Source organism: Eleutherodactylus coqui, chromosome 2 (genome assembly GCF_035609145.1).
Source record: "Eleutherodactylus coqui strain aEleCoq1 chromosome 2, aEleCoq1.hap1, whole genome shotgun sequence".
NCBI classification, from domain to species: Eukaryota; Metazoa; Chordata; class Amphibia; order Anura; family Eleutherodactylidae; genus Eleutherodactylus; species Eleutherodactylus coqui.
This window is the reverse complement of record NC_089838.1, coordinates 276,782,393-276,854,481: the sequence shown is the minus strand read 5'-3', so window position 1 is coordinate 276,854,481 and position 72,089 is coordinate 276,782,393. Positions and strand designations below refer to the sequence as shown.

Here is a 72,089-nt window from a genome sequence, read left to right as displayed (position 1 = left end):
ACAGTTGATTGTTGAGGATCCTGGGTAGCAGACCCCTGTTGATCCAGTATTGATGGGCTATCCTGAGGAAAGGTGATCTAAAGTTTACCACTGGACAACCCCCTTTAAGATGTGGCCTACCTGATAGGCAGACTACTGTTCCAGATCTGTGCAGGCAGATTTGCTTTCATGTTGTGTTTCACAATTTTTATGTAATAAGTTTTCCCAGTATTGCTACGAAAAAGCAGGATCCATGGCCCAAGAAACTGGTGGTGGTCATGACATCTGTCTGGGATGATTTAGTGACTTGGGATTGAGCAGGGGGTTGGACCTGATAACCATGGAGGTCCTTTCCAACTCATCGATTCTATGAAGAACAGTTATGAAAAATGGTTGTCCTATAGGGAGATGAGATGGTTATATAACAATGTATCAAATTGCTGGCTTGCTTAACAACCTGATTGTTTCCACCAGCTGCCTTTTGGTTTTACAATCCCTGTCAAAAATTATGAAATCACCATGTCAAAGATGTGCATCCAGCTTTTTACTTCGTAACAAATGCACAAATCATAGATATGACACACAACAATGTTTAATGACTGAACATTCTGGTCCTCCTGAAACCTACCTCAAATAAATGACAGTAAATTATTTTAATTAATGGCACATGTTTTTCCAGATCAAATGGAGGAAAATGTTATGAAATCACTGGATATTGAGGAAAAAGTAACAGAATCACCTTCTAGTTTGCATTCCTAAAACAAATACTAGCACAAGTCTAAAAATTCCAAATAGTCCGCAGATGGGGGATATAGTCTTACAAAGTGGATTTGGTATGACCGCAAGCTGCAGCAACATAAAAGTCAGGGTCGTTTTCAATTTAAGTGCAAAATTAGAATTAATTGGTGATTGTTAATCACTGTGAGATTTTTGAGGCTTACCTGCAAAACCACACGGTGCAAAAGATAGGACATGCGTGCACCATAGGTCTGTGCTGCACATCAATATTCCCCTAAGGGAGTCCCCTCATCACTGAACACTGTGACACACTGTCACAGAGTTCAGTGTTGATGGCACTCCCTGTTGGGAGTAAAGAATCCCCTGCCACAGCTGCTGTGACTGCTGTGACAGCTGTGGCAGAGGATCGCGATGTTCTGCCATTGCTTTCAATGGGGCCACCACTGCTACTGGTGGGCCCATTGAAAGCGATGGGCTGCCGGCAACCCCTGCAGTGATTTTCGGGGAAGGGCTTTAAATATAAGCCCTTCCCTGAAAATCATTCCTAGCTGTTCAGGACAATGGCGCACCATGAAATCCTGCAAGCAATCACACCGTTAACTGTCTCCATTTTGTATGCCCTGTTGTTGTGTTATTATAGATGAACGAAAACAGAAATCTTTTGAGAACTTCTGCCCCCATTGCAGCTTGAAGGAGCGGTTAGATTTCGTTCTTCACTCCCAGCACAGTGAGAGACTGTTTGTCGTTAATGTTGTATATTTTTGTTCTCTACTTTTTCCTTTACTCATTATATACCAGGTACACCTATTGGCTCATCCAGCATATGGAGAATGCTCCCACGCAGTCACTCTTCCACAACTCTGACCATAAGAACCGCTACGTAACTACGTCTTTTCTCTTTACTGTTAAGCAGGGTAATTAAGATTGTATCATTAAACATTAAAAGCCTGAATAGCCCTCAAATAGGGCATACATGTGGGAAAATGTGAAGTCACTGTCTCCAGATATGTCTTAGTGCACAGGAGACACATAGTCTCATAGGATGCCTTTCACATAAAGAATCTCAGCTACCCTAACATATTTCAATCCCATTACAACTCTAAATCTAGAGGAGTGTTAATTGCAACAAAAAAATTCCATAGCGTTTCAGCTTATTGAAGGGGAACTAGACTCACAAGGAAGGTATGCCTTAGTAGTCCGCTCCATAAATAACACAATCTTTGCATTAGCTTCCATTTATGCTCCAAATAAAGAACAGAGGAGCTTTACTCACAGAATTCGACATATCCTTTCCAAACTAAAACATGGCAGACTTCTTATCTGCGGAGACTTCAATGCAGTTTCAAACATTAGCAAAGATACGAGCTCTAAACTGCGTAGGCATGCCCAATCCCATGGTGATATATGGGGGAGAGAAGAACTTTTTGATGTTTGGCTAGCTGTGCATGGCTCTGAGAAGGATAATTCCTTTTATTTTCATGTCTATAGCAGCTACTTATGGATTGGCATGTTTATAATTAATAGGAATTTGCTATTGCTGTCTCAGAAATGAGCGAGACAATTGCATGGTCCGATCAGGAAGCGATATCATTAACTATTGGGGAAAAATCTAATCAAACACCAACATACGTGCGGCAAAGTAATGATTTATTATTATCTCATCCTCGATACAAATATACTCCTGAAAGAGACCTAAGGGAATATTTCAATATTAACCCTTTCCAATTCAGCATCGGACTTTGTCTAACATTTAGATTTCCCTTAACAAACTGCAAATCCACACTACACAAACAGTGGGGACATCTATTCATTCATACACAGACATTTGTACCTTGGCAAGTAGAAACTGGGACAGTGCCTACACAAAACAGGTGACAGCGTAGAAACACAGGTAACTCCCCGCGGTTTGATGAGTTTGTTCACTATTGGTCATCCAATGCCAGCAATGATCCTCACAACACAACACATACCCGATTTTCACATGCATCAAACTACTAACGATGATCTGTCCATCGGTAAGTGAGTGAGTGACTTGACAGTGATGTCATAAAAGGTCCTTCATCCCCATAAAAAAAGAATAGATCTGGCAGCATTGAGGGATACAATGGCAAAATGATTTATTGCCACATCACCAAAAGAACAGCAAAGTTTCAACCATATGGCCTTCCTCAAGCATGAGGAATAAATGATGCTGAGGGGGCAATAAATCATTTTCCTATTACATCCCTGCATGCTGCCAGATCTATTCTTTTTATATGGATCTTTATTGGAGTTTTTTTGGTTTTAACTCCTTTTCTGGCTTTTGTATCTGCTGGCCTGACCCAGTGTGGGGTAGTATTTGGTGCTGCTGGCACAAGCTTATCTGTATTTTAGGTCCTTTATCCCCAGTGAGGGAGTTACATGCTATACCCCTGATCAGGTGACGGTGACATCATCACAGGTCCTGTACGGCACACGGCTGCTGTCTGGCTAGGGGTTCTTTAGTATTCCATAGCAACTGAGGCTGCAGGGGGTTTGTAGTCTGCCCGTAATCTGCACAAGGATGCAGGATCTTCGATGACATCAGCGTCATGTGATAAGGGGCGGAGCATGTGAGTCATTCACTCGGGATGAGCGTCACCGTCATGTGATCAGGGATGGAGCATGACAGGGACGCTATCATAGATCCTTCATCTCCAGTGCTGCTTCTGATCTCTGTTGTATGGGATGAGCAATGTATGTAGCAGTGCTGTGTGTGTGACGTGCATGTAGCAGTGCTGTGTGTGTGACGTGCATGTAGCAGTGCTGTGTGTGTGACGTGCATGTAGCAGTGCTGTGTGTGTGATGTGCATGTAGCAATGTGCCACCAGAAACACTGGTACTATAATTTCCTAATAATTACTAGTACTCCTTATATCCATCACGCATCACTTTATGTAAAACTCTCCTTTCAACTATTCACCATTTCACTTCTCAACATCCAAACAACCTATAGTGCACCTCCCAGTGTCCTAACCACATGACGTCTGGTGACGACAGGGAAAAATCCAAACGTAAGACAAGTCTGTCTACTGTCCAGGTTTTGTTGTCCGCAATGTCTGCCGTCCAAGGGAGTATATTTTAGAGGAGCAGTGGTCAATCTACTTCTCTCAGTCCCACAGTCAGAGCACTCAGAAGTCACCGGGTTTCTATCTCAGTACTCCTTTTCAATGAGTTTATACCAGCCCTCTTCAAGATTGTGTGACACCCTTTCACAGCTACTTTACCTTTTCTCCCTTCAACCAGTTGCTTAGCATTCTTTCGGGCACCATCCTTGTTGTCATTTCCGTGTCACACAAATGCGCATACGCACGATCTGTCAGGGAACCCGCGATAACAGTCTCATTCCCTATAGTGTAATGGAGGATCACACTCTCAATTTAGCAGTGCGCATGCGTGAGATTTAATGCATGCTCGTGATATCACCGCAGAACCCTTTACAGTGCCCGGGACTCCATGTCTGGCATTAACCCTTAACCTCCACAAAATCCTGTGGTGTTGTTATTCATTATAATGCTCAGGGGATGAAATACATGCAAATCACACATCCTGTATTGTCACCAATGTATATAGTGGCACACTCAGCAGCACTCAACTCCTATGTGTTTTAAAGGGAAGTGCTATTCCGGGTACCCAAGTCTAACTTGGTCATCCAGTGTACACAAAACCAGGTAACCCCTTATGTATCACTCCATACCGTGAGGCTATGTGGCGACAAACACAACAGCACTCAACTCATATATGTATTAAAGGGAAATGTTGTACCGGGTAACCAAGTGTGACATGATTACCCAGTATACCCGAAACCAGTTAACCCTTTATACATCACTCCATATAAGGAGGCTACTATTCACCAACATGGCCAGTTTATATCGTAAACGTTCGATACTTGTTATAGTATAACATAATGCTATGATGTTGCATCATACTGCAGGAGGGCTCAAACCATCGCAAGTTTTAAAAAGTTTTATTAGTAAAAAAATAAAAGTGTAAAAAAAAAAAAAACCCTTTTCCCATATTTATAATAAAAAAACCTAAATAAATATTCTCAAAACATATTTGGTATAGTTGCATCCATAAAAGTCCAATCTATCAAAGTGAATGTCATCAGAAAAAAAAAATACACGTTAGAATTGTGCTTTTTTGCGACACCGTCTCCAAGAAAAGAAATATAATAAAAAGTGATTAAAAAGTCATATATACTTCAAAATGGTACCAATAAAAACTACAGGACGTCCCACAGAAAATGAGCCCTCGCACAAAAATGTTGACAAAAAAATTAAAAAGTTTAGGTTTTTCCAAAGATATATTTTTTATAACTAGTACAGCGGGAAAAAAACTATATAAATTAGGTATCATCATAATCGTACTGACCCATAAGCCCCTTGGTGACGGAGCTCTTTTTGCTTTTTTCCATTTTCGTTTTTTCCTCCTCCCTTTTAAAAAATCGTAACTAAAAAACGTCACAGTATGAGGGCTTGTTTTTTGTGGGACGAATTGTATTTTTCACTGGTACTATTTAATGTACCATATAGTGTAATGAAAAACTTTAAAAAAAATCTAAGTTGAGAGAAATGAAAAAAAAATGACATTCCGCCATCTTTCGGTGCGTCCTGTTTCCACGGCGCACAAACTGCAACAAATGACCCAATAACTTTATTCTATGGGCCAGTACAATTACTACGATAGTGACAAACTTATAGGTTTTTTATTGCTGTACTACTTGTATTTTTTTTTAAAGATATTTAATTTTTTTTATTATTTTCTGTCTCCATTTTCTGCACACAATACATTTTTTATTTTTCTGTCGACATAGTTGTGTGATGGCTCACTTAGTGCAGTTTGTCCTGACGTTTCCGTTGGTACCATTTCTGAATACAAACAACTTTTTGATCGCTTTTAATTACATTCTTTCTTGGAGATAGGGTGACCAAAAAAGTGCATTTCTGGCGTTCTTTTTTGGGGGGGACGTCGTTCCCTTGCGGGTTAATTAAAAAATGCATTACTTTGATAGATCGGACTTTTACGGACGCAGCCATACCGAACACATATTTTTGCTTTATTATTTAGATTTTTTAATTGCAAATATGTCAAAAGGGGGTTTTTTTGGAACTTTTATTTCTTTTTTATTTAAAGGGGTTGTCCCGCGCCGAAACGGGTTTTTTTTTTTTTTTTTAACCTCCCCCCCCGTTCGGCGCGAGACAACCCCGATGCAGGGGTTAAAAAAAACAAACGGAGAGTGCTTACCTGAATCCCGGCGGTCCGGCGTCTTCATACTTACCTGCTGAAGATGGCCGCCGGGGTCTGCTCCCTCCGTGGACCGCAGCTCTTCTGTGCGGTCCATTGCCGATTCCAGCCTCCTGATTGGCTGGAATCGGCACGTGACGGGGCGGAGCTACACGGAGCCGGCATTCTGCACGAGCGGCTCCATTGAAGAGAGCAGAAGACCCGGATTGCGCAAGCGCGGCTAATTTGGCCATCGGAGGGCGAAAATTAGTCGGCTCCATGGGAACGAGGATGCCAGCAACGGAACAGGTAAGTGAAAAACTTTTTATAACTTCTGTATGGCTCATAATTAATGCACGATGTACATTACAAAGTGCATTAATATGGCCATACAGAAGTGTATAACCCCACTTGCTGCCGCGGGACAACCCCTTTAATAATTAATAAAACTTTATTGTTTTTATTTTTACACTTGCTTTTAGTCCCCAGGGGGGACCACAACCAGCGATGCTTTGATCGCTACTACAGTATGATGTATTGCCATAGCATTATATCATACTGCATTCTGACAGGCAGCCTACCAAGCCACCCCACGGGAATGGCTTGATGGGCAGTCTGCCAAGACCGCCATGGAGCCTTTTAGAAGGCCCCCAGCTGCCATGACACCTGCACGGCTCCCCCGATCTCACCGCGGGGGGCCGTACGGGACCCCCAAACATCGGTTGGGGGATTTATAGGGTTAATAGCCACGATTGACTGTGCAGCCAATTGCAGCTATTGCCCGCGGGTAATAAACAGCTGACGCCCGCACTGTATGGAGGGGGATAGCGGCGCTACCTCCCTCCATACACGTCCTGCAATGGCAGGACGTAAAAACACTATTGGGCTGTAACTAAGGGGTTAAACAAAGTTATCATTAAAGTTTTCAGCACATTATCTGGTACTATAGATTAAAAATACAACTCGTCCTGCAAAAAACAAGCCTTCACACTACATGGATGGATAAATAAAAGAGATGACTTTTTTGAAAGTGGCAAGGAAAAAAACTAAAATTTTAATCAAATGAAGAAGCGGTTCTTAAGGGGTTAAAGTCCATTTTTTGCCATTCGAGGGATGTTCCATGAAGCCAGAATACTCACTATTAAAGCATTGTTCTGCGTCATATTATTCCTGTATTTGTTACAAAGTACAGTATATCTGTATATGCACCCTTCAGTGTGACATCCTTTTTGCCAGCGTTTGTTTTAATCTTCTGCAATATGTTTGACACATAGAAAAATCCAATGCATTGAGTTGGAACGCAAACGGAACGGCACAAGTTATGTTACCTGAAACACAAATCACATTCTTGTTGGCTATTGCATCATTTCTCCTCCATTAGAACAATGCTTGCTTTTACAAGAAGCAGGTCCCCAATGGCCATCTGGTCATAGAACTTATCCAATGATGAGAAATCTGGAGAGCTCCCAAAGCCATGCGCTTTTCATCCAAGCCGTGGACTTACACGTCTAGTGTTCTCACGGTACATAGATCCTACTGGTGTATAGAATTTATGTGCTGTATACAGCTCTGCAAACCAGGTTCAACTCCGGAAGTCTTTTCAAGTTACTCTGTATGGAGAGCCTGCCAAATTCTACATCTTGAAAGGTAATATCAGGACATTAAGGTAAAACTTATTTTATGCAAGCAGGAAAAGGTTTTTATTACAGACTGTCTGCCTCAAGATTTGGGTCAGATCTAAAGGGGGCAGGGGGAGAGAAGAAAAAAAAAAAGTTACTTCTACTTGTCATCACCCAATAAACCCCATCTGGGCTTTAACGTTTATTGCACAGCTCCTCCCCTTCCCACAAGTTGGTAACATGACACAAGTTAAAAAAAAAGGTAAAAAGCAAGAAACATAGGAGATTGACAGCAAAAAATGACTAGATGGTCCATCTAGTCTGCCCTTATGCTACCACTCTCTCTTAGGATGGAGCTATGCTTACCCCAGCTTGAATTCATTTATTGTTGATTTTCCAAACCACATCTGATGAAAGTCTGTTCCAAGTATCTACTACTCTTTCTGTAAAATGATTTCTAACATTGCTTCTAACCGGCCCCCAATTATTTATGCCCCCTTGTTACAGTGTTTCTTCCTTCCTGATCCTTACAACATATATAACAGGGTGTCGGGTATGTCCCTTCTTTCCTCCAGGCTATACAATTCAGTTCTTTAACTCTTTCCTTATATCTCTGTAGCCCAGCTTTGGCCTTGTTCTATTTTATTAAAGGGGTTTTCCGGAGAATTGCTGTTGATGACCAATCCTCAGGATAGGGCAACAATAGCTGATCGATTGCTGTCCACTGCTTGGGACCCCAGCTGATCAGCTCAGTAGGTTCCTGCAGTCAGCACTGCAACAGACAGAAGTTGGAGCGGAAGACGCTGCCCCTAACCGCGTAGTGGCCGGCGCTTGTAACTGCAGGCTGTGGTCTCATTAAAATCAATAGAAGCTGCATCTGCAATTACAAGCGCCGGCCACTACACAGGCGTTAGAGCAGCATCTTCTGCTTCGACCACAGTCTGTTTGAGGCGCTGACAGCATGTGCCCACACAGCTGATCGGTCGGGGTCCCGAGTGGCGGACCCCAGATGATCAACAATTGATGACCTATCCTGAGGATAGGTCCTCAATATTTCCCTGGAATACCCCTTTAATGTCTTTGCATAGGTCAGGTCTCCAGAACTGATACATAATCTGGATGCTGTGGACCAACAAGGATTCTCCTATAATCTTTGCAGTACCCGTTCAGGGCTTGGGGGAGGACAACTATTTTTTATCTGTCGGGCAAACGATGCCCGACACTCGTCTTTGCATGTACTCGCTCCCGTTCTATTGCACAGGAGTGAGTATCGTCGGCTTGCAGTGGGGCGGCTGGAGATTTCACCTCTTGCTCTACCCCTCCCCTCAGTACTGAACAGCCACTGTGCTAAGTGAATGGAGAGGGGCGGGGGAGAGGCAGGGGTGAAATCTCCTCCAGCCGCCTTACTGTGAACCGACGACACTCGCTCCTGTGCAACAGCATGGAAGCGAGTACATGCGGGGACGAGTGTCGGGCATCATTTGCCCGACAGTTGTCCCATGTAGCTTAAGACATGAACTTTTTGTACCAGTTCTTAAATTAGAAGATGATCTGAGTAAGAGATGTAGTTAACATATGCATATTGAAGAACCCAGTCAGAGAATTGGGGTGCATTCAGTGTGTTAAGATGCATCCAAAAAAGTGCTACTTGTTAGATCTTCTTACTGTAGGTCTGTTCAAGGGGCTGCAAGTTGCTCATAATGTGCCAATTGGCTGAGCCTTATACAGGGTTCCTGTGCTGGCATCTTCCTTTTCCGTAAACTAGCCTGAGTAACCGGGTTTCATAGGACAGGTGACAGATGCACTTTTAACCCTTTCCAATCCACTGTCTGACTTCTAAAGACATTTTAATTGAAGGCTGTACGACTCCAATGTCGGAAGACGTCCGGCAGGGTATTCTTACTGTAGATTACTCGCTGCTCTGTTGTTGGGGGGCCTCTCTGGTGTGTCACAATTGCAGTACTGGCTCTAGCCAGCAGATGGCGCCATTGTATAATGGCAGAAAGAGAAAGCCCCCTAGGAAACCCTGAATCTAAAATTGGATTGTAAAGGGTTAATAGTTAGAAAAGGCTTGCGACTGATGTCTATTTCTGTATACCTTTCATGGCAATAAAATTATCAATTAAATCAATGTATACAGGTGGTACACATATGGATACTATTAGCACCTATTTACCAGATTCCTTTATACAGCTGGAGAGCCTTAGGTTGGAGACTATGTCTTTAGCATACGCTTTTTTTCTTTGTATGTTCAGGGGGGTAACCTTAACCCAATGCAAAATCTGTAACAGGGCTCTCACTTATGACATCATTTAGAGTCATGCCAGCTGTGATTGCAACCTTTGCCCCCCAACCTATGTTTTCAGTAACCCTTCAAATGGCCGATGACAGATTAATAGAATAAATTAGCCTGTAGGTTTACGCAGTTTCTTTACAAAATTATTGCATCATACTGCATGCCTTATAATAAGCTGTTGCCAACATGTCTATATTAAATAGCGAGAGTGCCACCTACAGCCTACAACAAGGAATTGCAGTGTTATATATGTTTATATATACAGTATATAAAGATGGATTTCTGTTGTCTGTCCTTTATGCACGGCCAAATGACTGGACCAATCCGCACCAAATTCCGCACAGGAGTAATTCAGGCACTTCTGAAGGTTATAGATCATGTTTCGGCTCTCTGATGGAGGCTACAATATTGACTGGCTATACTCAGAACCAAGAGGTCTTGACCCTTTCCAATCCACTGTGACGTCTGAAGACATTATGATTTAAGGCTGTACATCTCCGATGTTGGAAGACATCCGTCTGGGTTCTCTTACTGCATATTGCCAGCCTCTTTGCTGTCGGAGCCTATCCAACGTGTCACCCCATGCAGTACTGGCTTTAGCCAGCATATAGCGCCATTGTATAACAGCAGAAAAAGAGTAAATTCCCTAAGAAAACCAGGATACAAATTGGATTGGAAAGGGTTAATTCCTTGGATCCCTCTAATCCACAATGACAGGCATTCATCATTGCACTTTAAGAGATTACAGCTTCCTGTCCAGAGTTTCGTTTGTGATGAAAATTAACAAGGCCAGTCTTCAAAAACTGATGGGGTCAACTTGGAATAACTATGCTTCCCTCATGGACAACTGTATGTTGTCTGCTCTAGAGATTGCAGAGGCAGAAACCTTTACATACTTGCCCTGGAGGATAAGACAAAAAATATAGTCTACAAGTGTTCTATCTTAGGTTTTTTTTAAAAGAATGTAAAAAGACCTGTGCGAATGCGGGTAATTCTGCTAGTAATTAAATGAAAGTAGTCATTGCATGAATACCATGGGTAACCCATTCGCCAACTATGCTATCCTCAGACAGATCTGCATCTGCCGTTCTGTTTTATCCAGGACTTCCGAAGATAATTCATGGGTTCTGATTTCTGACAGCTTCAAAATGAGTCCACAATGCAGGCAGGCAGCAAAGTAGGATGGTAGTATCTAGAGGTATAACCAGTAGAAGGAGAGAGATTGTGATCCCACTGTATAGAGCTCTGCTGAGACCACATCTGGAATATTGTGTTCAGTTCTGGAGGCCTCACCTACAGGAAGGTGTTGAAAAAATAAAACAAGTCCAAAGACGATCTACAACAATGGTAGAAGGTCTCAAGAACAAAATTTATCATCAGGAAAGAATTGAATCAGTATAGCTTGGAGGGAAGAAGGGAGAGGGGGACATGATGGAAACCTTTATATATGTTACAGGAGGAGAGAAGGAAGAGGGGGGTGGGGACATGATGAAAACCTTTATATATGTTACAGGAGGGAAAAAGGGAGAGGGAAGGACATGATGGAAACCTTTATATATGTTACAGGAGGAGAGAAGGGAGAGGGAAGTCATGATGGGAACCTTTATATGTTACAGGGGGAGAAAAGAGAGAGGAGGGACATGATGAAAACCTTTATATATGTTACAGGAGGAGAAAAGGGAGAGGGGGACCTGATGAAAAACGTTTATATAATGTTACAGGAGGGAAGAAGGGAGAGGGTGACATGATAGAAACCTTTATATATGTTACAGGGGAGAGAAGGGAGAGATTGGCATGATGGAAATCTTTATATACGTTACAGGAGGGAAGAAGGGAGAGGGGGACATGATGAAAACCATTATATATGTTACAGGAGGGAAAAAGGGAGAGGAGGGACGTGATGGAAGCCTTTATATATGTTACAGGATGAAAGAAGGGTAAGAAGGTACATGGTGGAAGCCTTAATATATGCTACAGAAGGACAGAAGGGAGAGTGGGGACGTTTATAATAAGTATAAATAATGTTCAGGAGGGAAGCCTATTTTATTAGGAAGGTAAACACTAGTACAAGGGGGCACATTCTGATATTAGTTGGGGAAAAATTAGAAGCAATGTCAGGAAATATTTTCGTGAAAGTGTAGTAGATGCTTGGAACAGTTTTCTAGCAGATGTGGTTGGAAAATCAACAATAACTAGACTTTGGTACTCACTGTAAAGTCTCTTTCTCCATTGGAGGACACAATTCTAGACTATGGGATATAGCTACTGGTCACTAGGGTCGGCAGTAAGCAAAAAAGCCTTAGCCCCGCCTACTGGCTATATTGCTCTTGCTAGCACTGAGCTAACCAGTTTTGTAGCAAGGAGTAGGAACAGCCAGTAGGTGGTACAGATTAAAAAACAATGTACAAAGGAGAGCGATAACAACAGAAAGAGGAGATGCCACTTTGAAAAGTGCTTTTTTTTGTCTTACCTCTCTCCACTTTCCTTCAAATTCTCCTGAAATGATACTGATGCTCATAAAGCAGATAAAAACATAAAAGAATAAATCCACTCAGCATAGTACTATGTACGACAACAAAGGAGAACCTCGAGAAAGGTCAACAAAAAGACAGAATATCTGAATTGGGTCCCCCCAATGGACGAAACGAGAAAGAGACTTTACGGTGAGTGCCAAAGTCTAATTTTACTCATCTGTCCCATTGGGGTACACCGCTCTAGACAATGGGACGTCCTAAAGCAATTCCTAGCTAGGCTGGGAGTATGAGAACACATGGCGTCTGCAGAAGCTCATGTATTGACCCGACAAAATTTGGAAGAAAAAGTGTGCAAAGAGGACCTCACACACTTGGGTGGCAGAATCCAGACTGAACAGCCCATGATGCCCCCACTATGCATGCCAAATGCGCCGTGACCTAGAAGGGAGGCGGTTTTTCTCCCGCACGGAAGGTTTCCGAGATGGCCGAACAAATCCAGCGGGAGATGGCTATCTTGGAGGCGGGACGCCTGCAATTCAGAGCCTCAGGGATGACAAATAGAGAGTCGGAATGCCTGAAAGAGGCTGTCTGCAAGAGATGGATCTGAAAAGCTTGCACCAGGTCCAGCCTGTGGAGGGCCCGTAACCTCAGATAAATCGGCGGCAGGGCAATAAGAGGAGAGAATGATTCCTTTAAGGTGGAAGGCAGATACCACCTTAGGAAGAAGCGACGGAACAGGTCGTAATACCACCCTGTCATGATGGAGGACGGTAAATGGGGGTCTAGCCAAGAGAGCTGCCAACTTAGATACCTTGCGAATGGAAGTAATGGCCATCAAAAAGGCAACCTTCCATATCAAGAGACGCATAGGAACATCCTTCAAAGGGGTTTAAAAGGGTGAGACAAAATACTTTGGGATGCAGTTCCCGCTTCCCCGGGACAGCAGTCTTCCTGTTGAGGTAGTTGGCCACCCAGGGAATGTGAATTGCCGAGATAGCCAACACGACAGTAGTTTTGCCACTTCCGCCATCGCTCTTAAACTGTGGGTTCTGCCCTGGTGGTTTATATATGAGACTGCTGTTATGTTAGCAGTCTGGACCCATACCGCAAGACCTCTCAACTGATGTGCAAAGTGCTGAAGAAGGATAAGGATGACTAGAAGTTCCAGGATATTTATGGGCAACTGGACTGCCGTGGGGTCCAGACGCCCTGCATCCTGAAACTCCAAAGGATTCCCCACCCCCCAGCCAGTCGGGCCGGCATCCGTAGTAAGCACTTGTCACTGGAAGGTTCTCAAGGGGCAACTTCGGGGGACTTCAGCCACCACTGGAGGGACGGTTGGGTTTGAGGTGGCACCAAGATGCTCCGTTCTAGAGACTTCACAAAAGCATCCCACCACAAGAGGATGGCCCATTAAAAGGAAATGGGCATGGAACTGTCCATACTGGACCGTGTCGAAGGCTGAAACCATGAGATCCAGCACTCGCATGCAGTGGCAAATGGACACCATCTCTCTGGCAGAAAAAGACTGCAACATATCAAATAGCGGGCCCAGAAAAACTATGAACTGGGCTGGGATGAGGGACGATTTGGGAAAATAGATGACCCATCCGAACCTAGCCAGAGTGACCAATGTGACCTATAGACTCTGCAGGCTGGACTCCCAAGAAGGAGCTTTTTTCAAGAGGTCGTCCACATAAGAAATGGCCACAAACTCTGTTAGATGGAGGAATGCCATGACTGCTGTGAACACCTTTATAAAAATGTAGGGTGCAGTAGCCAATGGGAGAGCTACAAACTGGTAATGCATGGCTTGAACAGCAAACCGCAGGTAACGCTGATGCGCCTGATAAAAGGGGATGTGCAGATCCTTGATATCTATGGATGAGAGGAATTCGCCTGGCTCCATGAGTGCCACAACTGACCTTAGGAACTCTATGTGAAAATGCTGCACCCTTATATAGCAATTTAGGGCTTTCAGATCCAGGATTGACCTAAATGATCCTCCTTTTTTGGCCACAGTAAACAGATTAGAGTAAAACCACCTGCAATATTGGGAGGATGGGACCCGCACTATGATGATTTGAGAAAGCAGGTTGTGGATGGAATGGGTCAAGGCTCTGGCTGCTAAAAAAAGATTCTAGAACTCTTGAAGTTAAAAAATGTTCGAGTGATTGGACAACAAATTTGATAGCATAACCTGCAGAGACAACCTCCAGAACACATGAATCTCCAATGTGGGTGAGCCAGGTATCCCTAAACAGGGTCAGCCATCCCCCCACCCTGGAAACCCCGGGTGGGGGGGCTGCACCTCATTTAGATAATTTTTGCAGAAAATGGCTTACCACATTGGAGTCGTGGGTGCCATGCTGGTCCTGGTTTGAAGGACGGAACTCGCCTCTCATCTTGCAATGCCCTCCTGTCACCTGAGATTCGCAGGTCAGAACGGTGAAAGGGCTTAAAAAGAAAATTTTTGCTCCACCTGGGGCTATCAAATCTAGGCCTACACTGAGTCAAATGCGAACTACGCATCAGAAATAATTTCAATAATTTCTGTGGCATCAGAAATAATTTCATCTGAACAGCCTAAAGTCCCCAAAGGGAAGGTGCGCCAGCACTCCTAGAGGTGGCATTGGCTTTGCAGGCCTTCAACCCCAGGATGCGCCGTATGACAGACAATGCAATTGCCTGAGCTATGAGCCTGGCCACATTAAGGGATGCTTCGCATGATCAATCTGTTGGGTGAGCTCCCATAATTGATCCTGAGCGCAATTAGCTAGGACAGGCTTCTGCAGCTGTGCAGCCCACTCCAGGTGGTGATGAATATTGGCCTAAAGGCTGCTCTTGCCACTTCAAAGCTGAACTTAGCTGTCTGGTCTCCTCAACCATTGAGGAAAGTATAGAAGCTTGCTCATCATCAGTATCAGACTCAGAAGGCTCGCCCTGTGATTAGCTAAGGCGTTGAGAGCAATAACAAAACTCCACATAGGTGCCAGGTGGCGGTAACTGGTCCGAGGATCCAGACAAGGCAGAGGAATGCCTGGACCCTGAAGGCCTGGCCCACTTCCGAGGCCTACTGCGAGGAACATTTTGTGACACAGAATCCTCTCTGACTCCACTCAGCTAGGAGGCTAAGCCATGTGATCCAGCCTCTCCAGAATAGCAGAGGAGGCTATAGGAGACTGCCCACAATAGAGACTGAGCCCGTTCTGGCTTGGCGGTTTGCAAGGCGGCACGGGAGGGGTGCTAGTAGTTGGATCTACTGTCACAGAGTACAATTACTGCAATACGGCTCCAGGTGCCTGCACATGAAGTTAATTGTGCATCGAGAGCATGCATAATTAGTGGCTCTGGATGACCTCAGCTTTGGAGTGAGTCACATTGTATTCCCAAAAAAAAAAAAAAAAAAAACAACAGCCGCCATCAGGTTACATGTATAGAAATATAGCAAATAGGGGAGCCAAGCACATACAGAGAGCTTACCCATGTACTATAGCTGTAGCAGCAGTGCTGTCATTGCAGGGAAAATCCTGGTGTGGAACTACAAGTCCCAGAACGCCTATGCAGCTTACTGTATAATGCAGGACACGCGGGAAGTGGGTGGCCCTGAGCTTCAGTGCTGATGTCAAATCAGTGCTGATTTTCTAATAGCGCACTCTGTGCTGTGATTGGTGGAGGGAGTAGGGCCTGTCCGCACCCCAGCCCTGCCACTGGACGACACCTAGGCTCCCAACGGCCGGGAAGCCCGGAAAAAGACACTGGAGCATGGAGCCTCCAAGCTCCCAGGAAGGACACCATTAAGGTAAGCCCACAATGCCTACAGATAGCGTTAGAAACAAATTCACCCACCGTTGGGAGCAGGCAAAAGCAGTCCTAGGCTCCAGCAGTGTATCCCATTCAGCCACCATCCGTTAGAGCTAGGTCCGTATATAAAAAAAAAACAAAAAAAAACACCACAACAGGTACACTATAGCCGGTGGGTTAACGTGCCTGTTAGTTTTGACAACAGTAGGGTAAGGATTCATCCTCTGTTTGGCTGCCTCGATCATGGTAATGGGTGAGAGTCCTACAGACACTAAGCTAAAGCTGGTTAGCTCAGTGCCAGCAGGAGGGATATAGCAAGTAGGCGGGGCTACCGCTTCTCTGCTTAGTGCTAGCCCCTAGTGACCAGTAGCTATATCCAATGGTCTAAAGCTGTGTAACTCTAATGGGACGGACAAGTAAAAATGAATTCAAGCTGGCTGAGATAATCATAGATCTATGCTAAGTGAAAAACAACAAGGCAGTAATATAAGAGCAGACTGGATAGAGTAGCGCACCTTTTTCTGCCGTCAATTTTCTACCCATAATATTATGCTTCATATAAACATCCCTAATTTGTATACAATTTATTTTACCCCAATAATTAAATACCCACAGACCGGAAAAAAAAGAGATAAATGCATGTACATGTCCAAATGTTTATTGTTTCACAGAATCCAAGTGATTTTTTACAAGCACTGTACGCATCTTTGGTCCTTTGTAAACGTCTTTTACATTAATAGAACAGCATCTTTCCATGTAATGGAAACTTTTAATTTCTTTCCAGTTAAAACAGAAAATAAAATAGACATTACATATTTAAACATTAAAGTACCAACATCTTATCTTATAGGGAATACAAAAGAAAGAGGAAAAAAGAGGGACGTGAGATGGCATAAAAAGTCACATTGTCTTTCCTATGAATCTTCATCTCCAGTAGTGCATGTGGGGGTCTCAGAACACCTTCATTTGTCATCTTAGGGAGTCTGTTTGCCATAAGCAGTGGGGTGCATGGAAGAGCATTAAAGGAGCGGTCCTGTTTAGGGAAAAGAGAGTCTACTTATTTTATCCAGAAACTACGCTACTTTCAATGAAGAGGTGTGTAGTATTGCAAATCAGCCGCAATCAAGACAATACATTATAGCGGCCCTGTTTCTGGTGAGGGAAACGGGAGAGTAGATACTTTTTCCGTATTTCCATACAAGCTCTTTCATGAATCTAGGAAAGGCATAGCAATATCCCACATGTGAGAAAGTTGAGTGTTTTACAGAATTAGCCTTTGTGAGATGGTGCCCCGTATTGGACCCATTTGTGCCCCTTACAGATGGCTTCAGAATTTGAGACCTTAACAGGTAGGCAAAAAAAGGACAATTTCACAGTTAAACTCCAGATTTCTGTTAGCTCCAGCCCAAGCCCTTAATGCAATGTAAACTTTGGGTGTAAAAAAGGTATATGTATATAGCTAAAAACTGCAAGTATGAGCAAATTTGTTTTAAAAGAGGAGGACCGGACCTCGCTTCATTTCATTATTATGTGCTGCCTTTGCTAAAGCAAAGGAAATCTAGTACCTGCAAAAGTATAGAAAAACCATTACAAAGACAACCTATATCCTATGTCGCTAGGCAAAAGAGTGGCAAGTAGTGTTGCAGCTTTTCCAGCAAGACTGAGGGGGTCTTAGAGGAGGCCACACAACTACCCACCAAGGACGAACGTGAGGGAGGGGATAAAAAAAAAAAAATGGCAGGAATATGAACCAGACTGATTGTTTGAACCAATACGGAATGTGCAACCTGCTCAATGTGTCCATGAGCTTCTTTTCTGTTACTGTAATATGGTGACTTGTTCCAATGAGATTTACTAACAAATCATCATAAATGTACTCGAAGTAGAACATATAGCTCCTGGTGCACAGATTGCCCCAACTTTCTTCTATACAGGATCTGGCACCATGCGCCTGACATGACTACTTCTGCTTGTGTCCGGTTATTTAGGCGATACCAAGTCTTGCACTTGATTGCTTCAATTCATTGTCAGTCATTTACAAAGGAATAAGGAGACAAGCAGGACATGGCCTTTCCGTATGCCAAGACAGGAGATAACTTCTTGGCACTTTTCTAGAAGTAGACGGGCCATGTGTAAGTTGTGGTGGTCAGGGAGAGTAAAACAGAGTTATAAAGTGCAGGACTTGGCATGACAAGTCATCCCCAAGTCACTAGACCTCTGTCAAAAGGTTACTGCAACTGAAGGGAATGGCTACTCTATAGTCACGCGATTACACTAGAAACTACGATTGTACACTATTCTGCCCTTAATCGTTTATAAGATGCAGCGAAAGAGATCTGCAAATTGATCTAAACAGAACAAAAAAGGAAAAAACAAAAATGGAAAATAAATACAAAAGTAAAAATTGAGGGGAGAAAAAAAAAAAAAAAAAAAAAGTTGTAGAAATAGTGTCTTCTGCTACGAATGCTTCAGCTTATTCCACAGTCACTGACTTGGCCAAGTTTCTTGGACAATCCACCTGAGGGAAAAAGAAAGAGGGGGTTATAGCGCATTGGCAACGGTGCCCAACGGTTAACATGAAGACGTCCCAGAGCAGTTTTCCAATAGTGTACAAACCAAGAGGTTCTAACAAAGGCTAATGTGACATAGACAAGCCATGTGAACTGTGGATGGGAACAGGGGACAACATATTGGTCTTATCTCTTAGGTTGGCTTTACACAGGACAGCCATCGTATGAATAGTCACTTGAAATATAGTCACCTAATCGTACACGACTGTTGAACAAGAATTGCCCTTTGTAAGAGTACACAATCACTGGGAGCATTTAGATGGGCTATATTATAGCTCGCTGATAATTTAAAATGTGTGAGGCGAGCGTGCATTTGAAATTTCAACCCCCTTCCTCACACATGCTCTTTAGTTGCCAGGTCCATCGAGATCAATATGCATGGCTATGGTCTCTTACCGAATAGTTGATGCTACAGCAGGTGTATCTTTAAACCAGCCACAGAACGTAGCAGCAAGTGTACCTTTGAAGACCATTAGGGACTGTTCAGTTCACTTGCCCATATTATTGCATTTTTGGGGAACCAATGAGTGTTAGGTGGGGAGGCAAAATGCTCAAAAAAAGGTGGGAGCTAATCAGCATTTGGAGGGAGGCACACACCAACAAGTGCACACCTCCATGTAAAGACATTGGCTGGTCATTAAAAGACAACAGTGACAATTAAACCAGACTACAATTAATCAACCAGTTTCTAAACCCCCATTTACACTGACAAATGATCACTCAAAAGTCATTCAAACGACAGTTTGAGTGACAGCTTTGAGGGATTATCTTTGCATAGTCTATAGTAGCTAAGTAGCTACTAAAGAGCTATGCAGGCGGAGCGGGACACCGCCGCTATCTCTCGCCGAACAATACAGTTGTTCTGCATAAGTTGTTCTCCGCGATTACAGCCAGCATCCGACTGTGAACTACCAGCAGGACACAGGCTGTAAGAATCTTATCAGCGCTGCCGACTGTGATAACAGCCTGCACCGCAGATAAGAGTTCATCTCTCAAGTAAAGAAAACTGGAATTGAGCGAGGAACGACTCGTGCACGTAAACTGCACAATGTCCGTGTATTTAGACGCTTTAAGCAAGAATCGTTGGGTCTAAATGGGCCTTTAGACACAAAGATGATCGCTTAAAAGATGGCTTTTGAGCGATCATTTTGCATAAATCTACTACTTGGTACTGATGCCTATTAGTACCAATTAGTAGCATGTGAGCTGAGAACAGAAACAAAGCAACTAATGAACAAATTCTCACTCTCACTCGTCACCCAGTTGATGGCCATGTTTACAAAGAACTGTCGCTTGCATTCGCTTTATCAAGCAACTATATGGATGATATAAAGCCATCCTTAGGTGTGGGAGGTGTAAAACAAAAAACAAAAAACACATAAAATTCTCTTAGCACTTCCATGAAGAAGAGCAAAAACCTTGCCAACGGATCGAAATGTGGCAATAAGACATAAACAGGCCATCAGTTTCCACAATTAGGGCCTGAGACCACAAAAAATGGACAACGTCCCATTTGGGGATTTTTCATATGGGGCCCCTTCTCTATGTATATAGCCAGCGTCCTAACAGAAAACAATATAGGAAAAAGTAATGCAACTCACATCATATCCTCGGAGCACAGCAAGATGGAAGGCAAGGAGCTGTAAGGGGATCACACTCAGGATTCCTTGAAGACAATCCACTGTGTGAGGCACCTTTATTGTACGTTTGATTGTGTTAATAGTTTCTGTATCCTCCTTGTCGCAGATAACTACAGGCCGACCCTGGGAGGTAGAATGGAATAATTATACAAATATTCTACAAGTAATTCGATCCTCATTCACAGTCCGCCAGTCTCTGATTCTGGACCTACCTGTCTTGCCACCACTTGCTGCAGTGCATTTTGGCACTTGGTGTAAGCGTGATCTCGCATGATAATCATTATAACTGGCATTAGTTTGTCTACCAGAGCCAGTGGACCGTGCTTCAGTTCTCCAGCCAAGATTCCTTCTGAATGCATGTAGGTGATTTCCTTAATTTTCTGCAGATGAAAACATAACATTTATAAAGTTACAATAAATCAGATGTGCATTATCAAAGAGAAGAGCCAAAGAGAAGAGCCAATGAAAGGCTCAGGGTACCAGTGCGACACGACAGCAGGGGTAAACAAAGAGCCGAACACGGAACAGGAAAACTTGTTGCCCCTAGGGGTGTTTTATTCTAAATCACAGTGGCATTTCAGAATGAACATGCTTTGACCTTTGGCTTGGAGCTGAGCTGAGTCATGGAAGCGGGCCAGACTTCTGCATGAAGACTGACAGCTCTCTATATACATAAGGGGGAGAGGGCTGTCAGTCTTCATGCAGCAGGAGGCGACAGGCCATCACAGTCTGCCTTCGTGACTCAGAGCTCAGCTTTAAAGTGTATTAATTCTGAAATGCCGCAGAATTTGAGACTAAAACACCCATGGGGGCAACAGGCTTCCCTGTCCCGAGTTCACACGGTCTGTGGTTCAGGCAGCACGATGACAGAATCACTTTAAAATGATTCAGTGGTTTGTGACTATCCCCCTTAAAGGGGTTGTCCAGGACTTTTACTATTGATGACCTATCCACCCTACTCTCAGTATAGCTCATCAATATTTGATTAGCAGGGGTCTGCCACTAGGGATCCTTGCTAATAAGCTGTTCACTTGACTAGCTGTCAGTGCTGGAAGCAGACAGTACTGCCTGTATTGCAGGGACCCAAGTTGGTACTGCAGGCACAGCTCCCATTGAATTCAATAGAAGCTTCCAGTGCCGTCTGCACAGACAGTCTGGCCAAGAACGTGGACCGCCACGATCAACTACCGATAACCTTTCCTGAGGAAATGTCATCACTAGTAAAAGTCCCAGATAAGCCCCTTAAAACCGCTCTGATATAACATTTACATTGCCCAAGATAGGGTTTCTCCACTGGGGCTTTTAAAGGGGACATTGGAACGTTTGAGCACCATTTACCAGGTAATAGCATGTGAGTTCATGAAGGTCACCCTCAGAGACCATACTTTGTGAACTGGACATTAAATCGGTACATTTGCAAGCCAATTCCCTGGTAAAGCAAAAACACTACTCGGAAAGAGAATTGCACTTACCAGGGCTCCTTCCAAGCATGTTGCATAGTGATATCCACGGCCCATAATGAGGACAGATTTCTGCTGGTATAGCTCGGTCGCCAGCTTCTGAATCTCATCATCAAGGCTAAGGACTTCTTTAATGTTATCTGTATAAAAGGAAAGAGGAATTAACTTCATCAAAGAATGCAAAAGTCATCACCCCGCTCGAATCGCAGTTCCTGTAGGAGATCTACTGGCCATGCAAATGGAAACTTGATAGCATTCAAAAAAAAAAATAAAAAAAATAAAAAAGAAAAAGTTGTCTGGTTTACGAAACACATTTTTAAATACCGTACTAGGAAAATAAGATTTAATAGAGAACCCTCATCTACTAGCTACAAAGGGCATCTCTTCTTCTGAAGGAGCTCACCTCCTTTCAATGAGAACTATGTAATGATTTGTTAGTCTTGTGGTGGCATTGCAAGTGAATTGAGCACTTGCTGCCAGGTTCCCCTCAGATTAAAGCTGGTCAATGGAAGTCCCAGCAGCTGGACACTCAGTTTATGAGGGGACCCTTCTAACAAAAAGTGGACGATTCAAGGTAGACAACTCTGTTTTTGTTCATATTCTATCCGATGGTTGACTCTTCACATTAATCAAGCTTTATAGACTTATACGTTGGCCATACATGTCAGATAGCTGTAGGCCAAAGAATCAGGTGGCCAACAATCATTTCTCCTGGCTCCCCAATACACATACAGGCTTTAGCCAAGCGTTTATGCGTTGTGAATAGGGAGAGGGAAGCGAGACTCCTTTGGCAGCGGCTTAGCTCCTCAAGAACAAAAAGAACATGTTGAAATCTAACTGCCAGAATCTTCTCCTCCTAGATATCTGCAGTTGGGGGATAGTGGTTAGGCCACCCCATACACATTAGATCAGAGTTTCCCAACTCCAGTCCTCATGTCTCTCCAACAGGTCAGGTTTTCAGGATTTCCTATAGAAAGAATACCTGTGGCAAATTCTGAGGTAGTGCCAATTACCACATCACCTGTGCAATACTATGGAAACCTGAAAACATGACCTGCTGTAGTGGCGTAAGGACTGGAGTTTGAGAAACACTGCATCAGACGATTGGCCAAATCAATTGGAATTGGTGGATTAGGCTGATAATCTGACGTCCATGTGCAGATTAGCTCGTAGCATTTGAACAGAAACTGAATGTGACATTCAGTATATGAGGGACTCTTACCTGGTAATATTTTCAGACCTTCCAAAATCTGCTTACGTCTCTCCTGCATAGATATGCGATCATCGCAAATCAGAAGCGCGAACATGACGAGTGCCACAAACTGACTAGTATATGCCTGGAAAGAGAGAACATGGGCTTTACAATACGGGTCAATGATGATAAGTTATACTGACCATTGCAATTTATGGAGTACTACACAGACACTGTACTGTGCTCACAACTTCCTGACTACCAGACTAATAGGTTACTTCAGAGATTATGCCCAACCCTTTCATGGCTTTCCAATTTAAATATAAGTGTACTGGATCAGAGTCGTTGCGTCTAGTAAATATGAGCAGTTGCTTTACAGCTCAGATAACTCCGTAATCATCCGGTCTGTGCTCACCTTTGTACTGGCGACACCAATCTCCGGTCCGGCATTAATGTGAACGCCACAATCTGTCTCTCGTGAGATGGAACTGCCAACAGTATTTGTAATTCCTACAGTCAGGGCACCACGTTCTTTGCAATAACGCAGGGCGAGTAAGGTGTCTGCTGTCTCACCTGTGGAAACAATAGGCCTTAGTTCACAAGAAGGTTTTAGCAAACTAGAACAAAAATGTAAAAAATCTGCTACGAATATAAGGTATCTTTACACAGCATGACTGTTTGACACATAAGGGCTCGACAGCCATCCCAGTGACTATCACTCCTCTACAATGCAGACAGTGGAGACTGAGCAGGCCGGAGATCTCTTCTGGCCGCCTGCATCCATTGACCATAAACAGGTAGTCGCTCAAAGATTAAGAGACTCCTATTTACACAGAAACAGATTGACTTCTTGCTCAGTGCCCTGTTGGGGGGCAGTGTGTACATAGACTCAAAAATAAATAGTTTGAGCAATTATTCGAGTGCCTTTTGGCCCATGTAAGAGGTATCTTTAAGAGAATAACCAATTTCGGTGACCCACGTACCTGATTGGCTAATGAAAAAGCACACATCATCTCTGAAGACAGGGGTGTTCCTGTCCAAAAAGTCACTAGCCAGCTCCACCATGACTGGCAGTTCTGTCAGTTCTTCTAAAATCTGGCGAGTCTGTAAGAAGAGGAGACACTCAGTCAGCAAAAACTATCAATGGGCTTGCAAAAGAATTTCAAACAGTCTTCACACCTGCTGAATGCCGCACCCCTCTCCACTTTCACCAGTTGGACTGTGATGACACTTGCACTATGGAATTTGCAGCATTAAACACTAGTGCAGCATGCAACTCTATTCGTGCAGCCACAGCAGCCTCAACAGAAGTCAATCAAGTCCGCTGGTCACTGTTCAGATCATTCAAGTCATAACGTAAGTGTAAACAGAGTCTGAGTGGTTTATCATGAAAACTAAGTTAGGACAAATTGTATTTGCACTTAGAAACAGGAAAAAAAAAAAATGTATAAAAACGCACTGGGGCAAAAATGTTGTTTGCCGCCATAGTCCTACCTCAAAATAACCAACACAAGGTAGATTCTCTTGTTGAGGCTATCCCTGGCACTAAGAGCACATACCTTACCAGCCATTCTACCCATAACTACGCCCATCATGCCTACCATCTATTACATTTTATTATCATTCAGTGTAACAAATAACAGGACAATACTCACAGCCACTCCAGCATGGTAACTAGTTCCACAAGCAATGAGGATTAGTCGCCGGCATCTCTGGATTTCTTTAATGTGATCCTTCAACCCTCCCAAGATCACTGTAAAAACGAAGTCAATATTGTACTGGGGTGTCAGAAAATACTTGACAGGGTCTAATTCATATACTTTGGCAGAGGGGACCACTGTAGAGACATGTTTTAGCCACCAGGGGGCCATATTTTAGGAAAATGGTTGGTAGAGAAGGAGTTCTCTCTACTGGAGCTGGCTCATTAGGTTGAATCTGAGAGGTCTTGTTTAAAAAAAAAAAAAAAAAAAAAGTGAGCGAGTCTTTCATTAATGGCTTCCAGGCTGTGATAGAAAGGCCATATTGGGGCTGTGCAGTACTGATGCCTTGCACAACAGGGTATAAGATGCACCGTGTGTTATAGGATATATGTGATGTTTGAAGCTTTGGACTCTAGGCCTGACTAGAGAGAGGGCATTGCTAATGTGTATAGTAAAAGGCTGGATGGCCAGGTGTTAGTTTACAGTTCAGGCACTGTGTTGTCATCGTAAAGTTCTGTAGTGAAACTTTTGTGAAGCTTCAATAGCAGGAGTCAGATTAAATAGTAAACTTACTCCATGTGCCAACCATCTTATGTTGAAAGATGGGAATCCCCAGGAGTGACTAATTGCCCAGATGTCACAATACATATAAATGGAAAGAAATTCTGATTGCAAGTCCCTCACCTAATTCAGGAAGTCTCCCAAGTTTAAGAGAAGGACTTGGAATCCAGCATTTCAATACCTAAGCAGCCGCCATATAACAATGATCAGCTGGTCTTACCCGTTAGGTCATCAAAGTTCACTCGTCCTCTCATAGTGTTGACAACAGACTCTGGCTGCTCAAAAATTTCTTTCTGCATGAAGGAGCTGAAATTGCCTGCCAATCAAACCCGATAAAGTAAACCATAAGTAGTCATGATCCTGCAGGCAACACTTAGTGTTTGTTCCATTTTCAGTGTCCCCACTAGATTTACTCATCCATCCATTTTACACTCACATTCAAAGTATTGCATTCGTCCTCCTGACCTATAAACTCACATCGTATACAAGTAGACCCCCTTTTTTTCCCTCTCTTCTGACATCCCACCCCAATATGCTGCACTACACCAGACCCTTCAGTGCATTTTATAATGGTTCCCTTTAAGGCACACCCATTTAGCAGAGGAATGTTCCTCCATACATAATTTTTCTCCATTTGTCTTCTACTTGACCTATATGACAATTGTACATATAACTGGTACTCATGTAACCAGTAAGATCACATCATTTGTTAACCTTTAAGTTGTAAGTGCTCAAGAGAATGATGCAAAAAAAAAAAAAAAAAATACGTATATTTGGGCACAGTGCTATCTAAACAATACGACTTTCATGGGTTCCTAAAAAGAGCTGATAGTAAAAACAAAAAACACCATACTGGAACAGCCAGTGTCAGTCAGCTGCTGCCAAGGCAATTAAGTTTAGGGACACATGACAAAAACATTGTTCTTCCTATTTACAAGGCACTGGTCAGATCACACATGGAATATTGTGGACAGTTTTGGGCACTGGTACTCAAGAAGGACATATCAGAGCTTGAGCGGGTACAAAGGTACTAAAGTAATAAATGGAAAGGATGGACTACAATACCCAGAGAGGTTATCAAAATTGGGGTCATTTAGTTTAGAAAAAGACTTCTGGGCAGTCACCTAACCACTGTATATCAGGGCTCAATACAGAGATCTCTCCGACAATCCATTTATACCCAGGACTGACTGTAACCAGGGGCCATCCGATATAGAAGGGGGTCCTTTATTGTAAGAGCAGTGAGACTATGGAACTCTCTCTCTGCCTGAGGAAGTGGTGATGGTGAATTCAAGAAGGGCATGGATGCCTTTCTTGAGTTCTATGGTTACTAGATTACATGAAGAGGGTTGGTGAACCAGGGATTTACTCGGATTACCAAATTGGGATTGAGGAAGGAATTTCTTCCTCAGATTGGGAAAACTGGCTTCTACCTCATGAGGGGGGGGGGGGGGGGGTTACCTTCTTCTGGATCAACATTGTAGGACCATAGACTGAACTGGATGGACATATGCCTTTTTCAGCTTTACCAACTATGTTAGATTTGCGTCTCCTTTGTAAATGCAGATTGCCAAGACTAAAAACTTATGTAGGAGAACTTTAGTTCCCTACCCGAGCAGCACGAGAGTGACACTTACCTTTCATGATCTGCTGCAGCTCCATCTGTAGAGTCTGGATGGCACGTGCTGGGTGATCTCCTGCACTTCTCTTTATGCGGTGGATAGAGAGACGCCCATCCACAACAGCAGCCACATCATCGTCTTCAAGGTAGATCACTCTGTTGGTGTGTTCAATGACAGCACTGCAAAACAAAGCATTGCACAAGTTTATTTCACAGGAACAATGCCCTTACCCAACAGTGATGTTAAGAGCCTATACCTTATTATACAGAGTGTCGCATGTAAATCAAAATCTGGTACAATCACATGCTAACTGCACACACTATCTGATGGATGCCATCTAACCATGATGGTCATAAGGAGCACGGAGTTGGCAAAGCAAAATGACTAACTGCAGCTTCTTGATGATGGTGATACCCATACTGTGTAAAAAAGTGGCGATCAAAATTATTCAAACTGTTTTGCAGATTAGGTTTATTTGCCAAAATTTATAAGCCTTCAGCTGTTTGCAAAAATATAAAATAATCCATTAAAATAGCACAACACAACTAACATTAAAAGTGGAATTTTTTGTTGAATTTGGAGAAACACTTGTTAGGATTATTCCAGTCTCAGAATTACTCAACTCTTCGAATAGAATCCATCATCAGAGTACAATTTTGCAAATCAGGTGTTCTCTCTTAAGCACACCCGATGTAACTAATCAAGGGCTTCATTATTTGCATCAGGTGCTCTTTAGATAAAACACAACAAATACCTGGAGAGGCAACAGCTTTGACGAATGTTTGCCTGTTAGAAATATGAAGAAGTCAATAGAGTGGTCCAAAAAGTTTATTGCCTTGCACAAAAGGAGAAAAAGAATACAAAAAAAGACTGCAAAGATGCTGAATATTCCTAGAGATACAGTTGGAAGCATATTTTACAAGTTTAAAGTTAAAAAGGACCACTAGTCAGACTACTTGGACGAGGCAGAAAGAGGAAGCCATCACCAACTGTCACCAGATGCCTGTGCAGGCAAGTGGTCAAAACCCCTACAATAGACGTGCAGCAAGATTTGGTAGCAGCAGACACTGAGGGATTCCGTTTTGTGGAACAATTAAACTGGAACTTTTCGGGCCTATAGATCAGCAGTATTCCTGGAGCAGGAAGACTGAAGCATATGCTGACAAGAGCATCCAGCCTACAGGGAAGCATGGTGGTGGCTCAGTTATGCTTTGGGGCTACATTGCTTCCTCTGGCATTGGCAATCTCTAGCATGCAGAGGGTAAGATGGATTTAATCAAGTGTCAGGAAATTCTAGGAGAAAATGTCATCTTCTGTGAGGAAGCTGAAGCGTGGGCGGCATTGGACCTTCCAACAGGACAATGATCCCAAAGCATACCTCAAAGTCCACCAAGGCTTGGTTTCAGAAGTAGTCCTGTAAGATACTGGAGTGGCCAAAAGGTCGCCTGACCTGAACTCCATAGAAAATCTTTGGTGGGATTTGAAGAAGGCGTTTGCAGCAAGCAAACCCAAGAATATCCGTGTACTGGAGACTATTGCCCGTGAGGAGTGGGGTAAGATTCCTCAGAAATGCTGTTAGAAGCCGGTCTCCATCTTGCAGCAGGTCATAACAGCAAAAGTTCTCTATTAAGTACCAAATATGCTTGTCAAAAAGGGGTAATAGTCACCAAATTGGCACTTTGGGTTGAATTTGGAAGAAAAACCACTTGTTATATTAGTTGTGTTGAGCAATTAAGTTCTTGCTTTACGTTTTTTCGGGTTTTTTTTTTTTTTTTTTTACAAACAGCTGAAAGTTTGTAAATCTGGTAAATAAACCTAAATTTCCAATGGAGTTTGAATAATTTTGAGTGCAACTGTAAGCAGTCCTAGCAGTGCCATCCTGTACGATGCCACAGACACAGATAATGTATGACACTTCTCTAACCTGGCATCTGAGGCAAAGTAATACTCCACAGCTTTCTCATCCACAGGGAACAGGCAGGTCGTGCTGTCCACTCTGGGCAGGGTGCAGCTTCCTTTCTTTTCCAAGCCTGCAAAAGTAAAAAAGGCAAAGTTTTTTTCCTCTGTTAGCGTTTGTAGATTAAGATAGTAATAGAGGGGCAAGAAGAGTCCTTAGTCAGAAATTTCAGCCCAATCGAAGGCAATGCAGCTTGTAGAAGGAAAAAAAGCAAGTCTGTTATGGAAAGTATTCGAGCATTCAAGTGATGTTGTGGTAAAGGCCTGTACCAAAGACTGGCATACAGGGTATAGAGCTTGTAGCCTTTAAATCGGCTGTTATATATATTAAAAGGGTCAAGTGGCATTAAGATCTACAATGAACCCAAATTTGTATTCTACTCCTGTAGGTTCAGGAGGAGTTTAGATTTACCAGCAGTCTTCATTGGCTCTAGGTAAGAGATGCATTACACCATTTTTTGCTAATGAAGACCTTGGGCATCATACTGTGTGTGAATTACTGGATGGGAAGAATTATCGCTATACCCAATATACCAGCTGGATGCCAAGCAGTCAAGGCCCAACCTGCCTAGCCAATTCCACAACATAATAAATGGCGGAAGTTATAAAGGTTGTAGTTGGTAGCATTACGTGATTAGTTCCCCATAAATAACTCTTCCATTAAATTTAGCCAATGCAAAAACATCCTGCAAAGTAAGCAATGAAGAAGAAAACATCATAATCTTATTTTTCATGCCCGAGAGGGATAGAAAGAGGAACATTTGGTTTTTTCTTCTGGTACGGTTTCCACTAATCTGGAGGGCTAAATCTATACTATGTGATATGTCCCTCCTGCACTAAAATACCACCAGCATGCCAACTCTATTCTTTGCTTAGTAGCCATGAGTTACTGAAGGAGGACTTCAGTCATAAAAGGCTATGGACACATTCTGGAGGACTCAATAAAATGCATGTACTTTGGGCTGCAGTCATTATGCAGTAGGGCTCAATTAGAAATGTTGCACTATTTGTACTCTGCAGCTTCTACATATCCCTGTATATGGACACTGCAGCCGAAGTCTCAATAAGAGATCCAGTGAGGCTGGACTGACGACTTTCACATGCAGCGCTTTTTACATGCAACTTCCAAGAGCCTTAGACTGCAGTGTCTATATACAGACACGCGATATGGAGAAACTGGAGAAGACAAACCGCAAAATTTTTAATCGAATCCCATTGCAAAAGTGATCCGTTAGCTCAACGTGCATTTAAGTGAAAGATTGTTCCACCCCCCCAAAAAGTGTTCATCGCCTATAAGATTCTTTCTGATTTAGCACCTTCAAATTCTAATGTTTTTTGGGGGGGGTTTTGAAAAAAAAACACACATGGGGAAAATTATTAGTAGCTGCTGTTAACTTCCAAAGGAGTAATAAAACTTTATGACTAAAGAGCACCACCTAGTGCTAACAAAGTGAAGTGCCCAGAATAGGATTCTACTCTGCTCAGGATATGAGAAATCTTAGAAATATGGCAACATTTTTTTTTTTTTTTTTAAAGGGGTTGCCCAGATTGAAAAAGACATGGCCATTTTCTTCTAAAAACAATGCCGCAGGTTGTATGCACTATTGCATCTTGCTTCAATGGAACAAAGATGCAATTCTAGACAGCACACAAACAGGTATGGCGCCATTTCTGGAATAAAGCAATCATTTATTTATTCTGGCCAGCCCCTTTTAACTTACCCTCCAGTTTTGGCAGGGTGCAGTTAGTCTACTGTGCTGATTCCTCTCTGATCTGCTGGTTCCAGGTCCCGGTTTCAGCTGTTTTAGATGACTCATGTAATCTTCAGACTACCCAATCTCCACAGTGACCTGTTATAATGTAATGGTAGTCTAACACTACTTGCAGTCTGATTGACCAGCACTGCTCACATGACCAGTGCTGGCCAATCAGAAAGCAGTGCATAGCATGCATTAGGTAGCTTAAAAAAAAAAAAAATTCTGTGGCTACCTTGGGCGGCTGAAAACAGGATCCTGAACTATGTGAATCAAAAAAGGATATTGGAAAAGAATAACAGAAGGGAATATATTCTCCCTCCTTCAGGAATAGAATTTTGTCCTGAAACTGGAGAATCACTTTAAGCTCTACTGATATTCTTCATTGGCAAGGCCAGCAGGTAAGTAGTTTAAAGAGGAAGGAATACCCTGTATAGATGTATGTACTATTTATGATTGGAAGGCGCACGAATTGATCTGTATGGAGAACAGTACCAGAAACCAATGATATGAATATAGTCTCTTTCTAAGAGAAGGTATATAGTATGAGGCAGGACGGGCACCTTTATCTATTACAATGGACGTCCGCTCTAGAAGATAATCGCTGCTTTGAGATGCTGAAAATAACAATGAGAAAAGGCGACAGAACCAATCAGAAAACCCATCAAATACACAGGCAAACTATGCATTACAGCATTGTGAAATGCATATGTCACATACGCCGGCCGCATCACCTGGGTATTTACAGCCAGCTAATCATGTGACAGAAGCAGATTGACAGGGCGGTAATTGTAACAATATGGATTGTAAATGGATTGCTTTTCACAGAAAAATCCATTTTTGAGTAGCTCTCATTATATATTCGTATTATTTTTTAAAAACCCCATTCTGATTATACTTATGCCCAGAAAAGCTCTTACGTTGCGCTGACGTTCTACTTGATACAAGAAATAATCAGTCAATAGGAAGCAACATATAAGGTAGGATCAACAAAAGGCAGGCCTGCCTCTTAACCCTTTCCAATCCAATTTTTTATCCTGCTTTCCTAGGGGGCTTACTCTTTTTCTGCCGTTATACAACAGCGCTATCTGCTGGCTAAAGCCAGTACTGCATGAGGTGACACGTTGGATAGGCACCAACAGCAGAGAGGCTGGCAATATACAGTAAGAGAACCCTGACAGATGTCTTCTAACATCGGAGTTGTACAGCCTTAAATCATAATGTCTTCAGGTGTCAGACAGTGGATTGGAAAGGGTTAAATCAAAGAGCGAGATGTTTTTTAATCACGGAGGTGGACATGTTACCCATGAGGAAGAAGTTGATGTTGTAAGGTTATTAATTCCAAGGCTGCTCAGTTCCAGCATGGAAGAGAGTAAAGCCAAAGCTGTAGCTCCCTGTACAGCCTGGCTCTAGTCCAGTAATGTATAATTACCTGAGCGGTATAGGATTGGGATGTGATCAGTAGACAGCTTGTGTTCACTTCGTACACCCATCAAAAGTGGGCTACCCCTCCTATAAAATAATTGCAGGATTAGCATTAGAATGACAATAATAGACCAGTTATGCAATAATCCTCTATATATATTAAAACATAGATTACCTGGTCCCAACTGCCTGGCCGGGATAGTGCACACTCTTAAATACTAGAGCAAAGGCACCCTCCTGTTGGGTAAAGCAAGAGGAACATGGTTAACATAAAGGCATAGAAGATCCGGATGCACGCATATAGTAAAGATTTTGGGTTGGTGAGGGGGGCTTTAATTAAATGCATATATTTTTGACTGAAAAGCATTTCTTGAATGGGGCTTAATTGGAAAATTTGCACCATTTGGCTACATCGGCTTCTACATATGACACCCATCATCAGTGGAGCGAGAAGTGCGGTGAAGGCAGAACGTTGAGCGAGAACGAGGCAGAGAAGCCCAAGCCACGGACCAGCTGGTCCAACATCATGATTTACACAAGTTGTTATGGAGGACCGTTGATTGGCTGTGCGCACAACATCCTCCGGGATGACCTGAAGATGGAGAAAGTTTCCTCCAGGTGGGTGCTGCTCTTGCATCGGAGATCTTTCAGTGGGCAAAACAGACTCGTGGGCAGAAGCAGCATTCTCAGCGGCCATGGCAATTATGGTATCAACGTTATGAAAAATGTGTACAGGAGATTATGTTGATAAGTGAACAGACTTTCAGCTTATGTGGCAAAAGTTAGGCGGCCTTAGAATCTGAATGCACCTCTTTGAAGCCACAGAAAAATGATGGTTAACTTGACACAGGGAGCTTACATTTACCAGTGACCATCAGGTCTACAAAATATGCTCACCAGCTGCTGGATGACTCGCTCTACAAGGGTGGCAAAGCTGATGCCATCATTCTCCCGATTGTCATACATATACTTGGCAAGTTTGGCAATGGTTTCAGTGTCAGTCTCCGATTCAAATTCGTAGCCTTTGCTCTCCTGCAAAACAAGAATACCATGTATAGTGCATGTCAATATGATGCATATATCATTTACTGCATATACAGCGCAAGCAAAGGGAATCTACACTGCTCTTTAAAGAGTGATCATTCCCATGCAGGAAAGGAATCAGTAGTAGAGCAAGAAGGCAGTAAAGAATACATCGTGCAATGGTCCAGCAGAGTTGTGGTTTGGGTCATGAATACATATGGACCGAGTCTAAATGGGGTTGTTCGGGACATTACGAAACTGGGCCAACAGCAAGGGGTGGACTAAAGAAAGCAATACCCTATGTCCATGGGGAATCCGTAGCGGGTCCCTCCTGCCCCACGGACATGAGGGCTGAAAATAGGAATAAACTTACCCGCAGCGGACCGGGAAGATCTTCTCTTCTTCGCGGCCGGATCTTCTTTCTTCGGCTGGCGGATGTGCTCGGCACGCCGGCAGCGTGCCGTGCAAATGCGCCAGGCACATCCGCCAGGCCGAAGAAAGAAGATCCGGCCACGAAGAAAGAAGATCCAGCCGCGAAGAAAGAAGATCCAGCCGCGAAGAAAGAAGATCCAGCCGCGAAGAAAGAAGATCCAGCCGCGAAGAAAGAAGATCCAGCCGCGAAGAAAGAAGATCTGCATGGTCCGCTGCGGGTAAGTTTATTCTTATTTTAGGTCTCCCGTGGATCCGGACAGCTTCCATAGAAGCCTGCGGGAGACCCGCACGAAAATTTGGAGCATGTTCATTTTTTTTTCATGCTCCATATTTTTTTTTTTTTTAATTCCCTTTTATTGACCATCCACGGGTATTTATCTACCCGCGGGTGGTCAATGCATCCCTATGGGACGTGGATCCGCGTGCAGAAGAGTTAAAATCCGCTGCAGATTTTAATTCTTCTTTTCCCCGTGGACATGAAGCCTAAGAATCTACTGCTCGGCTAGAGCTTCCACCGGTTTTGCTTACTTTCCTGCAGTTAGGACATTGCAACTGCCCAGAGGCGACTGCTTACGCTAATCAGATTGGCTGCAGCAGGTCACGTATGGAAAGTCATAGGACAGCGACCAAGACAGGAGGGAGCATTGGATATTCCAAGTAGGTGTTCCTTACTTTAGGCCAACCCCTACTGCTTGCCCAATTTTAAAATGTCCCAAACATCCCCAATCAAATGTTCGCTCCTATCGTGTATCCATCAATACAGATAAGTCTGTGGTGCTGGAGATGCTCAGACCCAGCAGGGATTTAACAGGGCTACTAACCAAAAATTTCTTCAGGTCCTTATAGTTGGTGATGATTCCATTGTGGATAACGATGAACTCTAGAAGGAAAGCGGGAGAAAGAGAACGTCACTTCCTGCTGCTAGAAAACAAGTAGTCCATGATGAATGATCTGGACTAGCAGAAGTCTGGAGGCCACATGTGCGCTGCGCACAATCAGTATATTTATGTTAGCCCACACCGTTACGGCTCATTCCACGCAGGAGAAGCACAAGTCTTCTGTACGGACAAAGAAAAGTTCTGATGTTACAAACGCAACATTTTTTTTTTTTTTTTTAAACATCTGTTAACCCCTACAGGGAGACATGCCATGTAATGGATGCCAGACATCACGGGAGAGAAAGTAGTAAGACTGGAAGCAATAAATCCATAAACATTACTCCTCTAGATCTGGAATAAACTACTTGTAGCATGAACATAACTCTACACGTACAACTAATCAGCATACCAAGAGGAGCAACTGCATAAATAGCTGGCATTACTTATTTTATACTGACCCTGACTTACAGCCCGTATTATAGAGCAGCGCTGCATTCATAATTCTTGCAGGCTTCAGAGCTGAAATCATCTAGCATGTTGGAAGCTAAAGTTGGACTAGGATTCCAATTTGGATAATAGAGTTGGGAAGAGGGAGAGGCGTGGAAGGGAGCAGAGGTGGTTTGTGCTAACCCTTTCCAATCCACTGTCTGACCTCTGAAGACATTATGATTTAAGGCTGTACAGCTCTGATGTTGGGAGACGTCCGTCGGGGTTCTCTTACTGTATATTGCCAGCCTCTCTGCTGTCAGTGCCTATCCAACGTGTCACCTCAGCATATAGCGCCGTTGTATAACGGCAGAAAAAGAGTAAGCCCCCTAGGAAAACCAGGATACAAATTGGATTGGAAAGGGTTAAGATAGTCCTTTTACATGGGCAGATTATCGGGCCATAAAGTTCTTTCAGAATGCTCCTTCACCGGACAATGAAGCCGTGTAAAGTGACAACGATCAGCAGATGAACGAGCAAATGATTTGTAATCAACTGATGGGAGCATAAACATATTCATTACTTGGCGGCATGTCTCCCGGTATGACCAGGGAAATTCACAGTTAGCCTATGGGAACAAATGTTCGCATTAGCAATCTTCAGTCCCCATAAGCGGATTCTTGGCCAATGGGAAAAAATAAAATAAGTGAAGTGATGATCGACACGAGTGTTGATCAGCACAAGATCTTGGCCATTGCTTTTGGGTGGAGTATTACCAAATGTACACAGCTTAGCTCATAATATGCAACTTTTCCAAATTCCCAACAATGTAGGTTACATACCATTGCTTTTGTCAGAGCGTTGTGGGTGGCTGTTTGTAGGGCTGGGTTCTCCATGAGTGGCCCAACGGGTATGTGCAATGCCCAAGTGAACCTCAAATTCAATATCTAAATCCAGGTCTTCTTGTTCTGTAAAATAAAAAAAAATTTAAAAAAAAAAAAAAAAAATATATATAATTTTTTGTTGTAATATATATATATTGGTGCCGCAATCAAAGTGACAATTTCCAACATCACATGGAATTGCTACTAAAGCAGTTCACTGGGCCAATCTGTATAGAGGTTCTATAGATAAAGCTTGTGGGATACTGGTATTTTTCCCGGTGAGGCCATTGCGTTAGTGAACAAATGGTTTTAATTTAACAAACCAAAATGATCTGTCTGCATTTCACCTCCCTGCAGTCAGGGGGTAGAACGGAGAACAGAAGACAGGAAGGAAGGGTTAAGTATAGGTTACTGTGGGGGATACATTCATGTGTTAGCGTTTTCCCGTTCTGAGGAATTCATTCTTCTCCAGCACAGGGGGTATAAGGCTTGACTGCTCTTTAGTGACAGAGGAGAGGTTGTCCTTGTAAAATCCCCACATCTAAGGATGGCAATTCCTTCCAATCAGGAGCATGCATTGGCAGTTATGGGGGCAGTTATGTGCCTCCTCTCCAACCCCTCTCCGCCCCTTGCGCATGAGGACGACGTATATCGGCTCGGCGTGAAAACCGAGCCGATATACGTTCGTGGGAATGCAGCCTTGGCCTGTAAGAAGACCCTTTAAACAAGTGTTGGTTGGCTTGTTAGAGATGCAGTAAAGCTTTAAACGTTTAACTTGACTTGTTAGAACTTTCTGTGCCACAGTTTGTTTCACATGGCTTTTGTTGTGTTAACTTGTTGCTGAAAGGTACCCTATAGTCTCCTCTGTCCCTACTTTGCGCTGCTTCTGATCCCGTTTTTCAAGCAGCCATGATGGCCACCGTCATTTTTTAACCAGACTGTACCCTGCACTGTGATTGTCCAGTGCTGAGCAAACAAGCAACTCTGGCCAATCAGAGCGTAGGTATAGTGCGTTAGTAAGCCAACATACCAATGTACTATGGGTTATAAGGTAGTCTAAAGTTGGTGGTGACCATCTTAGCATCCCAAAACTGATGCAATAGAGGGATACAGGCAATATACCCTGTTTTTAGAAACTAATTAGTAATGCTCATACACCCCTCTGTTCTATATCATTTAACCATTAGGCATACCGTACATACTTGAGTATTAGCCGACCCTAGTATAAGCAGAGTCAATAAGTTTTACCACAAAACACTCGAGTATATACTAAGAAAAAAAACAAAACAAAACACAATACTCACCTCTCAGCTGGCGTCTGTGTCCCTGGCGTCATGCTCTCCCAGGCAGTGCAGCAAGCTGCTTCAGTCTTCTCCCTGCTGTCATCTCCCTGGCTTGGTTTTGAAATCACCGCCATGAGCGCTGTGATTGGAACGAGCGCCGGCCAATCACAGCCAGCGGTCGATAAACCAATCACAGCCAGTGATGTCATTCACTGAATGGCTGTGATTGGCTGGCGCTCGATCCAATCACAGCACTGATTGGATCGAGCGCACCGCCGGGGAGAGCATCGTGCCGAGGACACAGACACCGGCTGATAGGCGAGTATTGAGGGGTTTTTGTTTTGCTTTACCTTACTAGAGTATATAAGCCGAGGGGAGCTTTTTCGGCACATTTTTTTTCTGCTGAAAAACTGGGCTTATACTCTAGTTAGTATATATGGTATTTGCCATTCAGGAGCCTGGAAAAGTTTTTAATCCACTTTCATGCAACCAAAAGAGTCAGCTATGCCTACAACCTTCACCGCTGTAAGAGGATCTATTTTCTCCCCCCCAACTTACAAAAATGGCTGAACAGCATTTCTCACAGGTCGCCATAAGAGGAAGAGTCCGGGACTTATCGGATTTTACTTTTATTTAGGGGAAGAAAGGAAGGAAATAAAACTAGAATAAAGCTGGATTATCCTGCAGAAACTAGTAAGTGAGAAGCATCCAGCTTTGCAAGCTGGGAATTACGAGCCGTGTTATTTACCCCGTATACGTTCAATTTCCTGGAATTCTCAGTGGATTTGGATTTACTTAAACGTTTGATTCCATTATGAAACCCTCTGGCAGGCGCTAAGCGTTAGTGGGGGGCTGGAGCAGCAGGAGAGCTGGAGGGGGCGCCGAGCAATACAAATACATGACATTTTCCTGAAACTGTTTTTGTTGGAAAACAAGTATCTGGCACAAGCCTCGGGCCCGGCGAAAAGCTTACAACGTGTTCAATTTCACGTCATTAGGAGACTCGAGAGAAGCCTTGCCATCATACGTCCATTAAGGCTCCACGTATGCAGACGGCACTGCAAGTATCCGACTTGCGCTCGTAACCCTTTAACAACCGCAGTATGCTGGATTTTGCCCTGCTAGGGGGTAATATTGGCCCCACTGGTCTCATCACATAAAATGAATTGGCTAGCAGTAATTCTATTTAATGGAAAATAATAATATTTCAGGATCTTGTTACCATGACAACTGAAAATAGCATACGGCCCTAGGAAGCAACAATCTTACCCCGAAGTACTCTTGTTTCCTGATTTTGGCATTACAAAAAAGTTCAAGATGAGACTATGACAAAAGGTGCTCATGCGTAAACTACTGTATTTTGAGGATCTGCAGGAGACAAACTTTTAGGAACTTATACGGTGTGGATTCCATCTCTTCAAATGAGAGGGGGGGGGGGGTAACTCGGCATCGAAAACTGCATTCAAACTAGATGCTGCGGAGTGTCCGCCGCAAATTCCACCCCGTGTAAGCGCAGCCAAGGGGTTGACCACCGGGACCCGCCATTAATCATGACAACAGGGGTCTTGAATCCCAGATTTGAATGGAGCCGTTGTCATGCATGTGCACTACAGTTCCCTTCAATGGAAACGGCCAAGCACAGCACAGCACTTTACAAGTGTAGGAGATCAAAACCAGAAATGGCCCTGGCCAAATCTTAAGGCTCCTTCACACTGGCGAGGGCGGTATCGGGCTGTGAATCAAGCCAGAGGTTGCCCTCACCATCCATGTGAAACCCATGGATGCCAGGCATTTTCACGTGAAAATAGCCTCGCATCACTACAGGGCTGAGGGATTTCCCCGCCATGGCTGTCACAGCCGAGGCAGAGGTTCGCGGAGTTCCCCCATTGCTTTCTATGGGGCCGGCGCTGCTGCCACGGGGCCCGTTGAAAACAATGAACAATATAGCAGAAAGTTAGGATTTTTTTCCTGCATAGCATCTCTCCATCGTAGGAGCTACGTACTGTTAATCTCTTCATCCAAGGCCTTGACTTTGCCCTTCTTCTTGATGAGCTCGATCTTGTTAGCATTGTTCTCCCAGTTCTTCTCATTGCCGCCATCAATTCCGACACCTATGTGAAACAGAACAATGTGTTAAACTATTGTCGGTCTTAAGAGTCCCCCTGCGTGGAAGAACCAAACTAGTATTTAATATTAGACTTCAGCACAGTTATGTACCCGGACACATTAAACATAGAATCAAACAGACTCCCTGGTGAGCTTCTACTTCTACACAAACGGTAAATATGAACAAGCAGAGCTGCAGTGTAAAGTATAACGAAGAGACAAACTGCAATAAAGACTATACATGTAAAGGCAGAAAATTATAGAGCTGCTTACCTGCAGAGTCATAGCCTCTGTACTCCAATCTCTGAAGACCTTTGATGAGCCTCTCAAGGATCTCACGCCTGGTGCGAGGCACGTGGTAGTTGAGGTACGCAAAAATTCCTATAAAAATAAGGTATACCATTATTTGGGAAGTTACTTTACTTGCTGGATTTATAGAAGGACCCCCACAGCAAAACAGAAAATGCCAGTATTAATAGGATAACTTAATGTGTGGATTCCTAGAAAAATTACCCAAAAAATTTTTAAAAAACACCATATCATGCAGTTTTGTGAAAAAGTCAAATCCACAGCAATCTACATTAAAACACACAAATCAGTCATGCGGATGATCCACATATAAATCCACTATTGTGCCCAATTAAGATCATGAAAACTCTTCCTTGCCTCCGAACGCAGATCCTTTCAAGTTCAGCGTTTCCTTGACAGCATCTAATTACCAGCGTGCGTCGCGTCACCATCCTGCAGCTATAGCTTCGATAAAAATAGCAGTTCCAGCTTGTAAAAATAGGTCAAAGACCGAGATTAGCTGGCCCAGCAGAAACGCCTTCCTAGATCTGGCCATACCCAAATCTAGGGGTGAGAAGAGTCCTCAGTGAGAGGGAATACCGGGTGGGCAATAATGAAGACCGCGCCGTAAGCCCAGATGCGAAAAGCAGTCATGACTAGCAATAATCTGCTAAAAGCCCCCTTCACACAGCACGATTATCATGCAAATCGCTGGTTAGATCAGGTGGTTTGTACGATAATTGTGCAATGTGAATGCATGCAGTGAAATTGATCAGACCTTTCATGCAGACCATAAAGTCATTGTTGGTCCACCAACCGTTTAAAACCCTTTATTGCATTTTGTATCATATATGATACAGTGCACATTTCCATATATTTCTTAAGGGAATGGTTCTGCCTCTCTACTGCATGATGTACCAGATATGAGACATTCCATGGTATTACTACACGGTTCTCAGAGAAGCCAATAGTTGGTCAGTTGCAGATTATATAGAATATAATTTTTGTCATGCAGGGAAGGGTTAAACAGGTTGGCGTTCATCTATGTCCAACAGTCTATTTACGAAGATCCTGCTGTGTAAAAGCATAGGAGCGCTCATCGCTGGGATGACTGTTGGGCGCCCAACAGTCATCCCGTGTGAAAGGGACTAAAGCGACCCTCTAGTCCTGGACAAAAAGATGGCCGATCAGTCTTTCTGATTACGTGATACATACTGTGCATAGTTAGTCTAAGGGTACGGGTCACACATAGCAGAAAAGCCACACCAACATCTGCATAACTTCATGTAATAAACCATACCATTAGTGCTTCACAGCCGCTTTCAATAGTATGTATGAAGTCGGTTGTGGATCGGCGCCAACTATGTGGATTTTCGGCTACATGCTGATCTGACTAGCCAGTACTGCTCATGGGGTCAGCACTAATCAAAGCAGGAGTCGTGTCTGAAGGCTCATTTTCACGTAACAATTGTCACGCAAAATGCGTTCAAATGAATGAAAATGCGTGAAAATTGTTACATCTAAATGCAAAGCCATCGCGAACCAGTCCTTTTAGTAAAATTAAAACAATCGCCGGTTTGCTGACTTCTCGCTACATCTAAACGTAGCGAATCTCAGCGATGATCTGCCTCTCTAAACATTCTGCACGAACAACTAGCGATGACGTCACCGGCTTGTGCGTTTATCTAGATGACAGTCGTCCTGTGTAAGACCGGTCTCCCATGGACAGGTCAGATTCCGCATGAGAGAGTTTGCAGCAGAATCCGGCTCTGACCACGGCTGGCGTCCACGCAGAAATACCCGCACGGCTGACAATCGCGGATTGCGCGATCCAAATCCGGTCAGGTGAGACCGGCCTAAATGGGGCATTAGTCTAATGATACATACTAATACAGTATGAGGAGTGGTGCGGCCATCTTTGTTTGTCAAGGACCTGAGGGTCCCTTTAAGACTTAAGCAGATCTTTCCAGGTCACCGATCAACTCCATGTATATATTTAAGCATAGTTAATCAATTTTTCTCATTTGCATAGCCCAATTATGACTGCAATCACTCAGAATAGTTGCGCTTTTAGTCAGTTCTAGTAGTCGTCTAACCGGTTATAGATCAAACAGTAAAGTTGCTAAACAGCATATTATTATGACATCGTCAACCACTTCCTAATTTACTGTATATTACAGATTCCAAAATACCCCCGGTCACCACTAGGGGTGCTATGGCACTGTCATCCTAAAGATCTTACCACTCAGAGAAATACAAACTCTGAAGTTTAAAGGGGTATTCAAGTTGCAACAACTTTTTCTGCATGCTGAAGAGTTATGAGATGTTGTCATATGCTTTCAGAAATCAATTTTGCACAGTTTTCAAGATCTCTGCTTGCAGTCATTCTATCAGAACCCTTTGTCCTGGTCATATACGATTGCCATGCAGGTGCAACGGCACATTTGAAGACAGATCTGATGTCTGCAGTAATGTCATGCACCCGCGTGTCCATCACACCACAGCTTTTTAGGCTTCGGAAATAAACAATGAAGGCTTCTAAATTAAATGACTGCAAGCAGAGATTGTAAACCAGCAGGTATTGATAAAGAAAGTTTGGTATACTGGAAACATGAACAACGTCACTAAACAATGAATAAAGCTTTATTTGCTGAAACAGTAATACCCCTTCAAATGATTCCATGCCCATGTGTGATGATGCCAGTTCAGACTATCCATTTGTACCCGTCTGATGCAGGTGTATTTTTACTGATCGTTGTCAGACAATAGTCCCCTTGTTGGGGAGATAAGCTGCAGTCAAGCGGAGGAGGCAGCTGCCGCCGTCACAATCAGCCCATTTTACCCAATTCGGCAAAGATCACATTTGTCTAGTTAACCATTAATACGGTTTTACTAAGATTTTATGCAATGACGCAAGGTATAGAAGTTGCATCCAGACCTGAGGGGACCCAAAAGCCCCTCTGCCACATATGACAACACTATTATGACGACCAGCAGATGTTCGTCTACTTGAGCGATCCAGAGAGGTTGCCAAATGGGGACGTTGCTGGAGTGTCACCACACAGCAATGTGACATCCTGCGGGACACAATCTACAATTCCCCGCATCTCACCTGGTATCCAATAGCCTTTTTAGACGAGCCGATTAACGTTTGAATGAGCGAGCAACGTCATCTATAGCTTCTTCACTCTCGGGCAGCCCGTTTAGACAGGCAGATACATCGCTGTCTCGTTCAAACAAGAAATCGTTCAGTTCTTCTACTTCACTTATATAGCGAATGTGAAAGACCGAACAAGCGCTATTTAAACTGAATCAAAAGTGAAGAGCCTCCATGCCCACCTGTATTACAATCCCTTATCCAAGATAGAGGCGGCCCAACAGGGTACTAGAGCCTTCATGCCCACTGTATCCCTGCTTGTATCCAAGCTAGAGGCGCTACAACAGGGTACTAGAGCCTCCATGCCCGCCTGTATCCCTGCTTGTACCCAAGCTAGAGGCGCTACAACAGGGTACTAGAGCCTCCATGCCTGCCCGTATCACATCTTGTATCCAAGCTAGAGGCGGTACAACAGGGTACTAGAGCCTCCATGCCTGCCCGTATCACATCTTGTATCCAAGCTAGAGGCGGTACAACAGGGTACTAGAGCCTCCCTTCGAGGGGTCAGTTTTCTGCAATAAATATCCTTTTGCTCTAATATTGTAATCACTTATATCAACATTACATTCACACATAGAAAGATTCAGGTCATTCTGACAACTTCTTCTAGGGATTGTTTGTTTTTTGACAAGCAGTGTATAAAAGGTTTCCGGCTCCAAGATTCCAACTAGGAAAAATCTTTTAATAAGTATTATTGGTCGTGTGAAGTTCCTAGCCCAATATGAATTATATTTTCAGAATCGGGTGGGCCAGCTGAAAAAAAACAAAAAAACACACATCTAAACTCATTGAGTTAGGAGCCTCATGATACCCCAAATCTCATATCCGCATACCTGGTAATAATAATAATCACTGAGTAGATCAACTCATGACCGATTGGGAATATATGCCTGGAATATTTCTGGAGGATCTCCTGCAGAGATATGGCCAAAATGTGGAATTATAATTTTTCACAGGTATGTATGCATTTACCGCGCCCTTCTGTGAATGATCTCAAGAGGGGAATGGGGAGGGTGTCCTTGGGAAAGCTTTAAACAACTCAGGGGTCAGAGAGACGCAGTGTCAGACCTTTGGAAATACGCTATGGTGGACTTTCCCGTTTGTTTTCTGTGACTCCACACTATCAGAACTTTGGGCCGAACATTCCAAATCTGGTATCATTTCCTCATTTTATTTTAAGAGCTGCCTGTTGTGTATACCTCTAGACCTTATCTCCACTGTAACATCTTTTTTTGTGTATATATTTTATATTTATCACTGCTAGTCTTTATTGGAATTTATTAGTCAAACCTTGTCCGTTTTAAAACAAACCATAACTTGTGTTAATAAGTCATAAGTGTTGGTTCCAGCTTACCGGAGAAACAAAAGCTTGTGTTAGCAGCGAGTGTGTGTGGGTATTGTAGAGTGCTGGAGTCATTAGACCAGATCAGGGGGTGATTGGAGCTTTTGTTCTACATGTGTGCAGAAGCCCGGAAAATCTGGGTACAAATCCGCCTGTATTCTAACGACTTGGCGCTATCGATCCCGCTAGAGTGATCGATTGAGGCTCTGCCATGACAAGAGCGCTCAGATTAGTCAATCTGTGATAGAGGCGGGATCAATCGGGAACTCTCCCCTCCGTTACAGGTACAACATTGCTCATTCTCCAATTATTAGGAACATGGCCTGTTAGAAGGGACTAGTTAAACATAACCAATGCCATAGGCTGCACACTATCCAACAAGCGACATATTTTCATTAGACGTGAACACATGGTTTAGCAATTTAATGGCTTATTTAAAAGTGAAATATTTAGGGATTATAAGTAATATCAACTCAGGCTTTTGCTATTGAAGTGATTGTTCTGCAATGGTTGAGCTTCACTTTAAGACACCTTGCTTGCATATTAATTGTACAGGGCCATAACATCCATATAAAGAAACATTTTTTGAGCGTGCTACATGCAAAAATTAAACTATCCGTGCCAGATCTCATATACCCTGTAGGCCTCGCAGCATCCTCCAGGTACTTCTGCCAGGGTGCAGACACGAGGAACGCTCCATAGACTGTTGTCTGTGTGGGAGTTGTGGTTTTGAGATCTCAAAAGTAATCTTTATAGAGTGTGTGGATTGCTGCCAGCACAGGCTATTCACTTCACATCCCTGACTAAAACACCATTCACAGGCGGCCGCGCAGCACAGAACACAGCCTCCATAGTCTTCTCCCAACACCTTCAAATGCTTCTTGTACTACGTGAAATCCCAAGTTCTGCATTCCTGTTCCATATATTCTGTATAAGAACTTCCATTACTGGATGATACCAGACTCCTTCATTTTCAGGACTGATGGAGATTCTAGAGGTCCGACCTCCACTGGCATATGCCGATTTACAAGATGGGAATACTACATTAGAATTTCCAGAAGGGTTCTTACCCACTTTATAAATTCTGCCTCCAGAAAGTGATGGCTCTGATTGGCTGAGAGCAATGCACACAGAACCAATCACTGAAGCGCTCGCTGAATCAATGCACCAGCTGTGATTGGTTAAACGAGCGCTGCTCTCAACCAATCAGAGCCATTGCTTCCTCAAGGCGGAATTTATGAAACCCGCGACCAGCAAGTGACATTTTCCTAAGGAGTGCAGGATGTGAAGCGGAGATACGGAGACCAGTGGTTCCTTTGTGGCCTCCCACCCCTCCTCAATGCATAGTGATCCCCTCTATGGGCCCCAACCCACCTTAATTCATTGTGATCCTTTTTACTCCCACCCCACCCATAAAAATAATGGCAGACCACCATGCCCCCAGCTTGACTGGCACTTTCACAGAGCACAGGGCTGACAATAGTGTATGCATCCCCAGCGCTTCTGAGGAGGAGAATGGAGAGGGGAGACTAATGTAGGATTCACACTCTTCAGTGGGCCAGGGCCGCGCTGGGTAAACAAGACCATGCGAAGGTGCTTGGTAATGTTAAGTGTGGCAAGGAGGGGCTGTGGGCCATCCTGCCTTAAGGACGGGTCACAACTGAGACCTCTATAGCTATGCCACCATAGAAGTGACAACATATGGCTCAGGCCTTGTTGGAGGTTCAGCTGCGGCCCATCGATCGTCGCTCATCATCTGGCTCAAACCAAGCTTTGTAAAGAAAGGGGTTGTCTATAGTTAGAAAACTCATCCAAAGTTTTGCTATGGGGCCCCAGCTTTTTTTTTTAGCTACACTCCTATTGCCTGGGGTCAACAACAGGTGTGTTCCTACATGCAGAGTCAGGCAACATATTAAGTATTCCCTTTACACTGAATACCAATTACCTGGCACAAGCGTCACACTGGCCTTTAACGTTACAACGAGAATGATCTCCTTGTTAAGAGCTACAAGTCTATAACAGTTTTATAAGACAATTATGAGTTATTAAAGCTTAAAAGGTTTGTAATGGATTAGCCATAAAAGGCTGGATACCTCCAAAATTAGTGCCACACCCCTCTATAGGTTGGGTGTAGTATTGCAGCTTAGTCCCATTCATGTCAACAGAGGTGAACTACAATACCAGACCACCCTCTGACCGGTATGGAGTGGTCTCTGGAAGAAAGCTGCCATGTTTTTCTAATCATTATTAAGGTCTTTAGATTTGTAAGCTCCACTGCTTTTACACACAAGTTATACAACATTGACAGATCAGGAAAAGTTGCAATAGACCGTAGTGTAATTGCCACGTACAGAACAGGTTCACGCATGTAAATGGGGTGCCAGTTTGGCTTCACCAACTTACAACACTTTTTCTATTGATGTGCGTAGCCGTGATTCCCATGAAGCTTGTAGGAAATCAGGACAAACTTTTTATTTGTCATTTCCATCCACACAGATGTGAGAAGAATGGAGTCTTCCAAAAACTTACATCTGCAACACAAACGGTCTTGAACGTTGACCTTGAAAGAGTCAACAGCTGGAGAAATCTGGATGGATTTCTACAGACAACTCATAATGGGACTTGATTAACATACTACATTCTAATAGAGCGAGGCTTATTAGCATGGCACGAAGAAAAAGGAAAAAAAGTTTAGGAACCCACCAGCTGTGATTGACTGTACAAGTATGGGAGAAGTTTCCTTCATGCCAAAAAGTCACCCGCAAGCCAATCACTTCCCATGCGTTTCTGGATCACACCAATAACCTTAGGTCAAGTGTAGAGTAAAAGGTTGTCACTTTTGTTCTATTATATGTTGAGGATAGGATGGGACCACCATCAAGAACACAATGAGGAAATGGAACGGGTCTTCATTTATGGTGGGAAGTAGTGTAGTTATTGAGCTCATATACAAGAGGACACCCTGAACGCCCAATCCATACCCTGCTCCAAACATATGCTTCAGTAGAGGCATGCCTGTACTTCTTGTGGGGGAAGCACGCTTACCATATCAGCTCGGTGAGTAAATACTGTACCAGAACCAAGCTCATGACATAAATACAGCCCCAGAACCAAGTGATTGAGTTGCGGGGGCGCTGACCGTAAAGCCGCAGAACAACAATGATTCTTATAGTTCCACAAGATGCCAACGCATGGGGGAAGAAGATGATTTGGCCAGGCGGACCTGAGAGGGGGTGATCACCTTGCCCCCCCCCACCCCACTTCTACAAGCTGGTGGTCGGCACCCTGTAAAACCACACGAGTTGCCCATAGCTAAAGCTGGCCATGCTAGTTGTGATACTTGAACTGGAAGAAGGATATTCCATTGGTTTTGTTCCCTTATTGTGGACATATAACACTGCATCCCATAGGAATATATCACGACATGCGATTTTCGTGCATGTACTAGATAATTGCCATGGACCCTTGGCCCAATGGGTGTCTAGAGCAACTCATGGTGAACTTTTATTTCTGAAAGCATTTTGAGGCTTTGGACGAACTCCTTTTTCCCTCCGTAAAGTACAATGAGGTCCCTGTAAAAGCTAATGGTCTGCAGCAAGAGAAAGTACATGCTTGTATAATGAAAGCCAGAAACAAAGTTGAATGGAGCCGATTGATGTGGCGAGCGAGAAGGGTCAGATTACCTAGTGAACAGGCCGTGATTGCCAGGTAGTCATAGTATCATCTTCACAGTATGACGGAAATAGGTGTCATAAAAATCCCCATCCGCTTTCTGAGTTCAGAGCTTTGCAGCGAGTATTTAAACACCATTATTGATCGGTGCCGTCCCACTTGGGACCGAAGTTCAAAGGTATCTCTAAAGAAGGAGTTAGTGAAAGGCTGAATTATTAAAGGGGAGTCAGAAGGGATGTGCAAATAATTAGGTTCATCTATCAAACACCAAAGTATTGACAACTGGGGCCCAATGGTTTATCACTGGTCATTATTGCCATGACTGTAGCATTTAGAGGGTAAACGGGCATACAAGTTGCACATCACCTTCTTTATCGTGTTTCCCCGAAAATAAGCCATACACCAATTTTTGATTTTTTTTTTCAGGAGGCTTTAAATATAAGCCCTACCCTGAAAATAAGCCCTAGACTACATAAATAAATAAATAAAAAATGAATACATTACCTGACCAGCGCTGTCCGCGTCACTCCCGCTGCTCTCCGAAGTGGAGTACTGCGTCCTGCACTCCTTGGCTGCCGACAGATCATCACTTCCTGATTGCTTGTGCCCAAATCGTGACTCCAAATGGAGTCTATGACTAAATGATGATTCGGACAAAATCATCCAGGTGCTTTCATTACCCAAGAGTTAATTAGATTTGTTCCAGTTTAGCAGCTATTTAGTTTCAGGGAAATCTTCCCATAATGCAATACGCAGTGAATAAAACCCATTGATTCACACAGGAGAAATTCCTGTGCATCGCAAAACGCACGTAAATAGAACTGATTGTTTGTAAGAAGTCCTATCTACATGCACGTTTTTCCGATTGCTGCAGGACAGGAGAAAGTGCGGTATGTCCCATTTTTTTTTTTTTGAGAGATTGCCGAAAACACGCCAATTATTTGCTATGGGCAAGTGAAAAATGTATGCGAGCGGTTTACATTTTCATATTGAAAAACCACGTGATTTTCACAGTGCGAAAAAAATAAATAAAATTGCATGTTCAGTGATGCAAGTTTCTCGGAAATCACATTGCACTCACATGGGGGGAAAAAAAATAAAATATATATATACCGTATATATATATTTTTTTTTTTTTACCATGCACAGTATCCGTCTTCGTTTCTCGGACCAATAACACGCTTGCCTGTGTGAAACCAGCCTAAAGGGGATGTTTAAAGCTGCGACACAGGCGACAAAAATCATACGATTTTCTCGCAATTTAACAGCACTACAAATTGCATGTATGTGAAGCCAATGCTTTTCAATGGGTTCTTTCACATTAGTGATGTTTGTAGGCTTCTATATTGCGAGGGGGGGGGGAAATCGTGGCATGCTCAATGCGATGGCTGTGACTTAATCATCGAGCGCTGCGGCTCAACCAATCGGATTTTTGAACCCCCTGACCAGGAAGCGCTGGCTGAAGACTACAGATAAGTGATGCGGGAGCTTCAGAAGGAGACATACGGCAGAACAGACAGCGCCTGTTAGGTAATGTATTTTATTGTTTGGGGTTTTTTTATAATGCAGCTCGGGTTTATTTTTGAGGTAGGGCTTATAATTCAAGGCCCAGGGAAAAAGAGCGCTACAAAGTCATGTAGACTTTCTAGCGACACACAATCGTGATATCGTGGCAATATCACTGTCATTCGTGTGAAAGGACTAAATACCCATGCTTTTATTATTTTAACACAGCTAGACCTATAAAGTAAAAAAAATTAATTAATTATTCAGCAACCGCACAACCCATTTAGATATGGGCCAGTATGCAAGAATCTTCATATGGAGCCACGCAGAAAAGTATTTTCAAAGACTGTAATGATTTGTAGGCCCTTTTAAAAATGAACGCCGCAGTAAGGAGAATTTTAATTCTAATAATTTTAAAAATTGTATACTAACCCATATAAAAAAAAAAAAGAAAATACATTTTAAAAAGTTACTCAAAAGAACCATCACCAAACAAATCCATTTTGCAAAAACTACATATTCTCAACACTATTTACAGACTGCATGGTTCTATTCTCAGTAAGGTCGCCCCTGGGGTTACAATGTAACTGATAACCATTTCAAAAGACAATGACAGCTCAAGAACAAACAATAGTCAAGTGACCACAATAGTGGACAGAGACAAATCCAAGTGCCTGGACAGAGATAAGTTACCAATTTGCATCATTATCAGCAAATGCACATTCAGCAAACTGCTTTGTGAAATGCAAAACGCCTAGAGAACACAAATCAGTACAAAGAATAATAGCAGCTCACCATTGTGACCAACCCCACTGCCCCCTACACAGAAACCCAATTAGAACTTGTCTACAATTAGATCTATTTATTCAGGCAGGACTGTAACTGGATAAACATCCTGGGGAACAGGATCTACAGAAGGACCAGCCAAGTCACAATGTAGCCTACAACCAAAGACCCATTCTACCAACAGGGACATTGCCAGGACCAAAAATGGCCAACAGTGGCCAAAACCTCAAGTGTTCTAGTAGAGAAGAGGTTTTCCATTCCAGGACTACATGGGTAATGATGACAAGGGTTCTATACAACCCATAAACATCCAAGGTGGCATTCCTATAACACTTCCAAAGCTGGCCAAGGAGTTTAATTTAACAATCAGTTTAATTTACCCCATTGCTTGGGTATATATGTATAAATCTTCATGCAGACAGCCACAGTGTTAAATCCGCCCCTTATGGTGACCACACTTCCTGCGGATGATCCACTGTAACCGCATACATATCACTGCTAATTGCCGAGCCGCACCTGAACTTGTTTCAATTGGCAAGTCCAGGTGCCACCTAACAGTTGGCAGCGATCCACATCTGGTTACATCAAATCAACCACAACGTGTACAGGCATCCTTGATATATATAATTGATTACGTATAATTGATTACGGTAAGTGAAGCCTACGCAAATCCCTTTTATAAAACCCAAGAAAGAAGAAAACTCGCAACCACCTACTTCTAATAGTGGAGAGTATTAATACACCTCAAGTATCTTATCAGAACAATCTGAGAAGAAGATATATGAATGATGTGGCTTTAAACAAAATCCAGAATACAAGCAGCACCTTATCTGTCCTGCGCCAAACATGTTATGGCACATTTCTCACTGGATCACGCAAAACCGCATGCTAAATCGTCCTCAGTAACCGCTGCCAGCGACTGAACTACAAGTATCAGCCATATATGGCCTTAGGCAGGCATAAAAACCTAACAGTGATCGGCTTGTGCGAACAGGCAGTCATCTATGAACGACTGCCTGTTTGCTGGGAATGGAGATGGGCAGCCGAAATCGATCTCCCGTGTACTCCCATCTCCGTTTAGTCTCTAAGGCCACACTCACACATGTCGTCGGCAAGACGCAATTTTAGGACGCGGGTTCCTGCCTCTGACAGCGAGGTTTAACGCACTCCATCATCCTGATGGGTGATGAGGGGTGTTAATCGCGGCATAATAAAGCAGACAGCGCCCCGGTGGAGCGCATGTTTGCGAGGCCCCATTGAAATCAACGGGAGCGTTTTTACCATGGCGTTCAAAATGCCGCGGCAAAAAGCACATGTGTGAAAGTGGCCTTAGGCGGTGTTCACACCTGCATCAGGGGGGGGGTCATCTGCCTGCTGCATTATGGGAGCAGGAAAGCGAAACCCCCTAAATGAACGAATTCGCTAAACCAAACGGACCCTTTTGACTACAACTGGGTCGGTTCTGTTTCCAAATTAGTATTTACCGGATGAAAGAAAAAAGTCCTGTATGCAAAAGATTTTTCAGCCCGCACTTTCCGAATGTGAACACGGTCTTAGGATGGTTTCATACCTGCACGCAGGGTTTTGCTTTCCTGCTCCAGCTGGGAGCCCCAACCAGACCCCATTGACCATAATGGGGTCTGTTCGGTTTCCATTCAGCTGCCCACCTTTAAACAGAAGAACGAGCACCGCACACAGCACTTTTTCTTCCGGTATTTTGAGCCGGATCTGTGGTGGAATGAAGATTCCATCAGATGTGAAAGCAGCCAACCCTCAGAACACTGAAGGATACAATGTTGCAAGATTCTAAACAAACATTGTATCAGGTGTACACAAAGTAACAACAAGCCATGAACACCACTGGGGTGGTCAACAATGCCCCAGAGATGCCAGGGCATCATGGTGGCACCACCAACAAGGTGAGGTCTAGAAATAGTAAGATGTTACGCACTGATAACACATATTAAATCCCACTATAGACCCCCGAATAGACAAGTGATCCGATATAAGGAACACAAACCAAATATTTACTAATGGAAAATCATCACAATGACAGAAAGCGTTTGATCAACCGAATAGTTAAATGGGAAATTTTTGGCCAATCAGGAGTAACAGCTACAATAAGAACCGAAAATAAGTTTTTGGAGCATAAACCATGCAAAGATGGAACAGAAAAGGATCATTTCATCATCAGGGCCAGCTAGATCATCATAAGCACAACATCCTCAATACAAGCAGGGCCAGTATGGCCACATAAGACTGCCAGAGCCTGAAGACTGGTCATAATATAACGATCCCCCAATATCCACATAAGATATGTCACTGCCAGAAGATGCTATGCCCACTAAGAGGGGAAGTCCAGAGATGCCACCGCTCCATGACACAATGCCAGGAAGAGCAGCCCAAGCCTCACACTCACCACACATGCTTGCTCTTCTCTGTGCCGCTCTCCGTAGATGTCACAATCTCGCACTCCGTCTGCAGCTAGTACAGCCTCACCGACCCTACATAAGGACCACAAACCGTGCACCTGACGTCATCAGCACAGCCTCATTCTTCCTATTGGTCGACTCCTTGCCCGTCAATCCCGTCGCCGCATTCTATTGGGCACTCCCCTCCTACTCGTCCCGCCTCTATCGTGAATTCGTCCGTTGATTGGTTGAAGCGGGGGGAGGGCGTGGTATTCTGTTGGCAGGAGTGACGTGGCCGGATCCAACTCTAAGAAGCCACCGATAAGAGAGCGGTGACTCCGCAGAGTGGGCGGGGCCGAGGGGACAGGGCGGGGCTAAGGGGGACAGGACGGGCGGGAAAGCGGCGTCACTGGCGGGCGTGCCTCAGCTTAACCCCTCACACGTCGTGTCGTGTGGAGAGTTCATTCACCGTGGTGACAGAACCTCGAGGCCGCACGCAGTTATTACACTGGTCACACAGTTATCACACCGGCCTCACACAGTTATCACACCGGCCTCACACACCTTCTGTGGCGGCATTTTGATTTAGTTTGTAAATAACGCCACAATTTTCATGTATTTTTTTTCTTGTGTTTTTTTTCTATCATTCTGAGGCGCTTTATATATTTTTGGCCAATAAAGAGATCTATAGGAAAATGTGTGGAAAAAACCCAAATAAAAATGCTATGTTAAAAAAAAACCACAGTAGACTCAGAAAATGCACCAAATGTGCCGAAAAATACCACAAATATCGCAGTTTTTCACGCTACATTTGCCTACGGCCCAATGACTGATATCTGGCCGCAGATAATAAAAACCTTCCTCAGGCCGCTTTCACACGGCTGGGAATATCTCGCACGACTATGACCCCCGTTCTTTTGAATGCGGTCACACACGGGCAATTGTTTTCCCCCGGACTGCAATTCAGGAAAACAATCTGGTCATGTCCTACTTTGGGCGCCCTTGTAGCACATCGCCCATCATCTTCAACGAAGCCTGCGGCAGCATCGCACGGCTCTCCGCCATCGCTATTTCCCTGAAGTGAGGTCAGGCGGTCTTGATATAAAAATGCCTCACATCATCGGGAAAGTCGCATTTTGGAGAGCGCAATATTGGGTTTTGCGTAACGTCCTGATATCACCCTCGCCCGAGTGAAGTTAACCTGAGGGCTGCGTCACACGGGCGTATTTGCGTGCGCAGAGAATAAACGCATTGATTTCAATGGGTTCACATTTTCATATTCTACGCGTGCAAAAATAAAACCGCAGCACGCTCTTTTCTGCGCATTTGTGCACCAGCGGTCCCCATAGAAGTCAATGGGAGGAGCGCAAATGCTTGGAAATACATTAATTAGCCACTTCAAGAGGTGCTTCTTGTTTGCCGCCTGCAAAGAAGCACGCCCCGCGGGCGGAAAAACTACAGTCACATACGCCGATACCAGCGCAAAAAGGCATCATTCGTTCTGCTGCATTTTTCAAGGACCGAAATTGCATACGTCCGTGGGCATACTGCTGGTCCGCAGCTTCAGGCGCTTTACACACCAGACATTTTTTTTTATATATACAGACTGAGGCTACATTCACTCAGACTTAGCCCAATACCGCTCTTGCCAACGTGCGATTTTCACGGCAAAAATAGCGTTGATCCTGGGAAATTGCGATGATCCCGCACGTAAAAGGATCACAACTAGAGATGAGCGAGCGTACTCGCTAAGGCAAATTACTCGCGCGAGTAATGTGCTTTATCCGAGTATCGCTGTGCTCGGGTCTGAAGATTCGGGTGCCGCTGCGGCTGACAGGTGAGTCGCAGCGGGGAGCAGGGGAGAGCGGGCGGGAGAGAGGGAGAGAAAGATCTCACCTCCGTTCCTCCCCGCTCTCCCCGGCAGCTCCCCGCTCCGTGCCGGCACCCGAATCTTCAGGGACGAGCACAGCGATACTCGGATAAAGCAAATTACTCGAGCGAGTAGTGCTTTTCCGAGTGCGCTCGCTCATCTCTAGTAAAAACCCATTGCATGAACACCGCAAGGTCGTGCGTTGCAATGCGATAAAGCAGAAGCTCTGTAGGCAAACATGGGCGAGAAAAAAAAATGTAGCAAAATGCAGAAAGATAGACAGGCAGCGATTTCCAAATCTTGCAACATCGCATGAGAGGAAACATCACAAATGGGAATGAAGCCATTAAAAGCCATGGGTTTCATAATTCTGTGATATCTTGCGCAAAAATGGTGCTTTTTTTTCTCGCCAGTGTGAAGGCAGCCGTAAAACACAGCTGTAAAAATCGCAAGAGATTTGTGCATTGCGAGACGGACAAATCTCGCACGGATATGAACCCCATTTTTTTTAATTGGGTTAAATACATGAGTGATTTTGTGCGATGCGGGGGGAAAAAAATAATCGCAGCATATCGTATCTTTGGGCGTTCCCTCGGAATGCTTCGCCCATTGTTTTCAATGGGGACAGAAAACACATCACACAGTGTGCGACGTCCATGAGGTTTTGGAGGATCGCAATTGTACTGAAGGGATGGGGACATGGCACGTGCATGAGCGCAGTATTGGGCTGAGTTTCACGGCCTGCTATCGCTCTCGGCCGTGTGTCACAGACCGCATATGGCCCCAATATAACCTATTAGGCTAAACACATAAATATTTTTTAGCATGAGCCCATAGTCCACGTGAAAAAACTCATGGCGTGTCCTATTCCTGTCCATTTCACAGGCGAGAAATAGGACGCACCAATGCACATGAATGTCCTGATTCCGTGTATATCGGACAGCACATAGACCGAGACAATGGGAGAATGAAAATGTTATGGCTCTTGTAATACGACGACACAAAAGCAAAGCGAAAAGTGTTTTTAGTGTACAAAATAGAAAAACATAAAAACTGTATAAACTTGGCATCACTAGAATCGTACTGACCCAGACAACAATATCACAGAATTTACTCTGTAGGCTGCACACCAGTCCAAAAAACAATGGTGACATATTTTTCCCAATATCCCCCCCCCCCCCAAAAAAAAAAATAATAAAAATTGGGTACCCCTCCCAAAATGATACCATTAAAAATATAACTTTTTCCTCCTACAGCTTTGTCGACTGGAAACTTAAGAGTTATGGTTCTAGGAATGTGACAATGAAAAAAAAACCTGAAAGATGACTTGGTCATTAAGATGGAAATAGGCTTTAGGGCAGAGGCGTAATTTGAAGATTCGGGGCCCCAGTGCAAAATCTGTAACAGGACCCCCCCCCCCCCCAGCTATAAGGCTTTATTCATACTACTAGGCTCCCTATATGGAGAAGAGAGGCCTTATGGGCCCACTAAGGGTCCTGGGCCCGGAAGCAACTGCATCCCCTATAGTTACGCCCATGCTTTGGCGCTTTGGTACTGAGGGGTTAAAGGTTATTCCGATCTCAACAAGTTATCCCCTATCCACAGAATAGGGAATAAATTGCTGATCAGTGGGGATCCAACCATTGGGACCCCTACATATCCCAAGATTTCAGCTCATCTCACAGTGTAGGCAGCAGAGGCCATACATGTGTGCCTCTACTCCATACACTACAGTAGGACCACTGGAGAGAGTTGAGCTCCACTACCGGTATATCCAGCAGTCCTATTGATGTGAATGGAGCAGATTCCCACTGATCAGCAATGTATCCCGTATTCTGTGGATAGGGAGAACTTGTTGAGATGGAAATAACCCTTTAAAGGATCTGCTACTAATGTCTTAGCGCTGAATACCACAGAACGCCTATTCCTGCTATTTAACAGGTTTCAAATTGTGACCCAACACTAACTATCACCTTGGTTGGATAGATGTGGGTGATGGACGCCTTTCTGGATTGGACCTGGCTCACATAAACTGGGTATCCCTAATATATCCACAATCTATCAGGTCTAACGGCCAGCTACCATCCAGACAGAGCGCCCACACCCTGGGGATGTTTCTATTTACCATCTAAACACTATATATTGACCAATGAGGCCTATATAAGCCTCCCTCTGTGTATTTAACGGACATCAATAGGTGGGGAAATCACACAGGCCCCTACTGTGCGGTATTATATTGACAACCGGCATTCTAGCAACTTGTAAGAAAGGTCGTGAGACCAACTAGGTGACTATTGTATTTCCGATCAGATACTTACCTGCTAATGTAGGGCCGTTCTACTATACTGTAGAGCTGGATCTACCGGTCATCAGGTGGTGATGACACTGATAGGTGTATTTGTCTGTCACGGTTTTGGAGCCACGTTTTTAAAGAAACAAATACAAGTTTAGCTGAGGAGCCTTATTACCAAGGGGAAAGAAGAAAGTGCAAAAGCTGGGCTACAGGTAAACAGAAAAAACCAAGATTATGGCAACCAGATTGATTGACAACTGGCAAGTAGAGGGAGAAAACGTGGAGGCAGTGACAGACTTCATATTTTTAGGTGCAAAGATTACTGCAGATGCGGACTGCAGCCAGGAAACCAGAAGACGTTTACTTCTTGGGAGGAGAGGAAGGACTAATCTCAATAAAATAGTTAAGAGCAGAAACATCACACTGACAACGAAGGTCCGCATAGTTGAAGCAATGGTACCCCCATAGTAACCTATGGATGGGAGAGCTGGACCATAAGGAAGGCTGAGCGAGGGAAAATAGACGCTTTTGAACTGTGGTGTTGGAGGAAAATTTGCCTTGGACCGCCAGAAGATCAAACCAGTCCATACTCCAGGAAATAAAGCCAGACGGCTCACTGATGTTAAAGGCAAAACTGAAGTACTTTGGCCACATAATGAGAAGACAGCATACGTATGAGAAGATGCTGATGTTGGGGAAAGTGGAAGGCAAAAGAAGAGGGGCCGACCAAGGGCAAGATGGATGGATGATATCCTTCAGGTGACAGACTGGACCTTGGTGGACTTGCCGGTGGCGTCAGCCGACAGAAAGCTGTGGCGTGGGCTGGTCTACGAGGTCACGAAGAGTCGGAAGCGAATGAACGAATAAACAACAACAAATAAAAGTTATATTTTAGGAATCTGTTCTGTGAGAACTATAATTAATAATTCTGATTCCTCTACACTGTGAAGCAAGCATAATGTAGCCAGTACCTTCTCTTTATACTTAAAATACCCATCTGACCTTTTAAATGTAACATTTCGATGACAACGTGTATATTGAACATGGCAGACTGTCATACAGCTTCTACATAGATATGCCTACCAGCTGCATCCCTGACAGGTAGACAAGCAGCATTCTTATATTAACTGCAGCTCCTGGCAACATACTGCAGACATATGTTCTGTACCTAAATATGTATCCAGGGGGGTTTAATACGATGGCATAAAACCAATTGTGACGTGGGCTGGTGAGACAAGTAGATCTTCCATAAAGGTAATGACAACTGAAATATCTTAGAAACAACGATATCATCAAATAAATCATCAGCATCTAAATACACTGAAAATCAGTCTTCCACGCCACTTCTATTGCTGAACAAGCGCAAATACAGAAGTGTTGAATCTAGTATATGCCAGACTTGAAGAGCACCGAACAGAATGGGCAGCATTATGCATTTATACAGTTACTAGAGATGAGCGAACACGTTCGGCCCCGCCCCTTTTTCGCCCGAACACCGAACTTTGCGAACACCTCGGTGTTCGGGCGAAAAAGTTCGGGGGCCGCCGTGGCAGCGCGGGGGGGTGCGGCGGGGAGTGGGGGGGAGAGGGAGAGAGAGAGGGCTCCCCCCTGTTCCCCGCTACTGCCGCCCGCGCCGCCGCGCATCTCCCCGCCCCCCGGCGGCACCCGGACACTTACGCGCGAACACTGCAGTGTTCGCTAAAGCCGGTGTCCGGGTGCGGATGTGTCCGTAACGGACACGTTCGCTCATCTCTAACAGTTACACGTTCAAAATATTATACATTATGCATATAAAACCTTTTATAGTCTGTGGGTTCTGTGCAGCATGTGCCGAATCTGGCACTTTTGTATTTGGCGTTGTTCGCCTCCTAGGGTGGAACCAAACAATGGAACTGTCAAACAGCCGTGTGAAAAAGCTTTCACTTGCGGGTGACAACTGCCAAAATTAAAAATATTACTCAACTGAGTTTCCGTTTGTTTCCTGAACCCAGTACCTTAACAGTAAGGTTTCATTCATACAAGGTAATTTGCGCAGCTAACTTATACGCACAAAAAACCCCACAACTATTAGAACCAATGGTTTCCTATGGAAACGTTCAGACCAAGTAATTTTAGGCATGCAAAAAAAATAATTTAAAAAAATTGCACCTAAAAAGATAGGACATGAGCGACTGAAATTCCCTGCTGCGTGAAAATATAGGTCTTGACCTATCTTTGGTGCGCAATACCAAAGAGTGTCCATAGAGTTGGAAAGAAAGGGAAGGGGGGGGGGGGGGAGTTCTGCCGTGCCGCTAAACCCAGAAGCACCATGTCCCCGCAGGGATGAGGGGACTCCTCGGGGATTTCCGTCATCTCCTCAGGGGTTCCCTTTATTGCCGAGGACTGCCTTCATCTCAGCAAGGTTGAAGGGGTTCTCCAGCAGTGGGGCTGCAGGAATTCCCCAGCAGCAGGGAATCCCTGCAGCCCCGCTGTTGGGGAATCCTTCCAGTCCAGCTGAGATGTAGGGGAAGCCTCGAGGAGATGAAGGGATTCCCCGGGTGTTCCCATCATTTCTGCTCGGGACTAACAGGAGCTTACAGTGGAATATTTAAAACTTGCTGTTTAGACGAAAAAGGGACTTTGGGGCTGCTGTGGCTGCAGAGGCGATAAAAACCAGCGATCAGCAGAGATCCTTGAAATGACCAATAATGCTTAAATAGGGCCAGGTGTGTTCTTTTCCCAGTGTAGTATGCAAGGTAACTCCTTCTCCCTCCCTTTTTTCCAGCTTCCATAGAAGACTGTGGGAGCTTGCTGCATCTCACGTCAAAAGATAGGGCAAGATCTATCTTTTTACGCAGCGTATAAAACCAGCAACCGAAAACAGTCACGTATGTGCTATTTTTCCCAGCGTGATTATTTTACGCATCAAAAAAACGTTTATCTGAATGAAGCAATTGAAATCCTATGCATCGCATGGTCACGTTTTTTTCGCAGATTTTGTTTTACGCAGCTAAGTTCCTGCGTAAATACGGTCCTTTGAAAGCCCTAATGCACAGTGTGTATCTGGGAGAAAGCGAATCTGGTGTAGCAAGCTGTGATTGTCCAGGCCCGGAGGGTTACTTTAATCCTTTTAGGACCAAGCGTGGTAAATTTATGGCACTTGGTCCTGGGCTTTAATCCCAGCCAATAGCAAAAGCATACTGCAGGACTAAAGCTTCTGCTCTTCAAATTAAGCAGGAGAAGGTTGGGTCCTCAGCTGTCAGACACAGTGGAGGAGCCGGAGGAGAAGGGGTATTTAATCGCTTCTGCTTTCCAGGCTACAAAGTGCACATTAGGCGCTATGTACTAAAGAGAAAAAGCGGAAGTGTTATTTCCACTATTCGTCCCAGCAATCATGTGACTGCCAGGTGCTCCCTGCCACAGCGGAGCTGCAAGGTCCTAGCATATCCTGATCAACTCTATTAATGACTGATGTCACTACATGGAGATGTTTTCCCCTATAACTGGGGCTCCCATGGATGCCAAAGCTACAGTGAAATAGAAGAAAAAAAAAGACGACGTGAATGACCCCCAGAGGTCTTACATGACGTCATGGGGGACATAGATTTTAAAAATAGTTACAAAAATAAGTTTAAAAAAATTACAGAATTACATAAAAATATATACATAAAAAAGAAAATGACCCAAAGCCGTCGCCATCTGCGCCCTGTAATCCAAAGCTGTACAAATTATATATCAAAATATCCAAAACAAAATGAAAAACCCATTCCTGTACTTTAATTTAGCATAAATATACTCATTTTAAAAATTGTAAGCGAAAATAAATATTTTTTAAATAAAACTAAAAAATGGAAACTAAATTGCGTCTTTGTTCCTGCAATTTTTGAGCGTGAGTGATGGTTTTTTTAAAGAATAATCTCTCATCAAATTGCTGCTGCCTGCGATAAAATTGTGCAATCTTTTATCGCGAAAGTCAATAGAACAGTCCAATGGTAAAATTGCATCGCAACGCGATGTGATAAAAAGGTGTCACCATAGGGTAACATGGCAGCTTAAAAAAAAACGCAGAAAGAAAACCATGCCACGATTTTTTGTTCTCTCAACATCGCATAAGTGAAAACATCGCTAAATGGGAAAGAAACCATTGAAAATCATTGGTTTCATAAATCAACTTTTTTACTGACTCTCGCGTTGCGCGATTTTATCACCCGTGTGAAACCACTCTAAGGCTGCATTCCCACGAACGTATATCGGCTCGGTTTTCACGCCGAGCCGATATACGTCGTCCTCATCTGCAGGGGGGGGGAGGCTGGAAGAGCCAGGAGCAGAAACTGAGCTCCCGCCCCCTCTCAGCCCCTCTGCACTATTTGCTATGGGAAGAGGCGGGACGGGGTGGGGCTAATTCTCAGAACTTATCCCCGCCTCCGTCCCACCTCCTTTCATTGCAAATAGTGCAGAGGGGCGGAGAGGAGGCAGAGACGAGGCCGAGAGGGGGCGAGAGCTCAGTTCCTGCTCCTGGCTCTTCTACCCCCCCCCCCCTGCAGATGAGGACAACGTATATCGGCTCGGCGTGAAAACCGAGCCGATATACGTTCATGTGAATCCAGCCTTAGGCTGCATTCCCATGAACGTATATCGGCTCGGTTTTCACGCCGAGCCGATATACGTCATCCTCATCTGCAGAGGCGGGGGGGGGGGATGGAAGAGCCAGGAGCAGGAACTGAGCTCCCGCCCCCTCTCTGCCTCCTCTCACCCCCTCTGCACTATTTGCAATGAAAGGAGGCGGGACGGGGGCAGGGCTAAGTGCCGAGAATTAGCCACGCCCCATTCCGCCTCTCCTCATTGCAAATAGTGCAGAGGGGCAGAGAGGAGGCAGAGAGGGGGCGGGAGCTCAGTTCCTGCTCCTGGCTCTTCCACCCCTCCCCCCCCCCCCCCTGCAGATGAGGGCGACGTATATCGGCTCGGCGTGAAAACCGAGCCGATATACGTTCATGGGAATGCAGCCTTAGTCTGCTGTCACATGGCAGAGAAAATTGTGCGATATTTAAGCGTTGCGAGTGATTGTTATTTCCACATTGCGGTGCGGGAAAAAATCGTGGCACGTCCTATCTTTGGACGTTCCCTCAAAACGCATCGCCCATTGTTTACAATGAGGCCGGAAAACACATTGCACGCCAGTGCAATGCGAGGTTTCCCATTAAAAACATTGGGGAACACTTGCTGATTGCTACTTTAAGTGATGGGAGGCGTTTTTAAAGAGAAACGCCTTGCATCTACAGGTAAATCGCACGTTGAGGCGTTTCACAGCCCGATCTCGCACTCGGCTGTATGTAGGGAGCATAAGGGGTTAAATTAAGTGAAAAAGGTAACCCCGAAATAGCTGCTGCCAGGCCTGTGCAGCAGAAGAGACCAGCATCTGATTACCCTTATCCAAACCTTGCCTCACCAGCCAGACTCCTATGGTTTCCTCTGCTTCTTTTTGTGTGATAATTGTGAATCTGGGCTTTCCCCAATTATTTTAATTAATACAATTAGTAGGAGCAGATATATTAACAATAGCTATGTAGAGTGATTCAGTGGGATACAAAGCATAAGAAGACACAGGGGTTATACTAAGAGATAATAATAGACAATGTACAAGCTTACACTTCAAAGGAGTGAATAGGAATTAAACAGGGCACTATTGTTAAGCTGTCCATAGACCTAAGGATAAGTTAACAATCAACCAAGAGCAAAAATCATTCAAGGAGTATTGTAATAGACAAATAGTATAAGGGCGGCGTCACCTCAGAACTGCGCCATGAGCTAAAGCTAAACTAAGCAGACAGCAAGGAACACGGAAGTAACGAGCATACAAATAATATCCCCCGGCTGCCCAGCACCTCCTTGGCCCATTTACACGGAATGATTATCAAGCAGAATTCGTTGAAACGAACAAAACTGTGCAATAATCGTTACGTCTGAACGCAAAGCCATCGTGCACTATTCGTTTACTTTTTCGTTTGTTGTGCAGTTTCAACTTGCACTTCTCGCTACTCCACTAAAGTGTTTCATATAGAATCTGGAGCACTGTGTGAGAAGTCAGCGATGATCTGCCTATCTGAACATTCCGCAAAGGCGCAAACAACTAGCAATGATGTCGCTCGCACATGCACTAGTTTAAACGACGGTCACCCCCGTAAATGGGGCAATTAGTTTATTGTGCTGTTTTAGGCTGGGGACAGATTTTCTGCAGAATTTCCATGCCGATTGTCCAGACAGAAATTCCGCATGCGGCTCCTAATCCCGGGATTAGCCAGCAAAGTGGACAAGATTTTGCACGCTGCAGCAAATCCGTTGCGGACAAACAGTGTGGAAACGGCCATGCGGCGTGGAAATTAAATACGCAGCATGGCCTCAATTCTTTTTTTTTTTTCCTGCAGCGGCCTCTCTCCCCTTTTTATGGGGAGAGATGGCTGCAGCAGATATGCAGTCGTTGAAGCCGCTCCAAAACCTGCTGCTGCGGATTTCCAGTGGAATTCTTGCAGATTTTTGGTGCGGCCAATCCACAAGAATTCCGTCCTGTGTGAACCTAGCCTAAGGGCTCGTTCACATGAGCGTATATCGGTCGCTGTTTTCACAGCCAGCCGATATACGCTACGATGTGAGGAGTGAAAACTCGTAAGTGGGTGCACAAATCTAACGTTTGTGTGCCCGTTCAGATGGCATGGACCTTGACCGGGCTCACCTCTCTCTGCCCCTCCGCTGATTGCAATGGGAGGGGGAAGGGTGAAGCTAGGTGACGCCCCATCTCGCCTCCTCCTATTGCTGGCTGCAGACAAGTGGGCGGGGGCGGGGCTAAGCTACCATCCCCTCCCTGCCCCTTGTCTTCAGCCAGCAATGGAAGGAGGCAAGATGGAGTGACGCTTAGCTCCACCCTCGTCCCACCCCTCCCATTGGAATCAGCCAGATGGGAGTAGAGAAGAGGGAGGGAGTTTAGCAGTCACGCTGCTAAACTCCCTCCCACCTCCCTTCTCTGGCCGCTGTCATAGGCTCCCATAGGAGCCCTCTCCCCCCACCCCCCCACTCCCCTCTGTAACCCCCCACTCACCCTCGGCGCCCCCCGAATCTTTTCGTCCGAGTAGTCAGTTACTCGATAAAAGCGGTGCTCAAGTGCAAAATCGCCCTAAACGAGTATGTTCGCTCATATCTGGTGCTGATTAGTCACTAGTTGCTTCATTTCTATTGAAGCAAGGTAAATGACTTCTCGCTCAGTATAAACTGGCAGCTGTTCATCTTTGAACGACTGCCTGTTCACAGTGAATGGAGGCGGACGGCTGAAAGAGATCTCAAATGCGCTTTGCCTCATTCACTGAATAAGCATTGCTCCTGTGTGAAGCCCCAAAACAATAGCTGTAGGGAGAGCTATGAGGCGCTTTATGTACTAATAATAGGTAGACTATATCCTGTAGTCCAATAATATGATCTCACACTTTTTACATATACTAATACAACAACTCTTATTGATTCTTAGTAATGTTTCATTATAAACCTATGGCCTATTGCACACGGGCTGAAATTCCGCGGCGGGATTTCCCGCAGAATTTCCGCCCGTGCCCACTGCCATAGGACTGCATTAGATAATGCAATCCTATGCAGAAAGTCGCGATTTGACTGAATAAAAACTCACGCAGGAAACAAATCGCGGCATGTCCTATTTCTGTGCAAGCCTCGCAGAGGCCCGCACAGAAACGTCACAGTTGACGCATCGGCTCTGCTCTGTGTATGTGGTGGCTGTTTGGCAACTGGCACAAAGTAGAACGGGGAGACGCCGGGAGGAGGTGAGCCGCAGTGGTCACTGCAGGGGCACGGCTCGCATCCCGCTGCGATCTGACCCAGCTGTCTGCAGGAGGCCTATCTGAAATACATATATAAATAGAAACTGCAGTGTAACCAAAACACTGAAGGTCCTTTTACACGCAACGATTATCGCTCAAAATTTGTCTAAGTGGCCGAAAATGAGCGATGATCGTTACATGTAAATGCGGGCATGTTTACACTAGCCGAGAGAAGAACAATAGAATCTGCCGGCAGCCATGAGGAGAACAAAGCAATATGTTGACAGCTGCTTACACAGCTAGGCGTGTGTTTAAATACACACTGGGCTCTGCATACAACTCCTGAAGGTCCTTTTACATGCAAGTGAAGATGATAAAGTGTTAATGTTCATTAACACTTTTGAAAATAGATCACTAAACCTTTCAATCTTTCGGTCATTTGAACGATTATCTTTGTGTGTAAAAGGGCCTTTATTGTATGAGTCCTAATTTTGTTTACAGATACTATGTCATCTACTTTTAGCTCTATAAACTGAGCTTATAGTAAGTGACCTGCTGAGTCCAGAGATAAGTGCTAGCGTGAATGCACATGGGTGGATTTGAATTGTGTAATCTGGAGCGGGTGACCCCCTCTGGATACCGCAGCCTGTAGCATGCAATGCAAATGTGATTCTTCAGGCACACGAGCGGAAACCAATTGCAGTTTCTGCTTGCCGATGAAAAATGTCAGCATGTTCTATTTTCATGCGGATTCCGCACGGACGGCATCCAGGTCAATGGAAGCCACCAGACCAGTGGCCTGTCTGTAATTAACATTGCGGACGGTCTTTGCATTTTGTGAAAAAACAGGAGTTTAAAAAAAAATCTGTACTGCACATGACCGACGGCTCGTGCCGACCATCCGCAGTACAGAAAAGAAGAAAAAAATACACATACTTGCAGATATCGGCAGGCTTACAACCTGTTAATGACACCATATTGCAATCCAGTAGGTCGCCTTGCACCCTATAGCTGAACCACACTGGCACACTGCGCTCCCCCAGCATTCAAAGCTGCACTGCATATTACTGAAAAATATCAATAAATTTGAGGTATTGGTTAATATTTTGGCTAAAATACATGAGCTCACAACCCACGTCAAGGGTCCTCGTTTGCTTATGAGTTCCCAAGGGAACATCATTAAAATCACAGAATAGGGAAATATATTTTAAAAAAAAACACAGAAAGTGGCCATATACTTAGGCCTCATGTCCACGGGCAAAATATGATTTAAGATCCGCAGCGGATCTCCCGCATGCGGATCCGCATCCCATAGGGATGCATTGACCACCTGCGGGTAGATAAATACCCGCGGATGGTCAATAAAAGGGATTTTAAAAAAAATGGAGCATGAAAAAATCTGGACCATGCTCCATTTTCGTGCGGGTCTCCCGCGGGGACGGCTCCCGCGGGCTTCTATTGAAGCCTATGGAAGCCGTCCGGATCCGCGGGAGACCTAAAATAGGAATTTAAAAGTATTTACCCATCCGGAGTGGACCGGGAAGGTCTTCTCTTCCTCACGGCCGGATCTTTCTTGCTTCGGCTCGGCGGATGTGCCCGGCGCATGCGCGCGGCACGTCGACGACGTGCCGGCGACGTGCCGCCGGCGTGACGAATTCATCCGCCGGCCAAAAAAGAAGATCCGGCCGTGAGGAACAGCTGACCTTCCCCGCCCGCTACGGATAGGTAAATTCTTTTAAATTCCTATTTTAAGCGCTCATGTCCGCGGGTCAGGAGGGACCCGCTGCAGATTCTACATGTAGAATCCGTAGCGGGCCTGATTTTCCCCGTGGACATGAGGCCTTACTGATATACTGATACAACAAGGTAGGTAGTGCACCGCAGCCAAAACATTCAGATAGGCAAGCTGCTAAATGGAGGAGCAATTTGCACAGGTGCAAGGTGCTGATGAACAAGCATTCACACACCTTCCTTATATTGAGGGGGGCAGCTGCTTAGTACTATTCTTGCTTAAAGAAGCATATGCAGGGTATCAGGTCACATGGTACGTGTAGTGCACCATGCAGGCTTACAGCCTATTAATGACCCCCATATTGCAATCCAGTGGGTTACCTTTCACCCCATAGATGAACCATAACTTTTTTTATTTTTCCATGGCTGGAGATCTGTAAGGGCTTGATTTTTGCATGACGAGCTGTATGTTTTTATTTGTACCATTCTGGGGTACATACAGCTTTTTTGATCACTTTTGCTGTGTTTTTTGGAAGACAAACGAACAAAATAAGCATATTGCCTCCATTTTTATGGTATTTGCAGTGCAGGAATAGTGCATTCATTTTATTTAACAGGTCGTTACAGATACAATGATACCAAATATGTGGGATTTTTTACTTTTTTAAACAAATTGGGAAAAATACGCCAAAAAAAAATTCTTTTATTTTATTAGATTTTTTATACTATTTTAAGTTATTTTTTACATGTTTTATATTCCTGTAGGATGACTTGAAACATAACAGCTATAATCACTATGATAATGCATTGCAGGACTTCGGTACTCCAATGCCTTACTGCTTACAATAGTGATCATAGGTAATGGTAAGCCAGAATGCCATGGCAACCCATTGGCCCTCCACGATTACATAGCGGTGGTCCGATGATATCACAGAGGAAGCGCGCCCTCTGTGAAACCTTTGTATGCTGCGATCTACATCGCTGTTCTTATGTATCCCCGTTGTTGTAGCAGGAGACCAGCCATCGGCACCCTGCAGCCAGGATGTAAACTTATGTCCTGTAGCGTTAAATGAAAACCTGGTGATTATCGGTAGTGTAAACCGGCAGTCGTATATCTATGAACTGCCTGTTTACTCTAAATAGAGGTGTGCAGCCAGAAGAATTCTCCATCTCGCTCCGCCTCCGCGATTAATTATTGCTCCTGCCTGAAAGCATAGGAGCAAAAATCTTTGGAACAACTCTTGGGTGCTTAAATGCTCAACAGTTGTCCCTAGTAAAAGGTCCCTTTGCGTTACAGGATTTATCACACCAAAGTCAATTATCATCTATACACAGCACAGGTGATAAATGTATGATCACTGGGGGTCAGACTGATGGGACCCTCAGGGATCAGAGTGCCCTGTAGTGAATGGAGCAGCTGTGCACATGCATGACCACTACTCCATTCACTATCTATGAAGCTAGCAGAGCAATGCAGTTGACTAACGTCTTCAGTCTCATGGATATGCACCGCTGCTGTATTCACTAGGGGGCCTCAGGGTCAACCCTTTTCATGATCCCTTAGGATCCGAGTGGTCAAACTTGCATCAATCATACCTATCTGGTGAATAATTAATACATTAGCCCCTTTAAATAATTGGCTAACCGAACTTGTTTTGCTGCTAAACCAGTTTCCTGAAGGATCCCCATACTTTTATTTCCTGTAGCTTATACAGCGACAATGTATTCTGCAGGGATGTAGAAAGATTTTCATCACTGTCATATCAGTCCCTCACCGAGGCTCAGATGGTAAGTTCCCAAGGTCAATGATATGCAACCAGTAGCTCTCATGGTGTTGTAAATCTACAACTGCAGTTTTGCAAGGTTGATGACCCTTGCTTTGGAGAATACACACTAGGGCCAGAGTACACAAGGGGGGTTTCACACATATCCTACATGGTTTACAAGTTAGGGAAAAGACGCATTGGCCAGATGTGAGCTGTAGGCCAATAGGGAGTTATGAAATGCACTACAAATATTTTTTTTTTGTTTGTTTGGAACTTCTCTTCCTCTTTTGCTCCTGATTATGGACTACTGGAAGAATAGTGATATCTGTGGTTTCCTAATTTTTCCCTGGGGAATAAGAGCAAATCTAAACATGGGAAACATTTTAGAAGAAGCTTGCATTCTTCGGGGATTAACTAGACAGATGGCAACATCATCCAGTGCACAGAACCCTCGTGACAGCGGCTGGAGTCTGAAGCGTTTTCAGTACTTAAAATGCATTTAATTATTAGTTTTCTTCACTTGCATGGAATGACACCCATCGACATTCATCATCAGCTGAGTGAGACATGCGGTCACATGGATGTGAAAAATGTATATTCGTTGGTGCAACCGTTAGAGAAGGGCGAACGACGTGTGAGAACGAAAGTCACGGCCACACACCGACTGGTCCAATAACATGAGTGCGTGAGAGGTTATGGAAGACCGCCAATTGACTGTGGAAGAGATTGCCAAATGTCAGGGTGCTGGGGTCCGGGTAACTGGAAGTCCCTGAAACTACCCACAACCCCTGTCCCTACCTACTTGCCCCCCTAGGCTAGGCCCTAGGGCGACAACTGTGCGACAGTCCCTAGGCTCGCTAGGGATGCAGGGCAGGAGTCAGACACACAGACAAATACAGGTAAACACAAAGACAGGTCAGGCAATCCGGGTCGGCAACAGGAGAGAATGAGATATAAGGGGTCAGGTCTGAAGCAAGAGAGTCAAAGCAGGGAATCAAATGCAGGTAACCCGGGTGTAGCTGGAGAATAAACATACACTGGCAACCTCAGGAGGAAACTGAGCAGTTAAAATGCTGTCAGAACTCCTGCCCCAGCAGCTGATTGGGGCGGGGAGCCTGACAGCAGCATGACCCAATCACAGGACGCTGGGAGAAACAGCCCTTAGCGCCTGCTAAACACAGGCAGAGACCCAGACATCAAGCAGCGAGTCCAGAACAGAGAACCAGGCATCAAGAAGCGAGTGCAGAGCAAGCGTGCCCGGATGTTATGGCAACAGAGACGCGGCGCGGGATGGCGCCTGCTGCGACCCCAGGACCCCGGTTACCTAGGTGTCCATTTCCTGAGCATGGGAGTGCATGCCTGGAGTCGGCGTCCAGGATTACAGTGGCCAGGGGAGGTCACAAAGACCGGGGCTCCCCTGTGCCGCACCCCGCAGCCCGGGTGATAGGATCGGCGGTGCGGGTATGCCGCCGGTCCTGACACCGTAAAGTCGCAATTTCCGTGGGATCTGTGCTCACCATCCTGTGTGCAGACCTGAAGATGCTCATTGGTCGCCCCTTATTTAGGGGTTTCTTCATGACAACAACTTTGAAGTAGTTCCTCATGCTCCCCACTTGCACCCAATGATTTTTGGATTTTTCCAACAATGAAGGAGGCTCCCTGTGGTTGCACATTTTTCAGTAGCGCTGCTCTTGCATCAGCAATTTTCCAGTGGGCCAAACAGACTCCTATAGAAGCGTTCACACCGGCCATTCAATCATGGCATCAACGTTGAGAAAAACGTGTATGTCAAGAGGGAGAATGTGTTGGGAAGTGACAATACTTTCAACTTTCTAGGCTAAGTAGATTGTAAAAAAAAATTTGAAGACCTGAGAATCTGAATGAACCTCGTAAATGATCCGGGTATAATTCTCAATTTTCCCTTCAGCAGTGAGTTTTCATTGTAGTTCCCCGAGCAATAATTACTGACCGTGATGATATTGGCAGCAGGATAGCCAGAATCAACTTTACTACAATCCCTCCTTAGGCTGGTTGCGCACTTAGATAAATTTGAATTGCAGAATTCGCGATCGTCACGATTGCAGACGATCCAAGATATTCCGCACACATTGAAAGAATAGAACAATGGCATGTCCGCTCACATTGAAGTCAATGGAAGTTGTCCAACCCACGGTCCATTTGCAATTGACGCTGCGAATAGGCTGCAGGTACCCGCATCATCGGCGGGTGACAGCGTGGGGAAAACAAAGATTTAAAAAAAAATCATACACTGCGCATGACCTACGACGAGCCGCCGTGGTCATCTGCAATACAGGAGAAAGCACGTTTGCAGGTTTGCCGCCATGGTCAGAGCCGGATCCTGCTGTGGGCTTCCACATGTGAGACCTGAACTGGTCGTGTACAGCCATACGTAGTCTGAAAATAAGTGGTCCAAACTGATTTAAACGTATGTAGCTTTTTATGGTTTTTTTTATACATTGTGAGATTCTGTTGTTATTTTATTTGGTTTACATCCATAAAATATCAGAAAATGCAGAAAACTAAAAACAAACACCAATAAATTTAGCTGAAAGACAAGGCAATCAAGCATACTGTAAAAGGGACAGTTATTGCAATGTTTACTGCAAGATGTAAGCCCTACATATTTCATTATAGTCTTTGGGGAACGTATATAAGCACTTAGAGCTCTATGGAGAAAAATACACCCGTCCAGTCAGTGCAGAACAAAGTATGGCAGACTCTGCATAGGGCGTACATTTTTCATAGTGTCTTCTTTGGGCTGCATCCACATGGGCTACAAAATCTCGCTACAAAGTCATCGCTACACAACGCATGTATGTGAAGCCCACAGTTTCCAATGGGGTCTTTTACATGAGATGTTTTTTACCCTGAAAGAACCCATTGGGAACCATGAGCTTCACATACATGCGTCTTGTAGCAATGATTTTGTAGCGAGATTTTGTAGCCCGCGTGGATGCAGCCAAAGTGTAATGTATGATTTGTGCATCAAGAAGAATGATAGTCACAGTGTAGCTTGGGGATATACAGTCTGCTCAAATAATAATGTACCTAATCCAGGAAGACATTTCTGAAATATATTGCTCAACTAATACAGGCTGATTTATCAAAGAATGACGCAAAAGTGCAGCTGATTTCTTCATATAGGCATCGACACACAACAGCCAGAATGACATGAACAGATAGAAGAACTCCTCAAGTTATTAATGCACTTTAGAGATGTTTAATGTGGGCATCGTTCTTCATGGAGGAGAAGGAATTACCGGTAGGCTTATTAGCAAAGGTTTAGCTCCGGTGCGAACATATATATGGCAACAAACCAAGATTACTATATATGGTAACAGGAACAAGCTTATTACATGGATATAGTTACAGAACTGAACTCACTACATGGCTATGATACCAGAACCAAGCTTATTACATAGATATGATAACAGAACCAAGCCTACTACATAGACACAATACCAGAACTGAGCCTATATTTGCCTCTACCAGAAAAATATATCCACTGGATATGTTAAAAAAAACGAACCCATCTAAAACAGCATATAGTAGAAGTAAAGCTGCATCCACTTTTATGTAGTAAATTGTACCTTAGTACATTGGAAAATGTGGTGCAAATCTACATTACAGATTTAGAAAATATGCCCCAAACATCTGAATGCTTTCACAGAGTAGAATGCTTTTACATGCTTGTAGTGGCCGATATAATGGCGCATGTTACAAACTCACAGACGGTTTTACATCCACACGTCATGTGTATCTTACATATTTTCCAGTGTGGATTTACATGTGGAAACTACATAACTTATTATGGTACAAGCAATGTAGATGAGATTTCAAGAAAATGCAGCATCAATTGACCTACAGTATGTCAATTGATGCTGTGAATTTTCACTATGGATTTCCCTTCTTCATAAAATTCGCACCAAAACATGTCGCAGACATGCATGTAAGGCACGTTGATGCCTTGCTTGAGTGACCATGCTTCCCGTACAAGTGTTCGTTTTGACATGACGAAACCTGCTCTCAGACGTAACTTACTGCATTCTCTTCCGGCATTTAAGCCAGACTATAGCATTGTCGGCTACACTATTCTGTCCAGCCAAAATACTGGAAACAAATGGAAACCTGCTGAAGCGGAGACCAGAGCTTGCTGCTTTGGTCTCCTTTGCAGAAATGAGAGTCTTGGAGCCGTCCAGGGTTTTCTCTGAATGCCAGTTTTGGCATTTTAGATGGAACACTTGGACAGGAAGCCTGGAAAGTGTCAATGCAGCCTTAAGGTCCATTTAGACAGGACAAATGTCAGGCACACGATGCCCGACACTCGTCCACGCACATGCTCGCTCTTGTGCTGCTGTTGTTGGGAGCTAGTAGCACTGGGGCG

The 72,089-nt window shown here is 44.2% G+C and overlaps 1 protein-coding gene across 2 annotated transcripts; it reads right to left on the bottom strand.

Annotated features, from left to right (window-relative positions):
- Positions 1-16,796: 16,796 nt before the first annotated feature.
- GFPT1 (glutamine--fructose-6-phosphate transaminase 1) lies at positions 16,797-52,373 on the bottom strand. Of its 2 annotated transcripts, XM_066593052.1 has the most exons (20): positions 52,237-52,373; positions 39,340-39,447; positions 38,964-39,071; positions 35,636-35,761; positions 34,311-34,369; positions 32,932-33,066; positions 32,210-32,271; positions 32,042-32,121; positions 31,173-31,226; positions 28,824-28,929; positions 26,915-27,078; positions 25,498-25,593; positions 24,672-24,769; positions 24,000-24,120; positions 23,432-23,589; positions 23,047-23,161; positions 21,837-21,964; positions 20,577-20,744; positions 20,326-20,487; positions 16,797-18,672 (listed from the first exon to the last, which is right to left on the bottom strand). In XM_066593052.1, the coding sequence occupies exons 1-20, from the start codon at positions 52,241-52,243 to the stop codon at positions 18,628-18,630; spliced, it is 2,100 nt and encodes a 699-aa protein (XP_066449149.1). In that variant the 5' UTR covers positions 52,244-52,373; the 3' UTR covers positions 16,797-18,627. The 2 variants fall into 2 exon arrangements, with proteins under 2 accessions (XP_066449149.1, XP_066449150.1); XM_066593053.1 differs by lacking the exon at positions 31,173-31,226.
- Between the last annotated feature and the right edge of the window lie 19,716 nt (positions 52,374-72,089).

Bases quoted from the DNA above. Each gene is read 5' to 3' on its own strand.
- GFPT1 (XM_066593052.1), bottom strand. The intron at 35,762-38,963 runs GTACGTAGCTCC...TTTATTTTACAG, and splicing joins CTTGGATGAAGAGATTAACA to AACAAGAAGACCTGGATTTA. The intron at 28,930-31,172 runs GTGCCCGTCCTG...TTACTTTTGCAG, and splicing joins GTCCATTGTAATAGATAAAG to GCTTGGAAAAGAAAGGAAGC.